Source organism: Haemaphysalis longicornis, unplaced genomic scaffold, assembly GCF_048455015.1.
Source record: "Haemaphysalis longicornis isolate Haplotype H1 unplaced genomic scaffold, Haemaphysalis longicornis Haplotype H1 scaffold_10, whole genome shotgun sequence".
NCBI lineage: Eukaryota > Metazoa > Arthropoda > Arachnida > Ixodida > Ixodidae > Haemaphysalis > Haemaphysalis longicornis.
The window spans coordinates 119,316,702-119,388,314 of NW_027526204.1; the positions used below are offsets into that span (position 1 = coordinate 119,316,702).

At 46.8% G+C, this 71,613-nt stretch overlaps 2 protein-coding genes across 2 annotated transcripts; both read right to left on the reverse strand.

The window, feature by feature from the left end:
• Positions 1-483: 483 nt before the first annotated feature.
• Positions 484-14,794, reverse strand: LOC144157934 (uncharacterized). Its single transcript, XM_077688647.1, has 3 exons — positions 14,467-14,794; positions 9,332-9,516; positions 484-622 (listed from the first exon to the last, which is right to left on the reverse strand). Exons 1-3 carry the CDS (start codon positions 14,573-14,575, stop codon positions 590-592), a joined length of 327 nt encoding a protein of 108 aa, XP_077544773.1. The 5' UTR covers positions 14,576-14,794; the 3' UTR covers positions 484-589.
• A 41,382-nt stretch (positions 14,795-56,176) lies between these two features.
• Positions 56,177-65,856, reverse strand: LOC144157935 (uncharacterized). Its single transcript, XM_077688648.1, has 2 exons — positions 65,658-65,856; positions 56,177-56,346 (listed from the first exon to the last, which is right to left on the reverse strand). The coding sequence occupies exons 1-2, from the start codon at positions 65,830-65,832 to the stop codon at positions 56,249-56,251; spliced, it is 273 nt and encodes a 90-aa protein (XP_077544774.1). The 5' UTR covers positions 65,833-65,856; the 3' UTR covers positions 56,177-56,248.
• Between the last annotated feature and the right edge of the window lie 5,757 nt (positions 65,857-71,613).

Sequence of the window (71,613 nt, forward strand, 5' to 3'; positions counted from 1 at the left end):
TTTTTTATACTCGTTGGCGTTATTGCGATATGAACTGGATGCAGTGCTTCATCCTTAGTTCATTTGTCTCGGTATAACTGAGCGTATTAGCCCTGAGATCGATCAAGAATGCGGCACTGCCGGTTCTAATGACACTAGTCGCTCTTAATATTCTTGAATGCACATACTATATTTTTAGAATGTTTGACTGTACGTACGGATAAATCTAACTGTTTTTTTATCAGACCTTGTAAACAAGGGAAAGCAACATAATCAACATTTTCATCTTCATCGTCAACACATTTATCTGGCGTAGCAAACTAGACGTCATAGCTCTGCTGACATCTCCAGTAATTTTAAAGGTCGTTCTCTCATTCTCGCGCAAGAGAATGAAGAAGGTTCGACTTTACGAGACATTTAGGTGTTGTACAAAATTTATGGTAAACTCAAATCGAAAGATGAGTGACAGTCAGCTCGAAAAAATCTCTTTTATTCTTTGTTCCTTTCTCCAAACACTTTCTCTTGAAAGTGCGGCCAGAGGTGACAGTGTAGCAATATGAGCAGCATCTTAGCCGTCAACATTTTTCAGACTGAGCAGCGACGTTTGTCTTCATGCTTCTGCAAAACGTCGTCTGGCGAGTGCCTGCAAGACGTGAGGGCATACGATGAGTGGCGGTTAACAGCATTCACAATACCTTTCTCACATTTTTTGCACGCATCACACCTGCAATTCAGGCAACAGAGACATCACTGCAACACTTAGTGTTGTTTCATTTATCTGATTGCCGTGTTATTGTAGTGGATAGTGCACGTTTAAAGACTTTTTTCACCAATTATAACTTCAGGTTACTTAGTTGATTACAAAGCTTGTTTAGCTGCTGATTCAGGGTTGGTGGCTCTGACCCTGAATCAGCCCATTGGCCTGCTACTGGTCTGCTACTGTAGTCTGCTACTGGAAAAGGCTGGGCATGAAATATCGACACGTTGTCAAACGCTGTCAATGACGGACTCGCTCCCCGGGGGATGAAATCATACTGGTTATTTATTCTGGCATCTTCGGCAGGACTTCGATGCAAAGCAGACGTTGCAAACTGAGAACGAGAGCGGAATGGTTAGGGTACTCTGCACGGTGAACGTGTTGACCAGCTATAAAATTGTCGCTTTTGCGTGCAGCTGCATAGCTTCCACATGTCTTGCTCCACAAATGTGCGTTATGTGCTTCTGTAGTTCAGTCCTCGCTACGGAGCCGAGCGGGTGTGTTTTTTCGCTCTGCTCCGCTTCGGGGAGACTTCGGATCGGCGGCCCGTTGTTTACACGGGCCGTCGGCCTGGATTTGGATATTCCCGGCTCTCCCTCTGCGGCTGTGGTTCGTCGTGTGCAAGCTTTCGCTCCCCAGTACCCGTGTGTCGGCCACAGTATAGTCCAGGGAACACCGAAGTGGTTGGAACCGCCGCAGACTTCGCTCCTTGCCACAGCAAGCTCGCCTCTACGCTTCCCGCTTCGAGCCACCTCGTCTCCCGGACGCAGCGTGGCGCCAGCCAGCATTGTTTCAGGTGTGTTGTGTTCAACGGGATCGCCCGGTGAGAAACTACCCTCCTCTAATGTTTACTCACCTTTCTAAGCTTTACATTTCTTTACCCAACCCTATTCTCCCTTTATACTATCTACCACGGAATGGGTTCATGCAGGGGAACTCACTTAAGGAGTTCAGAAGTATCCAATTTCTCTTCCCTCTTCTTTTAAAAACAAACCACCAGTACTGGTGTGCTCGCCCCTTTAATATTGTTGAATCTAGAAGAGGTAATCTCTCTATCATCGAAGTGGGACTTGTGAGTAACAGAGCTAACAACTAGTTTTCAAGAGGCAGAAAGAAAGACGCGCTGACGCTAAGAGGGCTGCAGAACGCGCATACTTAGTGGCTAAATGAAAAATAAAAGGGCGCTATCCCGTCCTGCTAAAGTGGATGTCCAGTGAAGCTGTTGTAAATCACTACAAATGGGGATAGACAAACGTATGAAATGTTTCTCGCCGTCTCGGCGGGCTTGTCGCTTGCACTCGGCTTTTCTGGCGGCAAATGCTGTCGTGCGCTCGGCGTCTTGGACGAGAACTACTGGGTCCTGTATAGCCTGGCACATGCGCTAGCTCTCTAATGACGTCAACGCCCCTCCTCTTTCGAGAGCAGCTGCAAAACTAATCTTTACCAGGACACATTTGGCGAGGGGGGGGGGGGTCCATCGTTCAGATGCACTTAATCATCCATCATGCGGTTTCAATGCGTGTTTTGTGTTTGTTTGTTAGGCGAGTGCGGAGCTGTATGCTGCATGCCTGATTAGCCTGACGCATGCACTCGGTGTCTTGGGCAAGAAGTGCTGGTCCTGCCTGGGTTTTTGTCTTCGACAGAAAATTTGACAACCAACGAGATGCTAACAGCTTCGCTGTAAATAAGAGCTTGCTCGCGCAGAACCAGATTGTCTCCTTCGGGATACAGACGGCGTGTGCATAGACGTGGAGAGTGCGCCCGCGGGAGGGGACCGGCCAAGCGAAGCCACAGCACCTATTCGTGCAGAGGCTGCGGGGAGGAAGCGTGGCTCGAAAAGTGCGGAAGCCGGTCGGAAAGGAAGCAGGAAGAGCGTACAAAGGTCAGCTTGAACCTGAGCGAGAACAACTCGGACCTTGGGCGTTTCGATACTAACGGAGTGTTTGAAGCATTCCACAGCGCTAATCAGAACTGAGACTGTCTGCTTGCACCCAAACCCTAGGGGAGTACCTTTTCTGTTTACCTATCAAAACGACGATCTCGACGCGTGCATCCAAAGCCACGCAGGAACCACAGGCTGGCAGAACTTGGCTGAAGGACCAGTCGGCTCGTGCCTTGACAGCATGTTTCAGCTACCCTGCTGGGCGCACCCACGCGAGGAGGTGGCGCTACGGAACATTTGCGTCGGTGCGGCACACATACCAGCAGTCACAAACACCTGGCCACCGGATCGACGGGAACCACTTGGCCCAACTTGCCCATGTTGGTCCACATCGGTATCGACCGCAGATATTCACTATCCTTTGTCGACTTGGAGTGGTCTGCAGCGCTCCCGAAACCGGCAGTTAAACAGCGTGGGGCTGTATACAAACCGACCACCTTAGTGTGAAGGCTGGCTTTTTGGGTCATATCACCGCAGCATCTTAGGTTTCATTGCCGAGAACAACTAGCTCTAGTACACTTAATAAAACTCGCCTCTACCACACTATGCTGCATAGCAAACTTTCGAACAAAAAAATGCAGCGACGACTTCGGTGTCTTTGAAGAACTCTTTCCAGTGGATGCAAGGAATTATTCCAAGGTCAAAACAGAACTGCTGCACAGATTCATGTTTACCGTTGACGACTTTCGAGAGGAGTTTCATTTTTGGAAGTCGGTCGACGCGACCGCCGCGCACTTAATGGTTCCCCCGTATCATTAACTTCACCACATGACGCAGCTCTAGGCTATAAGTAGGTTTATGGTGAACTGTGTGAGCTGCTAACGAGAGAATAGTATCTTAGCGGATGCCACTTTAACTTGTACCTCTATTTGAAGGATAGGAAGGCTGGCATCTTTGACGAAATGCTTAGTTTGACTGCTAATATCCTTGAAGTTCAACGAAGCAACAACCCGGTGAAGGCCAGAGAGAGAGAAGTCCAGATGTCTTCATCCTATGCGTCTTTCGTCTGCTCTCACGCCTTACAGCATCGCGATATTTTAATAAAATACACACAAACAAACAAACAAACAAACAAACAAACAAACAAACAAATAAATAAATAAATAAATAAATAAATAAATAAATAAATAAATAAATAAATAAATAAATAAATCCTCGAGCACATATGTATGCCCTCGTGATTTCAAGGCGAAAGGCAACAATTATCAGACTTCTCCATTTCTGCATCGTCTCCTCCTCCTCCTCATCCTCCTCCTCTTCCTCCTCCTCTTCCTCCTCCTTCACGTGTACCTGTTCTACACGCGTGTCGTCGTGCTCACCTGTCACGAGGCACACACCGGGCTAGTTCTTGTTCCATACAGTCAGTCTGCGGGTTAGACCTGTGGTTAGCGAAGCTGGCTGCTGCTTTGGCGACACGGGCTCGAATCCCACATGAACACAAATGTGTTTTCCTAATATCTAATACCTGCAGTTCTCGCGCCCGTGTGGAACGAAAACTCGCGGACATGATTCGCCATCTAGTGGGCAATTAGTGTGTATACTCTTGCTGGCGACCTAAGGTGCTTGTCGGTGTGTGGCGGCTCCGTCTCGTGCACGCCCCAGTTTACCCAGTGGCGTGTGTTCAGCGTACGGAAAAAAATTATGAAAAGTAAAAAGAATGTGTTACGGCCTCCGTATTTTGACGTCGTAATCCCACCTCCCCTCTTCCAAATGTCTTGCGAGCAATGTATTTGTATCTAAACGGGATGCCACCTTTAAGAAGATTATTGTAAGCTTGGTCTTTGTAAGCTGGCTTTCTTCTACACTGCGTGTTGCGCAGTAAAGCATGCCCATCTACGGTGGGAATATGTTTGCAGCAACACTTAATCCTCCTCTCCACAGCCACCGCCTCTTTCTTGAGCGGTGTATACTGCTCACCACGCGCAGCGTCAATGTCCCACGGCCATTGCGCAATGCCGCGGGCTCCTCGGCGCCCAGCTCTGTGGCGCAGTATACTGTGATTGGTGTAGCCGTGTTGTAATACGACGCCATTGTCTCTAGCCAACTACCACGTGTGTCCTTAGTCTGTGAAGTGGATATCAGGCCACTGTCCTTATAATTCAACACAGGAAATCCCTAATCAAGCTAATCCCAAACATAGCAAATCCAACCAGACTGCCAGCTTCGCTGGAATTCTCTCTTCCAAGCGTGAAAGGCCTCTGATTTTTATTCATATTTTCATTTATATTGTTGCCATTACAGCAGTGGTCATTTTGATACCCTTATTGTTCTCGCGGACGACAATTACGGCCACTTGTCACGTTCGATGAGCCGTCAAAGGCTTTCGCGTTGATAAGTAATTAGCGCCCCAATCATCGCACCAAGAATAAGTAAGCAACAGAGACAAGCCGACGCCTAGCAACGAGGAGGTATCCTGCTAACATAAACATTGCATGCCTAATCACGCCGTTATGAGTCTCGCTGGTGCCGGGTGACGCGTCTTAAATCATTCCACCTCCTCGTTTTTTTTTTATTTTGTGCGTTCCGGACGTTGGAAAACTGGAAGGTTTATGGAAGTTGACGGGATACAATTTGCGAAAGGTGGACGGGATGTCGTTCCAATTTCCCATGTCGCGCTGAAGAGCGGCCGGAACGGAAAATCGAGACGCGTTTGGCACTCAAGTGGCGAAACCAAATGAACACAGGCGCTGGAACGATGGGCAGAAGAAGTGAAATATAATTCCCTCGACGCGACGGATTACGTAAAAGTATGTCATCGTACATATTCCACTTTTTTCTTTTCTCCTGGAATCTAAGCGTTCGCAAAAGCGATTGAATTGGGAGCAGTAACTGGCAAAGCAAATTGCTAATGCGAGTAACAATAACAGCAGAAACAAGAAAGGGACTACTACATAACCATTTAACTTGTCGGAAGGGGCTGCTGGGCTTACCAGTCGTGGCGTTCAACTTCAGTTTTTTCTCCAGATGTCACAACCTGACCCGGTTGTCTTTTGTGCCTATTTCTGGCACTTTTGCCTCTTTTAAGGTGGCGCGTAGTCGTCCTCTCTTATAGTGTTTGGACAGCGCTGAGTAAATGTAAGACTCGGGCGAGAATATCTTTTGCCCGAACGCCCTTCTGCTGAAAATTGGGCAACGCTGTAGAGCGCGATACGAGACTGGGAGGGGAAGGCAGCAAGGCGTGGACCGACAAGCGAGGAACAGAAATAGAGACGGGAATTCGCCTTACAAATCCAAAGCACGATCGTCAAATCACCATATCGACGAGAGCTCTCGTGCTGCCTCACGGCTTGCACGTGGCATAGTGGCAACGTCGCTGTTGTCTGAGACGTGGCTGTGCATCGCGATAACACTCTTCTTGATGGGAAGGTTATGGATAGGGCCCCTGGGGTGAAATTCTGAATGTTGTCCTTTTCATGTTCGTTTCAAAGCGTCCACTTCGAGAGAGCTCTGACCGGCTGAGAGCAGACGGTACTCATGTGATGCAAGAGAAGCAAGGCTGCGCAGTGGTGCATTTTTTTCTCTGCTGCGGCGCAGGTTGAAGGCCTCGCAAGTGCTGCATGCGGTGCAAGAGAAGCACAGTCTGTGCAGTGGTGAAGTTGTTTCTTCACTGTACCAGATCTCGGACGCGGTAAGCGCATTTTTTTTTAAACGGACACAGCTCAGGATTTCTCCTTTGAATGATTCCTTGGTCATGTTCTGCTTGGCAAGCTGGGAACCAAATAGGAAGAATTCTGCGCGCTTTGTTTTTCTTTTACAGCAAAGCTCTCTTGCGCCAAGTTCTCAACAAACTTGCGTGCGTCTATCAGGGCGCGTCGAAAAAGAGTCGCACGCGCTCAGAGCTAGTGAAAGGTCCTCTGCGGCTCTCAGTGAAATGCAGGTTAGGTTGGGAAAAATTACAGATACCAAAATTGGCCACTAAGACGACTCTATCATTACGATGAGTTTCATTCACTTGTCGTGATTAGTTCACAGTAAACTTGTAAACGTTAGAGAATTAACGTCAGCTGTCAATACGTGACCGTTTTAGTAACGGAGAGAATACGGTGGCAGAAAACGGCTGCAATTCTTGTTTCACCAAAAACTAGCCAGAAAGAAATTACTTTCGAATGGATTCCAAGGAAGATATGTCTATGTGTCTTTATTTGGAGGATATAGTAAGTCACCATACACAACTCAATATAGCTGTACACCAATACAGCTTCGCTGGTCTTCCATCTTTACGGTAGCAGAAAGGTTACGCGTTTTTTTGTGAGTTTGTGGCAAATTAATCTCCAACAACACTACCCATGAATGTCTTAGGAGCCTAGTAAACTCACGCCACATAGGTGCTAATTTACGTCCCACAATCTTTAACATGCATAAAACTGATCAAGGATACATCGTCAAGGTCTTCAGGACTTTTGTGCAATTACTCGCTCTCCATACAACACTTGACGGTTTCGATCTTTTTGGAACCTGGTAGGCGTTTTGCTCAAACGCAATACGGAACGCAAGTCCAGAGTTTGCCACCAATGATAATGCACCCAGAGAACAGAGGGCTACACGCAAGAACGTCCATGCTATTAAGCGTGGACGTTTAAGCGTGGACTTATTAAGCATGGACTTATTGCCCCTCCCCACAACGCAGGATCCGGGGTAATTGGGGATTAATGGGAGAGGCCTTTGCCCTGCAGTGGGCGTAGATATGATGATGATGATGATGATGATAATGCAGGCTGTGTTGTGCAGCTACGCAATCAATGAAGTGAAGCCAACAAAAATATGTGGCCATTGGTTGGAAGACGTAAATTTCGTACCTCACATTTTTGCTGTCGTTACATCGCATCCATCGTTGGGTTTAGCCGCAAGTATGTTCACTTGTGTATTCATTGAATGAGCTTCGTTATACCACCGAACAGCTAACGTTAACCAGGTAGCAACTGCTGGCACGTTCTAAGTCGTATTGGAAATGAAGATATAACCTTGAGAGAGCATGTCTGTCTTGTGTCGCAAGACCAGGATATCTCATGGAGCAATTCACTCGCAACGAAACCGCTGCAACCCAAAGCCTCAAAAAGTTTCTTTCCAGGCCCGAGCTGTGTTAAACACAAGATGACCAAGACATGCTGTTGCCTTACTGTCGCAGAACTTTTTTTTTTCAGTTCTTAACGAGACGCTCTCCATTAACTCATGGCAAACTAGGGAAAACTATCCAAAACTAAATCTTGAAGACGCTAACACCGTTTTGGAGAGGTCCATTCGATATAAGTAAAAAAAAAGGGGGGGGGGGGATTGAAGTTTGAACCAGACGTGTGTTTCAGTGACTAGCTTCCAAGAAGTTCGGGGGCACGAAAGAAAAAAAAATATCAAGGAAGAGTCCCGTCTTAAGTGGCACCCAGACGCAGCGAAACCAATTTCCCAACGGCGCCAGACGTTGACACACACGTACTGCGTAGCTCTTAACCTAACCACCCGAGATTACGAATGCGCCCTACCATTAGCAGTGTACGATGTCGTTACACTGTATCCAGATCGGACCTCACTTTGCCTTCGTAATTGCGGGACTTCTCATCGGCCGACACGACATTAGACCAGGTACATTTTTTTTATCATAGCTAGGCCGAGCATGCGCTTAAGTGGCAAACACTTTCAAAGTTTGGTCGTGAATTTGCGAGCGGTTAAAATTGGTTTGTTTTCAGAAAACTGTATGGGATTACTTTTTTTTCTTTTCAATCCGCTGCGGTGGCTCAGTGTCTAAGGCGTTACGCTGCTGAGCACAAGGTCGCGGGTTCGATTCCCGGCCTCGGCGGCCGCTTTTCTGATGGAGGCGAAAAGCAAAAACGCCCGTGTGTACGAGATTTTGGTGCACGTTAAAGATCCCCAGGTGGTCAAAATTAGTCCGGAGCCCTCCACTACGGCGCGCCTCATCGCCTGCGTTGCGTCGGCGGGTTAAACCGTACAATCAATCAATCAATCAATCAATCAATCAATCAATCAATCAATCAATCAATAAATCAATCAATCAATCAATCAATCAATCAATCAATCAATCAATCAATCAATCAATCAATCAATCAATCAATTCTTTTCAAACAAAGCCTATTACTCCAGGTACGAACCCAGGTAACGCCTGGTAGCGTCAATATGACCTTCAAGCTCAGCCAAGGTGAAGGAAGTTCCCAGACCAGCTTTGCGGTGCGGATGGATTGCGCTTCGATTACCGGCTGCAGCAAATTTGAAGACAGCGAGTGGAGCTCGCGTCTAAACAGCGTGCTGGCCACGTATGCGACGCCATGGGAGACGAGCAGTGCGGGGAACCCTACTACTACAAGCGACAATCAGCACAACATGTCGTGGCTTTGCAGCGTGTCTGGTTTGTCTGCACGGGGAAATGCCACAAACATCACTTTGTGAGGGATGAATTGGGAATGTCATGAATGGGAAGCTTAGCGAAAAAGAAGACGAGGAGAGTGGCAGACGAGTGGCCTGTCTCGTCTGCCACTGTTCTTGTCTTGTTTTTCGCTAAGCCTCCCGTTCAGTATGTACCAACTAGCCCAGCAGCCCGTTTTATTGGAAATGTCAGGCAGCTAAAGCTTGGCTTCACGTCGATTCCCACTGAGCCAGGGGATTTTTATGGTATGCCGGAATAACTAAACTTTTCCTGACATACGAACCGTGCATATTTGGTCGACCAGGTCCGGCGCGCAGTCAACGCGGGTCGCCCTCGCCTCCTTGCAGTAGTAATAGTAGTGGTACGTTCCCTCCATCGAAAAATAGACCGGCTCTCCTGGCTTCCGGTACTTGGTTGGCGGGTCCATTTTCTTGCATTGATTGTGCGCAAAGTCCATCTCAGCGGCGTCTGGAAACACATGGGAGCCACGTCGGAGTCACTAAATGTATTGAAGAAACCAGTTTAGGGAGGGCGTATAAAAGAAGAAAGAAAATAAAGGTAGGTAAACAGATACTGTAACACGCTTGGCTACAGTCCGCACGTAAAAGGGGCTGGGGGATAGAAAAAAAGGTAGACAGGTAAAGTAATAAGAAAAAGGTATGAGCGAAAAATGACAATCAAGGAGTATAAGTTGTCAGGTTTAGCACTTGCAAACCTAGTTATCATAAGCAAAAGGTCTGCATCGCTTAGTTTTCCGCAGCCTATGCACATAATGTTTAATCAAAGTTCGGTCACACCTGCCACACTTGTGATCCGGCCGTGGCGCGCAATCAATGGGAAGACCAAGCGCCGCCGAAGCATCCGTTAAACCCTTCCACGTGATGTGGTACCACAGACGCGAGACTTCGAGCGAGCGCAGCTGCGACGACTCTCCGCAATGGGTCACGTAGTGTGACGTGACACCTGCCACACTTGCGCTCGGGCGATGGCGTGCCATAAATGCCTAGACTAAGGGACCAAGCACCGCCGAAGCAACAGTTAAACCCTTCCACGTGGTGTGGTACCGCAGCAACGAGACTTTGAGTGAGAGCAGCTTTGAGGCCTCTCCGCAGTGGGTCACGTGGCGTGACGTCACACCTACCACACTTGCACTCCGGCGGCTCAAGGTCATCGCAACGCGACGAGTGACCTTGCGAGACAGCGTTCTACAGCTTTCGCTCGAGGATCAATGAACTTTACACTAAAAGGAAACCAACAGCGGCAAACACATAGCGGTGCGCGCAAATGAGTCTCCACAGCTGTTCGCGCAGGCAATGTGTCTCGAAACAGCAACGTAGCGCTGTTCCAGGAAAAATGAGGTGAACAACGGCATTTGCGAACAATGGAAGTGGAGACAGAAAGATCAATTGTAAAGCGGGTACAGGCACACAAGTGGCGCCCAGAAGCCTCATCAACATCAAAGACGTCCAGAACGGCGATGCCTCATCTCGATGAGGTAGCCCTAGGGTTTAGTAAAATCCCCCCTTCCCACAGGCTACGCAAAAAGGTTTCTTCATAACAACGGATGCAGGGAAGTTGTCGTATTCCCACTACGAGTTGTTCATAATTTGCGCTGCTGAGCACGAGGTCGCGGGTTCGATTCCCGGCCGCGGCGGCCGCTTTTCTGATGGAGGCGAAAAGCAAAAACGCCTGTGTGTACGAGATTTCGGCGCACGATAAAGATCCCCAGGTGGTCAAAATTAATCCGGAGCCCTCCACTACGGCGCGCCTCATCGCCTGCGTTGCGTCGGCGCGTTAAACCCCACAATCAATCAATCAATCAATCAATCGAGTTGTTCATAATCGCCTCAGCATAAGGCAAACTGAAGGCACTGTGTAGAAAGAAGCCTTCTAATCACAAAATTGGTAAATTCGAGAGGCAGTTCTAGGTTTGTGTAGTGCAGTGCATGCACCCAGGATGGCAGGGAGCTTCGAAGCAGTCGGCGTTACAGTGACCGGCTGTATGTACACATTGAACTTGTTCAGTAAAATCTGGTAGTTCGATAAGTGCTGCTGTTACTCCAGCTAGGTCCGTCACTTTTCAGTTCCGAACACCAAACATCCCGTAACCAACTTGAAGTTGAAAACATCTCAGCATGTGACAGGAAAATAGGAGTAAAGTGGGCGGGTCGGTGGTGGCCGCAGGCAAGAACAAACCTAGATTTCTTATGGCGTTTACACACTCGACTCGCGTACAACTGTGCAAGAGGACATCACACCCACCGCGGTGGCTTAGTGGCTACGCTATGGCGTTGTGCTGCTGAGCCCAAGGACGTGGGTTCGATTACCGGCCACGGGGGCTGCTTTTCTGATGGAGGGGAAAAGCAAAAACGCCCGTGTGTTCGAGATTTCGGTGCACGCTAAAGATCCCCAGGTCGTCAAAACTGTTTCGGATCCCTCCACTATGGCGCGCCTCATCACCTGTGTAGTGTAGGCGTGTTAGAACTCATAATCATAATGAATAATCAAGAGGTGATCACAGTCGCGTAAGTGTAGAGCATATCCATTGCCTGTGTCTTGAGCGGATTTTTAAAACGTATCCTGGGTGCCTTTTGCGGGTGTACTAAAAGCCTATTATCTGAAAACGAGGTCATTGCACGCTTGAAGTTTTTTTTGTAACAATTACCCCTGCTTTCTATTCAACTTTTCTCGCTCACTGTTTTGTCATGTGGCGTATGAAAGGAAGTTTAAAGAAGCCAAGAGAAAAGAAAGTAGGAAAGTAGGAAAAAGAGGCGGGTATCAAAATCATAGATAGTGACGAAAGCAATAAGCGTGAGGTAGTCTAATTAGTAGGCATGTAGTCGAGTTTCGTGATGAAAGTTCGGTAGCTACCTCTAATATCTTCCTGCACCCATTGCTTACACTCATCCGGATTATCCAACCTGAGACATAATTTTGTAATCATCTTGGTGGAAAACAAAAGCGCTCAAAAACAAAAAACAAGGACGAAGGAAGACGTAGACAGCACGGCGCTACGTCTTCCTTCGTCCTTGTTTTTTGAGCGCTTTTGTTTTCCACTAAAAGGAACACATACCAACTAGCCCAACTTTCCGTTCTTCTGCAGTACATAATTTTGTAAGTTAGGCTGTGTCGGCTGGCGTAGTGGCAATTCTTAAAGAAATCACAAATGGATTAAACAATACGGGCGACAAAAATGAGCCCTGTGGCACTCCTCTCGCCAAGCACAGCTTTTAAGTGCAAGCAGTAGGCTTGTTCAGGGTTACAAACTCGTGAGCTATTGCTAAGATAGCCCTCAGGAATAGTGCCGAAAAGAGCTATAAAGCAATCTAAATATAATTTTCTTACACCCCTGCTACACGGTCATTTCGAAGGCCTTTGAAACGATTGACACGTGACTGAAATACCACCTTTGAGCTGCTACACGACGTTTGCAAAGGCGTTTGGATGAAGTGGCATTTGATTGAATGGAGTAGCACCAACGACCTTTGAGGTTCGCAAAGTCCTTTGAAACGCGGACGCTGGTACTGTCGGGCGCAGTTTCTGCGTGCACTATTTAAAAATAAATGATTATTTACGATTAAAACTTCAGAATTAAAAAGCACGCTCTTACATGTTCATTTGTTTTTGTTTTCTATCGTTCGGTCAAGGATTACAAGGTAATGTGGCCGTGCGAAATAAAGAAAAAAACTGCCTATTTTTCATGTTTTGTGTGTGTATGTATTGTATAGTCAAGTTTATCGCTGAAAAGGTGTTTTTTGACCTGAAATAAATTTTTTTGCCAAGTTATGAGAGCCAAACTTCACAGCCATGGCGACCATAAAACATAGCTGGTGAATGCGGAAACTTTAAACTGCCTTGGAAAATTGCCGTGTAGATCAGCGGAACTCCTTCCAGTCCGAATGGCATTTGAAATTTCGAAGGCCATTCCACTAAAATTATTTTTGAAATGCTCGTGTAGTACAGGTATTAGTAACCGTGCGTGATTAACTATGTGAATTGCCTTTGCTGTATCAAGAAAAACGCACCGATATATTTTTTTTGCCAAATGCAGCACGCAGTTCATCGGAAAATTTACCAAGTAACAAAATTGTGTCTGTTAGAGAGACAAATCCAAAATTTCGCGCAAAAAGCATGCAAGGTTTTTCAAAAAATGATGTCATATTGAGTTAAAGTTTGAGATAATATCTAAAACGCTGAAATCTATTCGTAGGTTCTCGCACTAGTCCTCTTTCTTTTAAAAACGGGTTTGCAAGTGCGGTTTTTAAAGAATCTATTAAAACAGTGCTATATATATATATATGTATAACTAAGTTTACAGAAAAGCGTACCTGAAAGTATACCTGAAAATCCCGTCTATGCCGGGTATTTTGCCACAGCGGATACTAACGTAGCCATCTTAGCTGTTTTATGCAGCGTAGCGAAAGGAGAACCAGTAAAAACAACAGTTCATTCAGATTAAAGATTCAGCCAAGGGCTGCATTTCAGCATTTTACATTGAACAATGGAACACGGCGAGGGATTAAAAACACTTCAAAAAACTTCATTTAACTTCTTTTGAAGTCTTTTTGATCCCTCGCCGTGGCTGTCAGCTGCCAGTTCGATGTTTTATAAAAGCGCCGCAGCGACACGGATACACATTTAATGAGGCGCTTTTTGAGCCAACTATTTTCCCGATCCGTACTGCAGGAGCACAAATTTATACGTTCGTATCAACAGCTTTATTTCCTTAGAAAAGGACAAGTACGGGACTAAAAGCTCGAGCAGCTTGACGAGGTCCCGACCCCGTTACAAGTAAGCAAACAGCAGCATGACGGTCAGTCATGAACAATGTGTTTAAGATAAATTTCGATAAATAGCTTCGAGTAATACAAGATTTTGTAACATCACGCTAAATAGTAGAGAAAAGTCCATAGGCTCAGTCCTGAAGTGACATGAACATGAAAAGCAGCAATCTACAAGAAAACAGAATAAGGTTCTGTTCTAAAATGGAATACAGTTCTAATCTAGAAAGGAATAAAGATCAATAGGAATAAAGTTGAAAGGGAATAAAGTTGTATAGATACTACATTACTGACTACTTTGTTGCAATTTTCATGCTCTTCAAAGGTCCTGTTAATGTTTTGTTGAAAACGTTTGACCCTACAAAGAAAGAAAACAAATTCTCCAAAAACTTTGGCTCCCAAAAGACACTGCAGCGTACTGTGATGTTCCAGACACGGAATTACATTTGAGAGATGCGGATTAGCACTGTTATGCCGGCTGAGACGTAAATGCGCCTTTGTCACTCAGTCATTGCTTTTATACCTAGCGCGCGCCTCTTGTTTATGACTGTAGCGATGACAGAAACGCGAAGCCTTTATTGCAGGTGCAGTTTCACTAAACAACAACTTCTACAGAAAGGGATAACGGAACCCTCACCGGGTGACTGGGCGGTAACCATCGACGGCGACTGCAACAGTATCAAGATTCCAAGTGCACCGGTGGCGAAGGCCATGGCGGCGTAGCGCGAGCCTGTCGTAGCGGCCATTTTTGGCGGTGTCGGTGTCGAAACCCCAGCCGGCTGCGGGTCTATGAAGGGCTGCGCGTTCCTTGACGGCCTGTCTCGGTTGGCCTGAACGCTTGTCGTGCCTATGCTTCGGGACTCCAGACGCCCGCGAGAAGTTGCCTGACTGCTGACTTCCGGTCACGATGCTGCGGCTTGCGGTCGTAACCACGGGCCACGGCTGTCGCTGTTAACATTGGTTCCCCCCCCCCCCCCCCAACAGACGGGCGAATGCTGGCTCTGGCTCAGAACGCCTGGCTCTGAGAGAGTCGATGCGTGTTGGAGTTTAATCTCGTTAGATGCACGCGACCCCCGTAGTACGACGCCGCACGTAATAATCCAGGAACCCTGCAACACATTTCTTAACTTTTTAGAAATCTTAAACACTTCCGGAAAGTAGTCAATTAACACATCCAGCACTTCAGATTAGGGGGTCGCAAAGTACCTCGAATCAACATGGCAACTCTCTGCCCATCAGGTAACTAGGAAACTTGCTCAAAAGACTTTTCTCTCTTTCCCGGTTTTGGCGTTCATCGACCTCTGGAATTACGTCATTACAGTGGGGTAGTGGCTATGGGTCGTCTTTCCTGCAGTTGCAGCAATGAACGCATTCGATAGCCACTTTAAAAAGAAAGCTACAACGGCAAAGCAGAAATGGAAGGCAAAGCAGAATGGAAGTGTGTGGAAGGTTTCAGCAGGGGATGAAGATTCTAAGGGGTACCCGTCTGGGGCCAAACAAAGTTATTCATTCATTCATTCATTCGCGGCTCTCAACCAACTAGCAGGCAATGCGCATGGTTTTTGTCAAAAACTCGTAGCTCAAGTGTAGCTTGGACGAGTAAAGCTGCAGTGTGAATGATCGGAGCTTACATGTCAATGTGGTTTTCGGCAAGGCTTAAAAACAGGATTCTGTGACCAGATAAGTAGGTTCTACGATTCTACAAAACGCCAGCCAGTTTTCATCCACCCGAAAGAATGAAAAAAAGAATGCGAGCCAATCCACCTTGAAAGGCTGTTGGAAAGCGATGCTGTAAACGACACCCACAACGGCTACCCATGCGTGGCTCTACAAAGAGTGAAATCAGAGGCAAAAGAAATGCACTTAACCACTCTCTTAATAACTTCAAAGGGGTATTCTTTGCTAAGGTACAATCAATGCACGATTCATGAACGGTGGTTGTTTGAGTTGTATTGGTGAAGCGCACGAGTGGAAACTTTTTTATAAAATTAAAGGAAGCTCAAACGCGGTGGTAGACGATCTCACTTCTCCTTCATATCTGCCGCTGCCGACGGAGGCCACTAGATCGGCGGCAGAGATGGAGAAGTGCGATGCCATGCGTTGGTGAGAGCTTTCTTTCATTTTTACAGCTCCTAGCGCATACGCAATGGGCGCACGCAGCCGCTACACGTGCCGTGGGCGGAGCGCACAGCGGTGCGAGAGGTCGCGTGACGCTATCACGTGGAATTCAGTGAGTACGCAGGTGGTAAACCCGCAAATGTGCTCGCTGAGTGCGCCGTCTGTCTCCCCCGTCTCCGCGTGGCCTCGTAGCTGAATCAGTAGCACAACGGGCTCTCGCTCCGTTTCTCTATTCGTTCCCGATTCGATACCTGGCAGTGTCAGACTCTTCTTTTATTTGTTCGCAGGACGTTTCTGTTGACACCAACGGTCGCGGCAGAATCCTTAAAGGGTAGAGGTAAAAAGCTTCGCCTAAAGAAAAAGCCTGCTTTGGAACTTCAACGATACCTCGGCGCACATAATTTGAAGGGTGAGCAAGAAGGTGCTTGACCGACGCCTCCGTGCCGGCTCCGCGACATTGCTGATGTGGTCGTGGTGGTGCTAACTGGGGAGCAAACAGTGCTAACCTAACGCAGCCTTTTGCTCTTTCTTTCATTCTTTCATTCTTTTCGTTTTCTTCTTTTGCTCTGTCTCTTTTACCATCTACTCTCTTTCCTTACACTCTCACGCTACTTCTCCTCCCCCGTAGTGAGTTTGTGTGCAGGTGAGCTGCTTGCCGTGCTCAATATTTTCCCCCACGCACTTCTTTTCCTTTCCCGCATCACTCAAACTACGACTACTCCTACTCCTTATTTGCAGATCGGTTAGCGTCCTGCAGCCTTTGGGCTCATATTACTGTCCAAAAAAAAAAAAAAAACAACAATTGTTGTTTCTAGTTGGCCTGCCGGTTGGTTTTGCGCGTCATCAGTTCTAACAGCACTTCTCTTTATTTGGGTTAACGCGTCTCTCAGCTGAATTGTTATTCTACAATACGGGGAAATCCCGCGGTTATATTTTAGAGCGAAATTTCTTAACTTAGCATCCACCAGCTCAGCTGACGTTTTTTTTAGGGATTTGGCCTAATTGAAGTTTGAAAAAATAGCTGCCTTTACTAGTTTCTCGTATTTTATTCTGACGATGGATTTGCCTAGTTATACATTGTTGCGGGGATTTTGAAGTTCTAACCACGACGTGCAAAAAGTGGCTCCGAATACTTACTGCCTCTAACACAATACTGGAAATGGAGTTTGGTAAACCTTAGAAAGTAACTGCCATGCGCGGAGGCGTTTCCTTGCATAAGGGACCTCATACATCTGTAAAACGAGCAAACAAAGCTGCAGGTTTCAAGTTTTAGCTTCTTTTAAGCAACCATGTAAGTTGAAGGGGCAACGTTAAACGTCAGCTTCCAGTTCATACGGTATCGGGTGTTCGCAAACGACTCTTGTTACTTTTAACGAACGCAAACAGGTGTAAGACGTGCACATCCTGTTGTAGACAATTAGCGATCGTGTGTCTAAGGCGAGATATCAAATCGCACAAGAAAAATTTTATTGTTGCCATGGGTGGGCCAAGTTTTCACGGCTTTTACGGCCACCTGGGCTAGCAAGGCCTGGGTCAGAGGGCCTGTGCTGAGCAGCGCGACCTCCCACTGCTCCGCGACCGTATTTTTTATTAATTGGGATCCTCTTTAAGAGTTTGTGGGAGTTTCCCTTCGCAAGACCAAACCACGTGTGATAGGAGTGTGTTTATGGCGTAGGGGACATGTGGTTAGAGCAGGGGTCGACAACCTGCGGCCCCCAGCACAACGTGAGAACGCCCCCCCCCCCCTCCCTCCCAATGCCCATATCGCTGGTTATCCCATTGGTAGAATGGCAGTTTTGACCTGAAATAAGGTTAGACAGGAGCAAATAAATATCGCTTCCGGTTGGTATCGTCCCTCATCTTCACACTAGGCCAGACAACGTCTTCGCTTTCTTTCTTTTTTCTTGCAGGTTTTTAAACATTTTTGCTTGTAAACTCTGTGTTTGTAAGCTTTAAAATGTTTTTCTTATAACCTGTTTCTGAACTGAAACATCGTGACATGCGTGCTAAAAATAAACGTGGTTTGTATTCCAGTATTGCACATTATTGTCAATCAGCGGATATTTTTCTATCTGCCTGCAAAGAGCCCAACCTGATCTATTCCGATTTGCCTTCCAGCTTCCGCCGTGTCGGCGTCATGCAATTCCGCCCTCTTCCTCAATAGGTTGCGACACCTGGGTTAGAGTGCAGAGGAAAAAAAAACTATTTTGGAGCCAGTGGATGTGGGCTGTAGTGTGAGCATTCTGGAGTGCCTGAAAGCCCGTGCTTACAGTGTTGAATGTGTCGTGCTGGTAACACGCCGGTTTGGGCTCGTAGAATAAGGACAGTTTCCGGGGGGAAGGAAAGACGATAGCCTAGGGGAGTGTGGTTCTTTGGTTTCTGACGCCTCGTAAGTAGTGTCGGCGGGTGGAAAGCGCAGCTAGAGCATTGAGGTACTCGGGTCATGAAGAACATCTCGGTATAAGTTTCCACTATAGGTAGGACCAACCATCCCATAGCAGCAGCTTTAACCTCGAACAGACTAAATAATTTTCATGAGCGGCTGCCTAACCCGCCAGAGGAATCACTTGGAGTTGGTCACGTGAAAGGGATGCCAGCAAGTCTGGGTCATTCAAAAACCAGACTCCCGGCTCCCCAAACGACAACCATGCCATAAATGCAAAGCAGACTTTTGGAATTTGCTGTCGCTGTGAAAGGGACCGCAAAAAAGTGTAACTCCAAATTACACTGTAAACCGAGGGACAGATAACGATAAGGCGTGTCAAATTCTCTCCTCCTGCCGTACTGTCAGACTGCGTCACTTCGAATTCCCTCATCGACTCCCCTGCGTCTCTGCGTAGGTATTATCGTAAGGTCGTCACATCCAGCAGGCGCTGCAGGGACCGTAAACATTCCGCTTTTTTTCGTCTTGTGGTGCGTCCTTGGAAGCGAGTGACGTACCATATATAGAGCGGGCGCGATTGGCGGCTTAGCGCCTGTCAAGGACGCGGAGGCCAAGTAAAGTACAGTGCGGGGAAGTTACAAGCCGGTCATAGGCGCGCCAGATTCACCGCCGAGGGACAGCGTCGATGTCTGCCACGGCTAAGCCAGCTGCCGGGGCCGTCACGTCGTTACTTAGAGTTATGGAGCGCCGGACCAAGGGTCGCGATTCTGAGGCCCGCTCGATCACGATGATTTACGAGCCCAGCGAAATTGATGGTCGGGCTGTCATTTATCTACGCTTCGCCAGCTGCGTCCCGTCCTCTTTCTATCGCACTGGAAAGAGATACTGCAGCCAGGAGGCGATAGGACCTGAATGTGCCATGCAACCTTCAGCCTTTTCGCGCAGCCATTGGGCCCGGTATGGCTGGATGCAAAACTTGCTTCTATTCTGGCTGGCCCGAAGAGACGATCTGAGGTTGCTACGTTGGATTTTGCATTCGACGATATAGGAAAAGCGGAGCAGTGATTTTTCCCTTTTGTGCGGTTTCACGGTGCTCCTCCCCTTTCCGAATCTCTCTCTCTCTCTCTCTCTCTCTCTCTCTCTCTCTCTCTCTCTCTCTCTCTCTCTCTCTCTCTCTCTCTCTCTCTCTCGCTGACTAGCTTTCTCTCTCCTTCCCGTCCTTTCTACCTCCAACCATTGTTGAACCACCAAGCAGAGGCGCAGCCCTTCAGGAAATGCTCCCAAAATCGGAGAACATGATTATCTTGAATAAGTTGCGAGTGCCCATCAGAAAGACGAGAAAGGGTACCTGCGTAGAATTAGTAAGAGATGCAGTAAGTTCGTGAGACAGCCTCGTGAAACAGTCAAGTAAGGCCCGTATACAAGATGCGAATTTTGCGTGCGAATTCGCACCTGTGGCGCCGCTCGTGCGGCAGCACGATCCACTTTCCTTTCTCACTGCCGCGATAATATGCCAAATGCCAAGCTGCGTTCACCGGAGAAGTGGTATACTGTTTAAAACATTCGGCGATTCGACGCAGCATCGACGCAGATCGTTTTGCCGCAATACGTGGGGCCGCAGCTGCGAATTCGCACCTGAAACTAGCACCATGTCGAACAGACTTAAAGAGCGGTAGTTCCCTTCTGTGTCACGGCATATAACCACTTCACGCACTGCAGGTGCTAATGTACAGAGCGGAGGTGTGAGACTTAGGCGTAACCATTCCAATCTACTAACAGTGGTAGGGCGGTTTATACATGTTAGCATTTTTCAGCGCGTAGGAAATTTTCAGCATATTTAAAGCAAACGATTTGTGCACAAACGAGAGTAGCAGCGTTTTTGAAATAAAATGCCGGGTTGACCGGTTTTTACGAAAGCAAAAAAAAGTTGAGAGGGTTAATAGCGACGTCGACGAGAGGCAAAATAAAAGCCGAAAAAATCCGGGGCCAGCTCTACTAACGTGAAACTTGGGAAGGGGCGAAGCATGCAGTGTATGAGTGTATTCCTGGCGCCTTGGCGGTTTCGCCAACGGAGATGAAACCATTAAGGGGTAGAGGTATAAAGCTTTGCTGTAAAAATCTCTTGCCTTTGAAGCACGAGGATCTCTAGCGCGAGGCGTAAACGAGTGTGCCGGTGTTTTTTTATAGTACGCGTTATGGTTTAGCGCGCGGCGTAAACGAGTTTCTCGGTGTTTTAGTACCGTGACCATATGAGATGACGGCTACGACGACGACATGAAGCGCCAACAGCCAGAGCCCCTAAGGGCTTCGCCTATCAAAAGAAATTCCTCGGGAACTTAAGTTTGCTTGTGTGCTTTGTAGCCTAAGGTCTAGCGACTACCAGAAATTCGTAATGCTACCTGTGTTGGCGTATCTTTCTTTACTTTTGTTTCTTCAACTATTGACGTGAATTACTGCAACAGGCAGAGTTACCGAGATTCACGCCGTAGATTCCCCACAGTCATAGCTCTCCTCCCTCTGCACATGTTATACTCACGTGCCATCACGTTCTCTTGTCATGCGGCACGCGTCTGAAGGCAAACTCTCGTTTCATTCCGGCAGGGTGCCCGGTTGGCGCACTAAGTAGCGGCCGCGGGTTCAAATCCTGCTTGAAGAGAAATATATTTTTATTTGTTTATTTTTTTCTTTACAGAGGTGGCTATTTTGCCACAATTCCTTCTGACGGAAAATGACGACAACGACGGCGAGGACGGTCACTTTGTCAGCACTGAAAATAAATACCAAGAAATTTGCCGCGAGTCTGCTCCCTCACTGCAAGTGTCGTTGCAGGACGATAGTCCTTTGCGCGCTCTTGCCACGTAACAGCCTCTCCTGTCTCATACTCCCGCCTCTCAGGCTGTTACCCTCCCGTCTCGGTCCACCCATTGTTTGCGGAGTTCAGTCTTGGCGCGTTCGCAGTTCTGTGCCCTCGGTTGACCTTGCTGGGACTTACCGCTCGGTCCACGAGCGAGGCTCGGGCTCTAGCCTTGTTTAAATGTCGATGTTAAAACCTGATTTTCAAGTCGTTTCCTCTAATTTACTGTCGCAAAAATCCAGCACACATCCACCTCCAATTAAAAGAGCTATATAAACACCAGTTATGTAGTGATATGCTTACTAAAATAGGCCTACTGTTACCTTTTTGCTGAACAGTGTTGAAAGATATGGAACATATTTCTATATTTATTGGTTGAAAATGTTTTGCCTTTATAAACGTCTCACTCAAGAATTCTTTTAACTACAGACTGGGCGGCTGAACTGAGGGAGAGAGACAGACACAGCTAAATTTTCGCGTTTGAGTAGTCTAATAAACATTTTCGTCTTTTTTATCGACTTTAAAAGACGTGGGTTTAAACCACACAAGTGCTAAAAACTCTGCAGGGTCTACGATTATTGATAGAACGATTAAATGAGAAACTGCCGCTCGCATTAGCCGCGTTGGTGGCCTGTCCAAGGCAACGTGGCCCACATCGCTGCGCCATGTCTCGTTATTAGGCATTTGTAACTGCGAGAGCAGTTCTCTTTGACTTGCCCCCACATGCCCGTGTGTGCACATTTCCTGAGCTAAGTATACCCGCCGCGGTGGCTCAGTGGCTAAGGCGTTGTGCTGCTGAGCACGATGACGCTGGTTCGACTCCCGGTCCCGGCGGCCGCTTTTCTGATGGAGGCGAAAAGCAAAAAAAACTGCGGTCGATTCCTCTGTCACAGGAATCTGTAAAACACGAAAGTGAAATGTACAGCGAAATCTGCAGCCTAGCATGATTTGCGGGTCGGCGGCTGTCTTGTGGGTGTGCTTGGCGAGCGACATCCTGCTGGCGGGTCGCTTCGGCAAAGGTGTACTGGCGTCATTTCCGTGACGGATATGACGTCGGTGAAATCTTGGCATATCCCGGCATAAAACACTTTCGCGTTAAAATATAAAACCCGAAAACGAGCAACCCGAAGTATGACGTACTCTTTATTACAAAAGGTTGCTTCCCCGCAAGAACACCCTGGGTGCAGGGGTGCACCCTTTCAGGCCGCTTGCTTCGCTGTACTGGCGTCACTTCCGTGACGGATATGACATAAGTGAAATCTTCGTCAATCCCGGAATGAAACAGTTTCGCGTTAAAATGCCCATGTGTACGAAATTTCGGCGCACGATAAAAATCTCAACGAGGTCAAAATTAATCCGCAGCCCTCCACTACGGCGCGCCTCATCACCTACGTTGCGTCGGCACATTAAACCCTGCAATAAATCAATACTGAGCCAAGTATGTTTGGACGTGAGTCAAAGCTCGTGCAAATACATTTTTACCGGCCATATCATATCATACAGAGTTGTTTTATTATACGACACGCACGGTTTCTCCCTACAGGTGCCTTTAGGCGAGTGCAGAATTATATTATCACGAGTAGACGAAGAACGTGCGTGCGAAGGCATCCAGCTTGGGTTCCGTTATGGCCACTCGTAAATAGTTGGTCCCATCATGTACGTACATCGCCTCATCGCTACATGGTTCTTGTCATCTGTTCTTCCTCCACGCAACATTATTGTGCCAAGTGATGTCTTTCGATTTCTTTACCTATGTTTTGTTACCAGCGCTTGGCCGCGCCCGGACATCTTCTTTTGTTTTTAAAGCCAACGCCGAAGCCTTCGTTTCTTTCTTCTGTTTTGCACGCCGAATCGGCAACTTTGTTTTGATAAGGCAATGGTGGTGCCTTGCGGTCGCTATCCTAGACTGTTTTGGTTTATCTAAACAGTTGTCGATCGACATCGATGTTACTGGAAGCGAGAGCACAACAGATATATGCGCAGAAGGCAAACGCCGTTGTATTAGATTCGTCGATGTTCGTCTGTGTAAGTACGCCATTTTGTTGACTGCTTCTTCGCCGTTTTTGATATTTTTAAACCGGTGCTTTAGGGTTGTCACTGATGGCGTCTGTAACGCGAGAACTGGCGAAGTAAAAAAAAAAAAAACCGGCTCCTGCGACGGCAATCGAACTTGGGTCCCTCCCGTTACGAAGCCGGCGTCTGTTATTGCTCCATTTTGATATTTTTTTTTACTGCATTTAAAACTGCACTTATTACCGCCTACAAAAGTTATGAGTCATCCCAAAAGATGTACATCACTGCAGCTAAAATAAGCTGTCCGTCTAAAATTCCGGCAAGCTGACGGACGCGTCCAATAGATGCAGCCATTTTGCTGGGTCACTTTGCGCCGCATATATGCTCCGCGCCAACACAGCTTGCTCCCGAAAAATGGACTTCGTTGGGCGAGGGGGTCCCGCCTGCCTGTCCGTCATGCAGCACTTCCATGAGCTATACAATCTCATCACAACAAAAATTCCCCGCATTTCCCCGAGGGGAAGAATGTGAAAGTGCGAATGCACGAGTTGAATTTGCGCGGTTCGGTAATGTTCGCGAAAGAGAGATCACACACACACACACACAACTACAAAGAAAGAAAGATGCACTTATTCACAGACACCTATTTGTGTTGTCGTTGTACTTGATTGCTAGAGCGGATCTCAGCTTTGAAATTTCGTGTCAGTACTCCTTTAAGCAGGTGCATTAGCCCTTCTCACGCCCGATTCTTGGCCAATCCCCCACGTGGGTATGTGCCATGTCAGCGGCCAGGCAGCGCGCGCCCATCTCCCCCCGTTGCCAAGGAAGACGAGGAGATTCCTGGCCAATCCCCCACGTGGGTATGTGCTATGTCAGCGGCCAGGCTGCGCGCGCCCATCTCCACGTGCGCGGACATCGCCGGTGGACGCAGGTTCAGGGTCGCTTAAGAAGTGCATTGCACTTAATATATCATACGGCACTCCAGTAACGTCCTGAAAAGGCAAGAGCAGATTTGTATAAGGGGTTAATGTCCACGTCATGTTTAAGAGTTCGTTGCAACACATCTCAGAAAAACACCGCATCCGGCACGAAACAAAACAAAGATCAATGGTTTCAGATTGATTGAATTAGCCGCAATTGTCAGACCAAGGAATAGACATTCCTTTCTCGCGCAACTATGTTTTCACTGGAAGTGTTGATGTATGCACTTTAAAGAAATGCGTTTTTGCATTTGGAGGAAGACAAATACGTGTGACACGCTTCAAAACACTGTCCTTATGGTGGCCAGTGTACGGCTGGCGGCGATAAACCGGCACTGGGAACAAACGCTCGAATAATGTGTTCGTCAAAGCTTTCCTGGGAAAGGTAAACAGATATTGCAGAGAAAACCTCGCTGTAAGGAAATGAAAGGTGTCGACCACCTCCTTCAAAAAGCGACATGGCGGCTTCGTACTAACTTCACCCGTGGAGACAAGCAAAAAAGGTAAATGAAAGCTTATTCGCTGCTGAATGACGTTTAGCAGAAGTGGCTGATGCGTCACTTTATATAAGAAAAGCCGAAATACAAGCTGGTGTACAAACAGATGTGTCAGCCCAGCACCCCCAGACACTAATTAGAAGAAACAAATTGTCCTTACGCATAGGTTCCCATTGAGTCTCCTACACAAATGTCGCAAAAACTATATGTAGAGGTTGCGCGTTAGAACGCGCACAATGAAGTACTTGCAGCACGTAAACAAGCTTTGCGATGTCGTTTTCCACATGGTATTTATTGCAATACATGTGAATGTAGGAAAGAATATTTACAACACTTATTTACAACTATGCACACATACAAATGAGTTGGTTACGTACACATACAAGTAATTTGATTACAAACTGAAAGACAAAACAACAAAATGAGCAATTATGTACACTCAGTTTAAAACGGGGGCAACATTAAGCAATTAATAAGGAGTGGATACCAATCAGGGCGGGAATCATTTTGGTCATAGACATCTTTAAGAAAAATAATCTTATGGCAAAAGTGTGCTCTGGAAGAAACCACAGGCTCAGCGTGCCTATCCAACATTCGCGTTTTCCATGAACTATACAGAGAGATTAGAAAAAAAAAACAATCATATGGCACATCACCGTCTGCGGGTGATACGAGATACCATATACCATGCGGAGTCAATTCAAAGTCCTTCTTATGAGTTCTTTGGAGGACATCCAAAATAATTAGGCATCCTTACAATTTATGAAGCAGTGCTCAATAGTTTCCGGTACATCGCGCAGGCGACAGTTCACAGAAGACACAAAATTTGTTTGGGTTGTGCAGCCACGTCTTAACAGGCAAAGTTTCGCTGTGCAGTTTGAAGAAGAACGTTTTGTTGAGGGAGAAAGCGGCATTTTACGGACACGGACGACCACATCTTGTCCAGCAAAGTTAGAATAAACACTTCTATACAGTGGTGCTGGGAAAAGCATGAAAATTAAGGAAATTAGGTCCTTGTAGAGTTTAACACGAGGCACACTGAACATATAATCCGGGGAAAAACGAACCAGCAAAAACTGTATTGAAGTGTACACTCCATACATAAACCCCCACAAAAAAGGCCTGGTCGGAAACAATAATGAGACAATAAGTTTAGGCAAAACATCGGAGAGGTTAACTTGCAAGAAATCGCGAATAACAGGGTGGGTGGAGTCCCGAAAAAAGAAGCACCGTGCAAATATTTGCCCTACAAAAGGTTAAGGCCTGCCCGCCAGCGTAAACCGGTCTAAAAAGGTTGACGAGCTTCATTGGCTCCATTGTGGATAACCACACAAAGGTTGCGAAAATCCGATGGGTGTACGTGAATCGGAGCGCAATGAAGAATTTGCATTACATGGACCAGTTTGGATGCCACGACATGTTGCATGCGTGGGCCGTTCTAAAAATCTACAGGTTATGCGGAACGAAAGCCTGCGAATAACTACGAAGGGCCTTAGTGCGCCCCGCCAATGGCGGGCCCTTTGTCGGCAGGAGTCCAGCGGTACACCGAGATATTTAGGTGGTACACAGGACCATTGGATAGCCGGTATACTCGGCTGGTGTTGTTGCCCATGAGTCGAACCAAAGTCCAGAGCTCTTCAGAAGTTTGACTTTAGCACCATAAACTAATCAGAATTCGTTTGTCACAGAAATACCTTATCAATAGTTGGTTTTTCGCTACAGAAAAAAGGCCAAATCGTCAGCATACGCCAGTAGTTTGAGTTTAATACCGAGCATATGAAAACCCCGAATGCTACTGCATGCCACTGCACTCTCACATAAAGGCTCTAAAAAGAGCGCAAAAAGAAAAGATGATAGCGGGCAACCTTGCTTTACTGACGAATGTATAGGCACGGGCTTCGAAAGGTAACCACTAACAATTAGGCGGGTAGAGCAGTTACTATAACAAAGACGTACTCCCTTGAGAACAACCGAACCAACGTAGCCCGCTCTGACAAAGAAAGAGAAAATGAGTTCGAGACACGATCAAACGCTTTCGAAAGATATGTCTGCAGAAATGCGAGCTGCTGATAGGTATCTTTACAGAACTGAAGGGCTGTTCGAGCAATGTGTAAACGGGTCTGTATCGATCGATCTCGCAGTACACATGTTGGATGCTGGCCAATAAGTATGGGCATGGCAAAGTGCTAACGATTCACAATATCTTCACAAAAATTTTTTAGTCAACATTCGTCAGATGACTCGGTCTGTAGCTATCCATATATCGCAATTTTTCACGGCCTTTACTCGTCACTCACGCAAAGCCATGCAGTGATAATAAGCAAACGTAAAGACTGTGATAATTTGCGATATATGGATAGCTAGAGACCGATCACTTTGACGACACAGTTGAAACGGTTTTGATTTGGAGAGGTGGGCATGGACGGGCAAAATGAGAAGAATCCTGCACCCCACCGTGTAAAGACGGCGATGACCCGTCACGAGAAAGTTTCGCGTTCAACAACCGCCGTCGCTAGACGGAGGGGTGCCTGATTTTTGAAGTTCATTGCGGAGCACAGTTTCGCTCCAACAAAGTTCATTTCTACAAGAACCTCACTTCCATTTTGACTGTTTTTAATTCACTCAAGATTGGTCGAGATTCTCTAACCTTGAGATCCTGAAATTTGTTCTCCTGATACTTCAAATTTTTTCTACGCCCCTTGTTTATTTCTTGTTATTCTCCAGCTTATTTATTGTTTCTACGTACTGTTGCTGCGCTCTTTTCTTTTTTTCTGCATTATGTTCATTCCCATTTGAAGTAGCAAGCCCGACCGCTTGTTTTTCAATCCTCTTCACAATCTCTCTCTCTCTTGCTATCTTTCTCGCTTCCTTCTTCACTTCGTGCCGATATGCTCCGCATCTCCCGATAAATTTCCGGAGGGATCAGGTATAATTTTTTTTCGGTTTCTAATTCACTTCCGTTTCCCGCTCATAATTTCTCTTCCACCTAGGAAAGGCGTTTTTTCGATTACCTCTGTTCTCGTGCTTCATGGCACAGTCTTGCAGCGCATTCCAGTTTCGCGCTGTCTGCCGGCAGTGATCGAAACGCTGCGCCGCGGTCGCTGTCCCGCAATGCGCAGCGTCCTCACGCGAGCGAAGAGATTAGTCCAGGCCCTGTAGCATTCGCGGAGATCCGGGGCAGGGATTGCGCGGAGCACAATGGGATACTACGGATGTGCCAGTGCTAGGGAGCAATTGTTCCGCTGTAATTAATGTCGGCTCAGCTCTACATGACTACAGGCGGAAAGACTACCACCTTCAACTCAGCGTTGCCCTCTCTCTCACTTTCTCTCTCTCTCTCTCTCTCTCTGTATCTCTCCCTCTCTCTTTCCACAGGTACCCGCGAGCACGCACGCAAGCATGCACACAAGAACGCACGCACGCACACGTGCAAATATTTTCGCTTAATGAGGTTAAGGAGGGGATCGTTTCAAGGAATACAGAAAGGAAATCCAGCAGTCCAGAAGGTCTATAGAGGAAAGCGTAAGGGAATAGTTCGAAGGTTTTTTTAAATTGATATTACGATTAGCGCACTTTTTCTATGTTAGCAAAAAAAAAAAAGAGAAACAAACACGCGTCCAGAGTGAAGCCCCAACCCACGCCTTCCGAATGCATCTCGGATGGCTTACCGATTCAGCTATCTGGGCGACTGTGTTCCGCGCCAGTTTCTTCCATGTTCCTCCAGCAGTTCCTCTCTGGAAATGCCCTAGTCTATTCTTTGAACCGCAATTTTGTGACTTCATTACTCCATCTAGTTAACGGCCTTCCTTCGCTACAAGTCCCCCATCTCGATAGCCACCCTGTTACAGCGCTGGTCCGCCGGTTGCCATTTCTAGAATGCGCCTGAAAGTCACCTGCAGACGTTGCTTTCGTATCAAGCTGCTGCAGTATACTGTCCCACCGTGCTCCCCTCGCGGTTTGCGTGAAGAGTTATGTCACTTCAGTAGCGAATGCGTACGACTTTCAGACCGTAGAGTCTTCTTCACGGCGCTTTTTGGTCGGTCGCTTTTTTTGGCACTGCGCCGGCAGAGTTGTGTTCCTGGTCCTGTACTAAATGTGCGTTATGTGCTACGAAGACTACGTATATGGACCCAGGAGTGCAGGTTTAGACCAGACAAGGTGAATACGTTTATGGAGCCATGCAGGACGCCTCAATCATCAGCACACCCCCGCCACATTCATAATCATGACCATCTTCATTATCATCATAACCACAATTATGCCCCATAATCCCAGTTACATTCATAATGCCATTATTTTTGTTTGTACTTTTTATTTTTTTGTGTAAGTTATATTTCTCTTACGCTAGACGCAGGAAGCTAGGTGCTTTTAGCTCCAGTATGGACACCACTCTTAAAGATCGTTCTCTGTCTCTCTCCCCCTCTAATGGCTGCCAACTGCAGATATTCCGATTTCTTCCTGGACCGATACCTATCAAAAATCTTCGCACCTATATCTTCACGAAATTTGGAACTATATGTTCACGGGCTTTAAAATGCCATGCACCATTTCAGTGATTGCATCTTGAAAAGTGTTCTTTTTTTCGATTATTCCCTCCCTTCGTGTCCCTCTCCTTCCCCAACAGGGCATTTATGTCCCCTCTGATAATAAAGGCATTCCTCCTCCTCCTCTGGAAACATTGATTGAGGAACTATTCAAAGAAATCTTCATGCCGGAACATTGTGCTGTGACAGTCTAGAAAATAGAAACTATTCACAGGGTTTTTACGCAGAATTACTCAAAGATTTCCAGAAGATCCTCTCAATAAAGTGTTTCTGGCCGCAACGTTCCAAAAGCCCCACAGAACTTGGGCTATTGGGTTCCGTCACTCTGCGCATTTCCCAGTCTCATTAGGAGACAAATGTCTTCCTGTTTGGCACCATCGCATTTATCTCTCCGCAGCTTCCGCTGTCCGGTGCGGCTGGGGTCATTAGGCTTAGCATCTGGTCCCGATGGTCTCACATTTCGTTTTCTTCTTCCGCTTTACTTATTTCCTGTGCGGACAGAAACTGAAGTTCGTGCGCCGGAAGTAAGGCACACGGTAGCTTCAGACGTATACTGTCGGAAATGTTTGGGACTGTACCGGGAGCTGGATTCTTCGTGACAGAAAACTATTGCGGCTTTTCTGTGCTGAGGCTGGTCGGGGCGGGTAAATCGCGAAACAGCTCTAACGGGAAATGCGGCATGAGAAAGGAGTTGGCGCGATCCATTGGGAATTCCTGGGGCATTGGTGGTAATTGCTTTCTCATCGAGGTGAATGGATAATTAGTCAGCGCCGAAACAACACCCAAGCTGTTGAAGTAGTTTCACCCTACGGAAAGTTTCGCTCGAGGTAAAAGAGAAAACGGGTTAACCCGTATATTGCCTAAACGAATCCCTAACTATATTAGCGGTGGGAGTGAGAGGTAGAAAGACATTAAAAGGAATATTGATTTATTGAAGACGTTGGCACAGACCAAAGAAAAGTTCGCTGTTCCAAGGTTTGGGGTACTCGAACTTTTTAACTTTAGTTGTTAGTTCGCGACCCACACGTACTGTACGTTCCTTCCGTTTTGTGGTGCTCCTTTGTACTTTCAAAGCGGTAGCACAACGGAAGGGATCATCCGTGGGAATTTTTTCGGGCTGGTTTTCTCTTTCCTACTGGATCTTAGTATCGGCCTTTTTCCTCGAGCGACTCATACAGATCTACCGTTTGATGTCCCGACCGGTGGCGAACCAGTCGTCCATCCGTGCGGAAGATTCGATTTATTTGCCGCGCAAAAGTCTCCCGTGAACAGGTCGATGTCGCCGTTCTTTGGAAACGGCTAAGAGATGGCAAAACGCCAACTTTGGTTGGAAGCCTGAAGGGATTATCGATCTTGTCATTTATTGCATGACACAAAAATGTTTTCGTTGTTTGCCGCTTACCGTATTTGCACGACTCTAACGTGCACCCCCCCCCCTTTTTTTTTTGCTAAAAGTTGCCTTTAAATTAGTGTGCGCGTTACAATCATGCTCAAAACCGAAGTCGGCTTCATAGGGGCAAGAAGCGTTGCTATGCACACGAACGCCCCCAAAATTCAACACAATCCAATCCAAAACAATCCGTCAACACCACGCGAGCCATTTTGGTGCACCCATTCTTATATGGGCATACCTTAGATATCTGTCGCACATATTTATGTAGCTGTAATTAGCACCTATTTTCAGTCGATACGGATTCTAAAAGCGGAAAGTCTCCTCGATATGGCTCCTCGGAGTGATGGACATTATGAAGCGTCCATCAAGCGCAAGGTAATTTCAATCAACCGAGAAGCATCATGCCCACTGGGCGTCCTGGAGATACGAGTGCATGACTGGCGTAAATAAAGCCCAGACATATCTGCATTGAAAATTTCACCGGCTCTCAAGGCCGATGTTTTAGAAAAATTTGAATACTCCCAGGTGAAGTCTATAAATCAGCAGCGAATAAATCAACAGCCCGTCACGTCTGATATATGAAGGTCAATACACTTGGAATTGCAAACACTTTCAGGGTTCACCATGGCCGTTTTAGGACCAACAGAAGCTGGAGAAGCATGTTTATGGAGCCCCAAAAATTTTGCTGCTACAGTTGTCGGCGTCAAATAGACTGTCTTCTGTCAGGTACTTGGTGTCATGCCTTCTACATCTGCGCGGTAGAATCGGCCTCAAATTATTTTTTCGAATTTTTATACGTGACTAACTTACTGCGCATTACAATCGGGCGCGTGCTAGAATCGTGAAAATGTGGTTCCGTCGTTCTTTCTTGCTTTCCCTCGCTGCCGAGGCCAGCGCTTCCATGTCTTGGTAACGACAACTCACAAATTGAGACCGCACGCTGCCGAAATCCCGGGACGGGAACTAAAGGGGGCGCGTGGGTTTTGATAACATAACCTACGCTAACGCCACTATGAAGCCTGTCAAGAACGTAGAATGACGTGCATAAAGGCCTGGGTCTTTCGTGAAGCAGCTGACGTCATTTACTCAGTCATTGACAGGCAATGCCGAAATCGAAAGGGAAAACACTTGTGGGGGTTCTGTTCGTTTTTGTACAGCTTCCCAAATATCCATGTATGAAAAGGGCGATATTGTTCTAAACCATTCATTCCTCGTTTGAGCGCACTATTAAAAAATTTGGCGCAGCTTGCTCGATTGGTGCAATAGTGCAAGGCTGGAGAAACAGCAGAGCTGGCGTCCCTTCTCCCTTCGTTGGATACCCCGCTGTTGCACATCACATGGATTTCTGAACTTGCCGCTATAAGTTCTTTTCTTGCAGGCCCGTATCGTTTTGTCCGCAGGCTTTCACATCTCTCCGAAAATGGACCGCGTTAGCACGCGCTAGAACCCGCGGAAACCGGCTTCGGGAACTCGGCGTCTGTATGACCCGAACTCGGTGACTGTGCTGCCCAGTTAAGGCACGAACGCACGTGAACTGTCAAGTTTAACAGCAAGCCAGAGATCACGCAACGAACGCGTGGCAGAGTTTTATTGAAGGTCGAGCTGGCCGACCCTCACGAGGCGCATGTTCACGTGGGCTCGATTTTTCCTTCGTATTTTCCTTAGACCAGTTTGGCGTTGCCAGTGGCCTGGCGAGCGTGATTTAGTGGGCGGCTACCTCCCTCCCTATTCCCCCTCTCCCGCCTCCAGTGACCTTCGGTCCTCCTCTTCCTAATAAAAGAATTTGTAATCATAATTTTTTGCGAGCTCCTCACGTGGCGTAAGCCCACGCGCAAGCCTGAACGCCATTTCTGTACACGAGCCTTTATACTGTGTTGCGCAGTGACGTCACGGCTTTCCAGGAGCAGGTGAGACTCGGCGGAGCCATTTTTGGGCTAGCGAAACGAGCGTGAAGCTATGCGCAGATACTCCAGGGGTTGCTAGGGAACTCGAGGTGACGTCATCGCTCCTCGAGGTTTTTTGGTGCGACGAACGGATGACGCTCATGGCTAAGGCTTGACGCTTCTCGAAATGAAGTAAATGTTATGCAAACCGTGTTTCGTGTAACTTTGCCTTTGCTTGAGATTTCCCAACCTGCCATATAGCTTCACCTACTGGTTGACTGGATTCATCCTTTCGCTTGCACTGAAAAGCGTGCGCAGACAGCCCACCTGGTGCTCCATCGATGGCGAAACTAAAGGACCAAGCGCCGGCAAAGCGGCCGTTAAGCCGTCGCCTAGTCACGTGATTTGGTTGCACTGAAGCGCACGCACAGTCGGGCCGATCAAGCGCAGGCGAAGCAGCCATTTTACCCTCACTTTCTTACGCGGCACCGCAGCGGCGAGGCTCCGAGCGAGTGAAGCGATAAGAAAGAAAGGCTCAGCTTGCGCACCAAGGGCTGGAGGTCGCTTGCGATGCGGTGAGTGACCCTGAATGATGTAGCGTAGTACAGCTTTTGCTCTAAAACGCAATCAATGGCATTTGAGGACTTGTTATAAGTTGTGTGAGTGGAAGCTTTAATCTAAAATTGGGCGGCGCTGAGTGCACTTTGAGTTTTGCGTTGCAAGTCATCCTCGCTATTTGCTCATTTGCCTGCGTTCCTTAGCTCCCTCCCCTCGTCTGCTGTGCGCCGGTGTAGATAAGTATACGAGTATAGCAACAGCCGCGGGTCACTGCTGCTGTACGCTGAGTGGCAGCTTCTGTAGCTCCCATCTCGCTCTGCGCATGCGCAGGCATTGGCACGTTCATTTGTGTTTTAGTTTATACGAAGTTTCGCTGTTACAGACAACGCAGCCGCTGACACCGTCGCTAACTTCTCTCAAATAGCAACTAAACCTTTCTCTTTAAAACTCAAATTTCCCGCACACACGGCTGTACAATGTACCCAGCGATGATTTTCGAGTGACGTATTTCTCCTGTACGAACCGAACAGTGACGCTTTTCGTTGCTTTGGATCCTCTCCTCAACGGGCGCTTCATTACTAGACAGAATCTCCGCATCATGACGTTACTGTTCATTGCCCATTCAGACAGGGAACGCGCATGCCAAATGTGATTATCTTGTTGTTGCCTTTTCTGGCTAAGCACCAAAACTATGCCAACAACTATATTGTCGCGTACAGCGAATGCGTGTTTGGGGGTGTTGGTGAGCTTTACTAGAAGAAGCTAGTCGAAGAAGCGGCGGAGAAGAACGCTCCTGACCGAGAAGCACTCGAGCTGCCAGAGCAAAACACTGATGACGATGCGTTCCGGGTAGAACTCGTTCGTCGTTGTCGTCGCCTTGGCTGGGATGCCACAATGTGTGTACGTGACAATATACTATAAACAACAACTATAAACAACTGTACCAACCTGGGCATCAACGCTTGCCCAGGAAAGAATTGAATACTCAGAATAAATTTTTTGCCGGTTATCGTGCCTCCAGATGACCGGTTGGGCCCTAATGTAACGTGCTTGACCCCGTCGTCTCACATCGGCGTGAAAAGAGAAAAGCCGAGGAAGGATGAACCATGTTTTCCGAACTTCAAACCAAGTACCGACGGCGGGAATATGGTGAAGATATTGCACTGAACTTGGTGGTGACCGCAGTAATAACCGTCGGGAATAGTTCTTCCTAAACACGCGTTCTTGGTGGAATGAAGAGCCACCAAAACTGCTAGGTTTTCGCATGGCATGTAGTGCGAAGGTTGGTCATTACAGGTGACAGAGTGTATCTCTAGAGAAGGCAAGCGTGGAAGGGGCGGCGGAAAGTTAGGTGAGCAGATGGAACCAAGAAACTTGCGGGATCAAGGGGTCGTTCTTAGCACAGGACCGGGATAATTGGAGATCTATAGAAAAGGCCTTTTCCCTGCAGTGTGCGTAGACAGGATGACGATGTTGGTGATGATGTTGATGGCGACGACGACGACGATGATGAAAATTACTCGGTGCTCTTCCTGGGGAAATTCTCAATGTTACGAGAAAAAGAACGACGATTGTTCTTACAACGAAATGAAGGGGCCTTTCTCATCTACCGTGTCGATTGGCCGTAAACATTTTACAACGTCAACAATGGGTGCGGCATGTCGAAAAACTTCTGCGTCACTCCGGAGAGCCGATTCGATATGTGAACAGAGCCCGCGATATGAGAACAACGAAATGACGAAATGGACAGAGCGCGGGGAGAGAGGAGCCCTCGCAACGGTGCGGACGTTGCTAGGGTGACGTGAACTCGAAGCGGGGTGCGTCACCTGGATCTGCGCCGTCTCGACGGGTTCCGTGACTCTCGCTGTCGCTTGCACGCGCTGTGGAACACCATGTGCAGCGAGTGCAGGGTGGCATAACTGGAGGCCGGAGAAAAGCATGCGCATCGCCATCATCATCATCACCCTGTGCACGCCCACTGCAGGGCAAATGCTCCTCCCATAGATCTCCAATTATCCCCGTCCTGTACTAACTGCGACCAATTTATCCCCGCAAGCTTCTTGATCTGATCTGCCCACCTAACTTTCTGCCACCCCCTGCCATGCTTGCCTTCCCTAGGGACGCACTCGGCTACCCTTAAAGGCCAACTGCACTAAAAATTTCGACCTCTTAAAAACCCTATTTTCGTATAGTCTGCTTAAAAAGAAAGCAGCATGCAAAATACAACAGCTGAAATACGCGCGTGGACGCCGCAAGCTGTCTGCAAAAATCGGCGATTTTGAAACCGAAACCGAGGAGAACGCGGCCATTGCAGTGACGTTGCAGCCGTCCAGCGAGCGGCCGGACGGTCACCAGCTCGGGGGAATGTCTGCGCGCAAGCTCTACGCGCGCACGGGGCAGCACATGGGTGAAGCGTGCGCAGCAGAGCTCGACCGGTTCTCCAGCTGCGTGGCTGGCCAGAGGAAGAAGCTCCCGTCGGCTGAAACGTCACAGGCGCGTCATGGCTGTTTACGCGATCCGCCGGCAGGTGCAGCGTGGTCTGCGGCGGAGCTTTTTTAAACGCTTCCGACTGATTAACGAGGCGTTTCATAGGGCTACCACTTGGGTCCCAGCTGATTTTGGGGTACTTACTACGCATTAAAAATAAATATGGCCGAGGTGAAATTTGAGTGCAGTTGGCCTTTAATGACCAACGGTTATCTTGCCTTCGCATTACATGCCCTGCCCACGCCCATTTCTTCTTCTTTATTTTTACTAATATGTCCATGACACGCATTTGTTCCCTGACCCACTCCGCTCTCTTCTTGTCCCGTAATGTAGCACCTGTCATCTTCTGTTCCATTGCTCGCTGAGTCGTCCTCAATTTAGGTCGAACCCCCTTAGTGAGCCTCCAAGTTTCTGCCTTGTAGGTGAGTACCGGTAAGCTGCCGCTGTCATACACTTTCCTCTTCAGTCACAAATGGTAGGCTGCTATTAATTACATGACAATGCCTGCCGAATGCACTCCACCCCATTCTTATCCTTCTCATTATCTCTGCCTCATGTTTGGGATCCGGGGTCACTACTTGGCCTAAGTAGATATATTCGCTTACCACTTCCACTGCCTTGCCACCTATGTTCGCATCGTATGGAGCCTGAAGTTCCTGAGGGAGAGGCACAAGATGCTCGGGCATTCCTACAGATCCACCAGGGGTTCATGATGTACCTTTCAAGGCGAAAGCCCTGGATGCTTCAGAAGACGTGAAAATGACAGCCGTCGGCATCCGTCGACGCGAATGGTACCAGAGAAAAATGGACAAATAGAAACGTACTTGATTTTGTGCCGGATTTGAACCCGGGTCGCCGGAGGAGGAAGTGCGTTGTCACTGCGCTAACCTGGCAACGGTGTCCAGTCAGAGTGGAACAAAATTTGGCCTGGTGCCTTCCCCTTGAGAGGTGAACGTGACGGAACGTGTCTAGAAAAGGTGCATGCACGCTGGGGAGAGAGCACTATCTATGTAAAGCTGTCGCGTTAATTGCGGCCAATACACCTGTCTGAGTAATTCGCGTCATTAGACGAACGAACGAAAGCGAATAAAGGGACGCAACCACAACGTAGCAGTAATGGAGGCTTTAAAGGGACCCTGCAACACTTTCTAAAACTTTTTTTTTGAAATCCTAAATGCTTGCAGAACGTAGTGACCCAACACACCCAGTACATAGATTAGGGGGTGCAAAGTACCTCAAATATTGCTGCTCTATGCCCATCAGATAACTTGGAAACCCCTCAAAAGATTGTTCGCTTTTTCCTGGTCTTGACGTCCTTTGACGGCCCGAAATACGTCACCAAGGCCACGTAGCGACTGTTGCGCTGTTTTCCTTCAGTTTCAGCAATGAACGCTTTTCGCTAGCAACTTTAAAAATAAAGACACACAAACCAAGCGGAAACGGGAGGCGTATCTGCGGTGTCGAGCAAATCACGCAGTGCCGCTCCGTGCTGGCGGTAACTATAGCTTTCGCAGTGCTTCCAGACGCGAAGGAAAGAAGGAAAGCTTTTATCGAAAGTTTTGCAGGGTCCGTTCAATAATCGCTAGGCTTTCGTTTTCAAAGCACGTTAGCCGGCTTACGTTCGCAAGAAATTTCGTCATCTTACCACCAGTCGCAATAGATTGTTATGCGAAAACGTAGCTAGCAAGTTCTCTTCCTACAGCTCTAGGTTTACTGAACTAGTCAGCTTAGCCGGCAAACGAGAACGCGAAGCGAATCTTCTTTGGGAGCTCGGTGAAAAATGCTAATGCCGAACAACTAGGCTCCCTTTTATCTCGTGGTCATAATATTACCAAGCACCACTGATTTACTAAAAAAAGACCACAAAACAGATTTTGAAGTAGGTTACACGGACTTGAGATGAAAAGTTGGGCAGGGTTCTGCCAGTAACGATTGCGGTGGTTATTAGTAGTCAAGTTAGCGGCTTTAGTGCTCATCTGCATGCCATTTTAATTCGCAAATCGTATCGTTATGCATGCACAGTCAGCCGCACCCGCACTTTGTAGCGCACTGCACGACATTTTCAATGCCAGTCAAGAGACATTTCGAGACGCAAGACTTTTGTTCGATTACTAGGCTCTCATTGCTTTTGCCGAATTTTAACCAGAGTTCCTGTTTCTTAACCGTGGACGTAGTAGTAAAGGAGACAGAAGAGGCATTTTAAAATCATTGCATTAGGGGCGATGAGGTTTGCTTCGAATGGAGCGTAAGGAAGGAAGGGAACTTCGCGGAAACATAGGCACAGTGGTTTTGGTGCGTAGGTTTGACTAGGTTGTGTGGGAGCTGATGGCGCATTGAAATGAACGAACTTTCATTGCATTCATCATAGGTGGGGGTGAGCATCCGATATTTTTGAGAGAGAAAGAGTAAGAGAAAGAGATAGATAGATAGATAGATAGATAGATAGATAGATAGATAGATAGATAGATAGATAGATAGAGAGAGAGAGAGAGAGAGAGAGAGAGAGAGAGAGAGAGAGAGAGAGAGAGAGAGAGAGAGAGAGAGAGAGAGAGAGAAGTTAGGTGGAAGGGGCGGCAGAAGTTCGTTGTCTTCTGACGACATTTGTAGCGAAGGAAGAAGACACGGGGCCATTTTCTTGCCGTAGTTCTTGTGCGGAGCTTAATGCGGCAGCTAAATGTTCCCTTGATTGTAGGTGACAAGGTTTTTCTTAAATGAGAGTTGTATAAAGGTACGGCAGTATGGTATTTGTGTCACGCCCTTGTCAGCCACGCGTGATAGTCTCGTAGTTGGTCGGGATGCGGGACTGCACCTACTAAGAAGACATCGATTTCCTTACTTCGGTCTCACGGTTTTCAAGTTTGATATCGCATTACGCTGACGGGATAGGTTATGTTCCCAGCTCACTTAGTGGTCGGCGCTTCGCTAAAGTCCCGGTCTAGTTTTTTCTCCCAAATTCCTGTCTTCCTGCTGCTTTTTACATTCACATGTAATCGTCAACCTCCACCCCCCACAATGGACCACTCTGATCCCACAAACCGTCACACTCATAGCAGAATTCTCCATGAACAGCGGTCTTGCACGAGCAGTCCAGAGCTACAAGTCTGCTCCTCTCGCTGGCCCATTCTCTTGCGCTGAGAACCTCTCCACTTAAACAGTCTAGCTTACACTGAAGCATGAATGCGTACTCTTACAGTACACCCTCGGAGACCCATAAATCCAGCTTGTTGTCTACAACCCCCTCCCCCCCTCCCCCCCACAGAACCCCACTCTTCAAATGGGCCATGAGCGCTCCCTCTCATTAAATGTTCCTCCTCCTCCTCTTTGACATGTTCCCAGACTTAGCTTTGGAATGCTTAACTTCTTTCATGGACTGGCCCAGGAGGCAGCCTATTTTTTTGTATTTCTTCTCTCAAATGGCACTGGCCCCAGTTTAGTCAGGAAAATAATTATCGAGACAACAAATTCATCATCTGGAGGTACCTTTACCGGTAAAGTACCGCATGTTAGACTGCTCAAAAATATACCAGGGTTGCCTGGCAGCCTCCTTAATTTGATTCATGTAACACACACCAGTTTTTTGCACGCTTTTTGCCCGAAAAGGGTGCAAAAGTAAAAATCTTGCCCCATGGAACCCACCTTTGAAAGGCCTAAAGGAGGGTGTAAATATAGAAATAGAGTGTGCTTGTGACAAACCTAAATAAGGATGTGTGCAGCACTGCTACGTCTTACAATGGGGATCAGCTGAATGCACCGCATGACATACAGCCACATTCAATACGGACTAGTCACACTTGAACCACACATGAATTGAGCATAAAAAATGGGATGCATGGGGAGAGCGAGTACGCACTTACGGTCGAAATACATCTAGTCTTCTCCCTTTCATAACTGGCAGAGGAACGTCTTCTGATAGAGTCGGTGGGCTTGTCGCAAAAATCGGATTTTTGCGCTAATTTTGGCATCATGCGTTTTAATGTGGACATATACAAGTCAGCATGCCGATTTGCAAAAAACTTTGTAATCGTTGGGTATTATTATGTTCCATAAGTTATCGTGCTTTATGAAATACCAAACACCTAATCCACACCTTTTCAACACCCTATAAGACGAGTGTTCATTATTTCAACGCCCCTTTTGCCACACGGGTTTAAAGAAGTACGGTGTTAGAAACTAAAAAAGAAAGGTGTAAAAGACCTCCAACTAAGAAAAAGGCTGTAAAAGACCTTTAGCTTTCGAGGTATTTTCTACACGTTTACGTGGGGGACTTGAACATCTACGAGCAGGGGGCTACGTTGTACCTCAAGATGTTTAAGACAATACGAACCGGTATACTTTATTACCAGCGGACCTGTTTAAGCTTGAGCTTGGTTCGGTGGCACTAGCACAAAAATATCAAGAAAACAAATTACACCATCTTCACGTAGGGGAACCCTGAGTAGTATGCGAAGCAGCCATGGGGTCGACTGAAGTTCCCATTAGTTTTCAGTTCATCTTTTTCGTTTACCTTCAGCTTCGCGTGCCTTCGTTGTATCAGTAGCTTCTTCACGCAGTTTGAATGAGTGAAGGACATAAGGCGCGTTCGTAGCACATGCTCCCGTCTTGTTTTGTAGCGCAGTGGGAAGAGCGCCACGTACCTCCCGTTGCGGCCAGAGAGTCGTGGGATCGAAACCGGGCGCCGCCTAACTATTCCTTTTTATAGTGGACTGCGCTGACGTCAGACCAAACGCTGACGGTGCGGAAGAGACGTGCATGTGCAGTAGAGTGCGGACGGCGGACAATGGCAACGAGGGAGGGAGGGACACAGCCCCGAGCATGAGATGCTTCGCATCTAAAAAAAAAAAAAAACTGCGCCGCCTCTAAAGGGTGCACCACCGCAGATGGGGGATTATACCAGTGAAGCCGGCTTTGGCGACTGCTCGAGTGTGAGAACAAGTAGCGCATGCGTATGCGCACCTCTTACTAAACGATTCTAAAATGGTAGTCTTCTTGGGCTGCTAAAACACAGAAAGAATTGGCGCAGCTAGCATTAGTAAGGGAAGGCTAGGGAAGCAGTGGAGCTGGTGCTCAACCTGGTTTGTTTCCCCCTTGGGTCCGCTGTCAGTGCGGGGGACACACTGGTCCAGCCTTGTAAAATTCGTCTAAACCTCGCTTCACCATTCAGCACTTAGCCTAGCCTAGCAAGGACATCACAAAACCTAACAAAATTTAGCAAAGCCCAGCAAAGCGCAGCAAAACTTAGCAATACCGGAAAAAGCTAGGTCGACCCCCAGCTCCCCGGTTTTGATTGCAACTGAACACCTATTTCACACCCTTTCAACATACTGTAGGGAATCGAGAATGTTGCAGTCGGTCGACGCCTTTTTTGCTACATAAAAAGGGTGTAAAGGTACAAGTTAGGGTGCTTGAACCCAAGAAAAAGGGCGTAGTGGCTTCCAAACTCCCTTATTCCACTTATACTACACCTTCATTGGGCTATAAGGTTGCAAGAAAGTTTAGTGTTCATGGTAACCGTCCAACTTCCTAGTAACGCGCAAGCTGCAGACAAGGACAGTGTGGACGTATTTGAACTTAATTAGCCTAGGTCAATTTCCGAAGCGTTTTGGTGCGAAATATATCGTATTTTAACCGGCAATTGAATACAACGCTACACATTAGCACGTATTTTCTGAATATTCCAACGGGCAGTGCGGACGTTCTGCCAAAGTATTCGCTATATAAAAATTGGCGCAGCTTGCACCAGTGGTACAAGGCTGGATAAACAGCAGAGCTGGGGGTCGACCTAGTTTCGCTCAACACCGACAGCGTATCCGAGGAGTGAGGGAGTAGCCAGACGCCATCAGTCAGATGCCGTTTTGAACGGCACTTTAAAGCAAAGACTATTAAAGTATGTACAGTGTTTTATTCATTAGCAATCCTCGTCTTCCCTTCAGTCATTGTCTTCCGATGGCACATCCACACAGGGCAAATCTTCTTGTAGCGCGTCCTCCACTCAGTAGGCCTCAACTTCTTCACCAGCTGGTCCCATGGCTGTCTCCCCGTGTGGATTGATGATGATGATAATGATGATGATGTCCTCAAAGATTTTGGCAAGGTTTGACAGATTTGTTGTCATCGTCTTCGGCGCTGCGGGCCCGTGGCGCGCCCGTCGCTACACTACGACGACGGTGAAGAAGGGAGATCCTCAGGTGGACCAAGAACAATTAGACATATGGCAGTGGAATTGCCGAAGCTACTGCAGGAACCAAGAGTCATTTCAACAGTACATAAACACACACCTGACGCACCTACTGTAATCGCGCTCCAAGGGACCGGACGAAGAACCACCCTACAAAGGTACGAGGTCCTTTAGAGGGACGCTGGAGGCAAAGTGACCACCTTGGTAGAAATACAGAACTCCAATGTTGCAAACGTGACGATGGAAATCGTCACGAAAAAAAAAAACCGAAACGTGCTGGCAAAAGCAGCGTATTTGTAGTCAAGCTCTGTAGTCCACCCCGACAAAAAAGCCCTCACTATGCCCAGCTCTTCCACGGCGTATGCAACCTAGCGAAGAACAACCCGTTAATTGTCGTTGGAGACTTTAACGCGCGCGTCTCGAGTTGGGGATACCCGACGACAGACATAGGGGGAAGATCAATCAGCCAGGCAGCAGGTGATTTCGAACTCGAGCTCTTAACAGACCCAGCAACGTGTATAAGAACTGGAAATAGCGTCCACAAAGACACATGCCCTGACCTTACATATATCAAAGGTCTACAGGACAGCTCGCGGGAGAACCACCAAGAAACACTAGGAAGGGACCGATGCTTACTACCCACGCCAATAAATGCTAGAATTGTTCGAAAAAGAATTGCACAAGCCAAAATTGCTGATTGAAACGCATTCTGAACAAAAAGCGAACATCAGCTTGGGAAAATACCCTCACGTACTGCGTGCTGCAACACCCTTCGAGACGTTCGCCAGCAGTGGATAAAGTACACAGAAAGCACAGTAGGCACTCCCGAGGTAGACGGGTACTTTTTGCGGCTCTGAGAAGCCAGGCGGGGCCTAGTCAGGCGACGGGGACGCCAAAAGCACAACAGGAAGCCGCAGCTCAAGATTTATAAGGTCACAGCTAAGGCCGAGGCTACGCCTCTCAGCTAGACCATATGATCACCTTTGGCTAGCTACGTCATTGTACCGTGACCGACGCCGAGGTTTCTCTGGCAGCGGCGGAAGGCTACTGGGCGGTCCGGTCTCTTGCAATAATTTCATACTCGCAAGAGGCAAGTCGACACTTTTTGAAGGGACGAGTAAGCCACCATGCACTCCGTGTACTCATCCAAACTAAAGGCAGCGTACCCCAACACCCTGACCATCTACCTGAGATCCAACACAGCCGCCTGCGGGCACCGGCGCGCCCGGGAATAGAGGGAAACACCGAGGCGGACAGGGCCGCTCGAGGCTATACTACCAACCGAGAATCCGATGATTTCGAATTGGAAGAACCCATGCCAGTCCCCCCGGAACACTCGACAACGTTGGCGTACTACAGGGGTATTAGGAAAAGATATCCTCCGCCCCGCGAATTCCTGACGAGGGCAGACGCCACCGAAGACACCTGCAGACAGGCACGTTCCCAAACCTAAACGTGCTGAACAAAACCTATGCCACTTGATATGCAGACGCATGTTCATTGTGCCACCAAGAAAAGCCCACCCTCGGCCACACTACATGGGGATGACAAAGCACAACGGCTGTCCCCACAATCACAAACCCTCGTGCGGAGCAGCGGGAGGCACTGCTGGCGGGAGACTGCTGTGAGGACCAGATCGGTCAGATTCAGCGGGCGCGTAAAGCAGCAGAACCGTTGGAGCCCTGGACCAAGGGTACCACCCCTGCTCACCCCGTCGGGAACTGTAGCAAAGGGCACAAGACCCCGGTGGAGTGCCGCCCATACAAAAAAAAAAAAAAAAAAGGGCCCATCTCCCCGCGAGGGGGACTCGGGTAAATGCGTCGCATAGGGGGTGGGTGTATTGCGTTAACGTTTAGTGTTTGGGGAGTTGGTGGTAGTGAATGCGTTGTATCAGCAGCTTCTTGACGTAGTTTGAATGAGTCAGGGATATAAGGCGCGTTCGTAGCCTCCCATTCTGTGTCGGCTTTGTGTCGCAGTGGATAGAGCACCCTGTACCTTGCGTTCCGCCCGCAGGGTCGTGGGATCGAAACAAGGCGCCGGTAAGTATTATTTTTTTATATAGTGTAGGGGGAGGGGTGCGGACGTGTTGTTGAGAGCGAGGAGGGTAGCGTGATGCGGGAAAGGAGGAGTGGGGGAGAGGGCGAACCTGCGCGCTTTGCTGTTGCGGACGGACGGCGGACGCTACATGTGAGTTAAAAAAAATGCTCTGCATTTAAAAGCAAATAAACGTTTTCCCAGTCCCAGTCCCAGTCCCAGTGGCGCAAGCCCACGCGACAGCCTGGATGACTGCGTGCGGTCGCCGCGAGGCACGCTCTCACTCGTGCTAGAGGTTTCTGTCTGCGCTGGAGGGGTTAGCGTCAGATTAAATAGCTCTGCTGTTAAAAAAGAATCTCAGAAATGGAAGCAGGGACATAAGCCAGCCGTTCGAGGTATCCGCTATAATAAGCCACGCAAGCGAACGCAAGTCACGAAAAGTATGCGCATTACTCAACCGTGCATTATCGGGAACACCGTACTGGAACGATAGCAACAAATAAAACCCCCAAACCCCGAATGAAAGATTACTGTAGTGCAAACTGAGCCGTGTCAGGAGCACAGTCAGAAGAAACAGGCGAGAAAAAATGAAGCAAACAATTCGCAATAGGGCGGTTCAGAGCATTACACGGAACATTCCAAGCGCTATTGCAGAATTGTATTGCGCAAGTCGCTAACGGCAGCAGCAAAAGGAATAAACCCACTCGTCTGGAGCCCGTAGTCTGCTTCAATTGTATCGTCTTTTCACTTTCGACTCTTCCGGCTTTTCTGTTATGGGCATATTTGCTGCTGTCTGAGGTCGACGTAGCCGTTCAGCTTCAGTGCATTTCCCGCTTCGCTTTCTCCGATATAACCCCCCCTCCCCACTACATAATTACCGTTGTTTGCTGCTGTTTGTCGGGAACATCGATTACTCCGGAATTCGACGGATGTCTGAAATGTGCTGCTACTTCCGCCCTGGCCGTTATTACGCCTTGGCACGCTCACGCTTCGGCTTATAATCGTCTTGCGCCATTGATAACATTAACCATAATTAACTCGGGCTCTAACCGCTAGTCTGCAGCCACGTTAAGCTTAGCATATTGTCCAACCTTCGCGCTGGACACACTCGAAGAGCAAGGATGAGGCGCTCAGACAAGTCAAGACAAGACACAGCAAGAAGCAAGACAAGCAAGTTGCAGCAAGACAAGAAGCGCCGAAGGAGGTACTCGAAGGTCTTGGAAGATACAAACTGCCACTACCCCTTACAATAAGAACTGAAGCAATCAAAAAGCAAGAACTAGGTCCCTGTGTTGCGAATTGCGCAAGACTATTATAGAAACTGGCTTAAGGAGATACACAGGAGAGATACAAACCAATCGCGCTGCAGCGGATTTATACCCAAGGTGAAGCAAAAGTTAAAAATACTGTTACTTTTTTACTTTCTGTGTTTATTTATTTAAAATACCCGTAAAGGCCCTCTGGAAGGAGGTTATTACATAAAGGACTGGACAGCAACGCATACAAACACATGAAATGATTAACAAGTCGAACAGGGTGAAAACTAAATAAAAGCTGTAATCATTAACAATAAAATACAAGTCCTGTAACGATGGAAATAAAATTTGCGCGGCAAGGACGGGACGAAGGAACTTTGGGAGAGATGTGAAAGCCTGCGGCCAAATGATCCGGGCCTGCCAGTCATGGAGACCTTTCAGCAGCCAATTTGGAAATCCACGGGAGGCGCAACAGCCGGGTCTCCCACGAAGGGAGAGGGGCCGCCAGCTGTGCTGTTTCGCCAGCCTTGCACCACCAGTGGAAGCGGCGCCAATGTTTAGAAACTGAGCTTCTTTTCAAAGTTTTGTTTTTCTCTGAGGCCCACGCCACTGTTTGGAGTGAGGTGCTTTAACGCTGCATCAATCTACCAAATAAAGCTGAGGGTCAGTCTGCCGTGTATCAGTAAATTGGGTCTCGTTTAGCCATAAAGCTTTATAAGGGACTCAAGGCTACAAAGTGTCCGCGGCGGACTTTATTACACACGACACCGACACTTACTTTTGATAAAAAATTGTTTTGCTAAAAAGAAAGATGTAAATCAATTTTTAGAGAACAAAGCCACTTTACCCACTAACGTGAAGGCAGTTGCGCGTCAATAATTTCTGTTCCCATCGACTACGACGACAAAAGCGACGACGGCGTCGCCATATCCGGGCCAGAGTGGTTCCGTTAACAGCACTGCTGCCGAAAGCAATATAGCATTTCCCATTTAGCAGATTACCGACAGCGTTGAAGAAAACGGGCCTTCTAAATCGGTCTTTATCCTACCGACACCGAGTGTTTCATAACGTGACGTTTCTCTAGAAAAACAGTGGGCGAGCGTCATGGATAATTCCTATGGAGAGACCAGCGAACGCTGGTCAAAGGGAATGCGAGGAGAAGTACGCCAAATGGATTCCCGCACGTCTACAGAAGTTATCAACCTAGCCTTAGCCCTTAATTTATCCCAAGTGGTGAGTCAGCCAACGCGCGGTTATCACATCCTGGACCTAATGCTCACAACCGCCCCTGAACCAGTTGATACCGTACTACATATATATGAATTTAGCCATCATATAGCCTTCTTCAAGTAACTTTTAACATTCGGCTGCCGTTCATTGAATACAAAAGAAAACCCGTGACAGCAAAATCAACGGAGGGCTAAAAACATTCTACAATGACGTATTCCTGTCATTCTTTTCTGAAAAACGCCCTTTCCGTTTCTGTTATTATCCTATATTACCTTTTCAGACAATCGTTATCTACAGGCTTACTCCACATCGATTGGAAGATTGGTAAAATAGTCCCCGTGTTTAAAGCCGGCGATAAACATTCACCCGAAAGTTATCGCCCAATCTAATTTGCATTTGCTGCGAACTTCTCAAACACATAATCGCTTCTCAAATCTTCCGGCACCTATAATCTAACCACTTCTTTTTTAACAACCAGCAAGGAATTAGGAAAGGTTTTTCTTGCGAAACATAGCTGCTTGAATTCACATCGGGCATACATTGCAACACGAACGATGAACTTCAGACTGAGTGCATTTTTTTTCTTTTTCAAAACCTTTTGATCGCGTACCACACTGCCATCTGATTTCTAAGTTATCTGCACTTCGAGTAAACTCGCTCACTTTATCCTGGCTTCGAAACTTTCTTTCACTGCGCCAGAAGTGCATGGTCATAAACAGTTTCTAATTCCCCTTTTCCCACGTAACCACACGTGTACCAGATGGGTGCGTCCTTTGTCCCTTGCCATTATTATTGTATATTAGCGATCTGCCAATAAACAACTCACCTCGCATGCCAAAATAAAGCAGACCGATTTATTTCGCAAAAGAATGACTGCCTTCGCAGCATAACGGAAATTAGGCACTGCTTTTTTCTTCAACCATTCAGTACTTGGCGGATAATTTCTGTTCCATCGCTATCCCATAAGTATCCTTACAGCGATAAACCATAACTCGGTATACCTTCCGTTACATCTCACAGGTTGCATAACTTGTTTCACGCGATTATATGGCTCAACCGACGCCTTTAACTCATCGACTCTTCCTCGCGTCATCTATTTGTGGAACGATCTCCCGAATGTCATCGCCTCTCAATCAGACTCCGGGAAATTCCGGCAACTTACGCACTCATGCTTTTCGTCATAGTAACTCAACATTGGCTTTTTTACATCTTTTTGCGCCTTTTTCTGTATCGCTCTGATGTCTTTATATTAATTTGGTAATATTCAATTTCCTCCTGCTTCTAGATTAAGGGGCTCTGTCGTTTGGTAGCACAAAACGCGCTTTCTTTTTCACAGCGTCACACTCTGTGCCTGCTTGCATTTTGGTATTGTATAATGTCCCTATGCGTAAGAGATACCGTTCTGTGCTCTTATCGCCCTATGTAATCCTGAGTTGCCAAAACTAGAACATATTTAGCAAAAGGGAAGTCTGGGCTTGTTGGTTCATGATGTTCAGGAAAAATCCAGGGGAAACACGCTGCACAAGATGAGAGACAAGACACAAAGGCAATTTACTTTGTCCGCTCTGCTGTGGATAAATTTTGGCTGCGTGTGTTCAAGACGTTCTCTAATGGGTTGAATTCCGCAATTTGTATTTGTTCTTATTTGCAACGTTCCCATGTGCAACTTGAAATGACGTTTTTTGCGCGTTATCGTGTTTTGCTCTTTGCTGACATATAACGTGTTTTTGTTGCTCCGTTTTTGTTCATTCGAAATTTGATGTTATGTTGCAGTTGTGTCGCGACACTTACCCTTTATAACCCTCCTTACTCAATTACCGGCAGGGGGCCTGTAAGGTAGTTTAAAAAATAAATAAATAAATAAATAAATAAATAAAACGTTCTAGCATTCATCCAGGGCAGAAAAAACAATAAAGTGACGTGAGGAGGTGGCAGGGGTGCTGCCGTCTTGTATATTTATTCAGCCCCGTCAACTGCCGTTCCATTTTCCTTTTATTTCCACATTGTGCAATGAGTCTGCTCTCGTCCGGAATTCCGTGACCAGGAGGACGTTTTAAAACACCGCGGGAGGGGAGTATTGTGCAGGCGTAGTCATTGGCGTGGAGATAGTTACCCTGGTGTTCTGAGTCCCTCCTCCGCTCGTGCCGCCAGTAGAGGAGATCCTTGAAATCGATTTGCCCATGCATGAGCATTGCGGAATCCTCCCCCCCCCAGCCGAGTGGAGGGAACAAACGGAGTGGAGGAAGGTCTCAGAATACGGCCCTTGGAGTCGGTCCCGTTCGTTTCGGTTGGTAGTTGGGAGTGTGTCAACCTGCCTTGAAACTTTTAGGCTCGCTTCGCGCGCTCCCCTATTAACAAAGGACACCGAATGTGTGCGCTGACACGTAGCAGTCGATAAGTACGACGACAGCGACTTGGACTGACAGAAATGGGAGGGCGTTTGGGTACGTCGTTGAGGGGCTCCCGTTCTTGCGTATTTGAAAACTGTCTCGACTGAAGCCAAGTCCCCCAGGGAAGCCACCGTCAAGTTCCTAAATGTCAGAATTAGCGCGTCAGAATACTGTGAGAAAGGGTGGTCGTTTTCGCCCGTGTTACCTGGATAAAGTACTAACAGCATCGTAGGGAAGTGGGTGCACCCACGCTTGCGCCCTCTGGCTTTGTACCTCGGTGGTGACTGAAACAGATGAAGGACTGTCTCTACGAGCTCTTGCGTAGCGGGGCTGTCTTTGCATATTGAATCCGCTACCGTGGCGCGACAGACGAACGTGAATTTTTTACGCCGAGCTGCTTTTCCCGTCAGTGTCTTTTCTTTTACTGTCGGTCGGTCTGTTTTGCTGTCAGTGTCTTTTTTTTTTCGTGCTTTTCTTTTAGTGTATCCAGAGCCGTGGGAGGGGCACTGTTGTAGGTTTTGTGGCGACGTTAGATATTAGTTTTTTTTTTGTAGCTGTCTTTTTTTGTTTCTTTTGAAAGCCAAATATGCCTAGCACCGGCTGGCGTCAATTGGTCCGCTTTCGAAAGACGTCGGAGCTTAGCAGTAGCAGAGCTTTCAGTGTGCCCTTATCAAAGAATGTGGGAGTGTTGCGTTATGTTAAAATCGTTGCGCGATGAAAGAAAGCGGGTGTTTTGTGCTGTTATTTTTGAAGATGGGTCGAGTTGCTTCTGGCGTTATATGCGGACGTACCTCGTCGCCTGCTCAGTTGTTCATTTATATTTTCTTGAATTTTCCCGGGCCAGCTTTCGCCGTCAGCTGCCGTAGTTTAACAATACGCGAGAAGACGTTTGTGCGCTAAAAGCACCCCCGCTCCTTTTTTTATATATTTTAGCCAGTTATGAGGCTGCGGGGGTAACGTAAAAGGTTACCGCTTCGTTCTGAGCATTCTTTAAGCATTAGGCTTCTTAGAGGGTAACAGAAGGTTGTACGCAACAAGAAGATGTCTTGTATTGGGCAATGGAGGAATGATTTCTATTATTCAGCATTTTCCATCAACGCATTAAAACGGTGCTCACGTTCAATCGCTGGTACAGCGTTAAAGGCCAACAATGTCTGCTTGAGAGAGCGTAAGGATCGATTCTTAAAATAGAACGCCTTTACAAGGAGGCCGCTATTGAAGTGAAGTACGGTTTTTTTTTTAGATTCGCGAGTTGTGATATAAAACGTAGTTGAAACTGAAATCGGTCTGTTTGCACCAAATGGAAATATTTTTAATGATGTTTTACAATAAGAAGGTGAAAATGTTTTTAACAACGGAGCTGTTTAAACTTAAACGTGATCCAACGGCATTAGGCAAAAAAAGAAAAAAAAAACAAAGAACCCCCGCAGTCTGTAAAGGGTGCACCACCGCAGATAAGGTGTTCTAACAGTGAAGCCGACTTTCGCGCCTGCTCCAGTGTGAGCCTAAGGGGCATATGCGTAGGCGCACGCCTTACTACGCTATTTCAAAAGATATCAGCTTCCTTGGGCTTCTAAAACTGACAAAATTGGCGCAGCTTGTACTACTGGTGCAAGGCTGAAGAAAGAGCGAAGCTGGGGGTCGATCTTGGTTCTTCCGGTTTTACTAGGTCTTGCAAGGCTTTGCTGAGGTTTGTTAGGGCTTGCGATGTTCGTGTTAGGCTAGACTAAGTGTTGAGGGGGGAGGCTACGTTTTGGTGGATTTTAGAAGGCCGCTTCGGCCGATGGCCCACACTGATAGCGGATCCCAGTGGGGGAGGAAGGTAGTCATGGTCGACACTCAGCTCCGCTGTTTGTCCAGCCTTGCATCACTCGTGCAAGCTGCGCCATTTTAGATGCGAAGCATCTCATGCTCGGGGCTGTTTCCCTCCCTCCCTCGTTGTCTGTGTCCACCGTCCACACTCTACTGCGAATAAGAAACCAGCGGCAAGCACACGCAGGACAAGAGAGGGAGGGACACAAACACAACGCTGGACTACCAACTGCAACAGTATGAACCAACAAGCCCAGCATTTCACTCTCTTGATCTACTGCGAATGCGCGTCTCTTCAGCCCCGTCAGCGTTTGGGCTGACGTCAGCGCAGTCCACTATAAAAAGAAATAGTTAGGCGGCGCCCGGTTTCGATCCCAGGACTCTCTGGCCGCAGCGGAGGGTACGTGGCGCTCTTCCCACTGCGCTACAAACCGAGACGGGAGCATGTGCTACGAACGCGCCTTATGTCCTTCACTCATTCAAACTACGTCAAGAAGCTACTGATACAACGCAGGCACGTGAAGCCGAATGTCAGCGGAAATGACGAATTGAAAACTTATGGGAACTTCAGTCGACCGCATGGCTGCTTCGCATGCTACTCAGGGTTCCCCTACGGTAAGATGGTGTAATTTCTTTAAATTCCACGCAAGTGTTGTGAAACGTTATGTATCTCATAATAAACTCTGTTCTGCGTGGATAGGCAGTACAGTTAAATCTGGATATAACAAATTTGACAAAAATTCGCAATTTTTCGTTACATGCAGGTTTTGCTTCCGTGCAGGTTTCTAGTTAAGGCTCGCGTGAATAAAGAAGAAACGAAACCAAAACGCTAGACATCAGTGATACTGAACTCGCCACTCAAGGATTTATTTCACGGTGAAGAACAGCGTGATTTGCTCCTGCCGCTTTCCTACGAGCTTAGGCGCTACACGGCCTCCCAAAGAAGCAAGGTCACTTTCCACTGTGTTCACAAACATAATTTAAGTACCACTTTTCAGACTTTTCGGTGCCTTAACTCATTTCAAGGACCAAACCGACGCTGAAAGGGTGCCTTTTCGTGAACGTGATGCTGTTTCCCGCACTCGAAAAGGTTGAAATGGTGGCAGCTGGGGTACTCTACCGGGCGGCGACGATCTTCTTTCTCGTCAGTGGAAACGGCATTTAAAATTGCGTGCTTGTGTGTGTTGTCAAACAGTAATTGTTGTCCGGCCAGAGGAAATTCCCTCCTCTTATTTACCTCTGTATATTTTGTAAAGGGCATAGGCATGGGCCCCGTGCACGAAGATGGGCTGCCCAGTCCGCTCACAAGCATCATTGCTTAGGTGGGCTGGAATGTGTAATGTGTACTTTTCCAGTAATAAAGATTATTATTATTATTATTATTATTATTGTTATTATTATTATTATTATTATTATTATTATTATTATTATTATTATTATTATTATTATTATCATTATAAACGACATAACTTCTCGTTTTGTGGCAGCAGAACGTATCACCCACAAACCGACACCCCAAATAGCAGATGAATGAGACGCGCGACTACACGCCCACAGGCAGGCTTATAGCACCTAACCGACACCGCACTCATGTGCACACTAAAAACGCACGGTCGTTTCCGGTGCGGGTGAAGTTCGCTAGTTTACTGCATTTTTCCAGCCAATTTTTTAGAAAAAGTGACAAAGAAGCAATTCCTCATCAGCGTAGCAAATTCTTTACATCAAAGTTAACCGACGCGACACCGTCGCTACATAAAGGTCGGGAACACATGGGTTTCAATGGGGTTGGTAATGAAGAATCGAAAAACTTGATTAAATCCAGGAAATAGTTAAAGTGAGGTCCATTACATCCAGGTTTACCTGTATATCGAACGCTAAGCACCATTTAAACGGTGTCATTTTATAACCTGGGTGTTGTTTTTAACAGCCTATGGAGACGGTGTTATTCTACAAACCTGGGTGTTGGTGATAACTGCCTGCGGAGACGGTAGTGAATGCTAAAGGGATTCCATTTGCCGATTCGCCGATGGTTCTTGCATTGAAGTTCGATTACTCTTTCCGTGGCAACCTTCACGACGTAGGTATTTCTCGTGCACTTTGGCAGTGCGCCCACAAAAGGTTCTGGCTAGGGTTATAATATAATGCGTCCCTAGGTAAATCTGCAGCGCGAAGTTTAAATTGGAATGGCGAACTGCGATCAGTACGCGCCTGAGACCATGATCGGTGATGTATGCCGCGTATTAAGCGCATGTCTGGTTGCGTCCTTACCTCTACAGAAATTGAACTCTATGTGACGTTCAAAGCGTCTCAATAATATCCGAAATTATCAAGATGAATCCAACACCTAATGACTATCAAATCAAATGCCACTCAGACCTTTGCTGTACCACCATTTATTGTTCGGAACTTTTTCGTTCTCCTAAATCTATTACAGAAATGGGGGTGACAATTTCGTGTTTGCCTTGACGGAGTCGCATGCAGTTTAAATTTCGGAAAGCGCTTCAACGTTGAAAAACTGCAATAAAACGGGCTGTTGGGCTAGTTACCATACTGATGGGAGGCTTAGCGCAAAAAAAATTCCCTCGCACTTTCCCGAGGGGGAGAGTGTGTAAGTGCGAATGCACGGTTGCATTCGCACTTAAAAGAAAGACGCATTTATTCACAGACACCTATTTGTGTTGTCGTTGTACTTGATTGCTAGAAGGATCGCTTTGTGGTCCGTGAAATGGACCGTCAAAGGGTCCTGGAGGACGGTGCGGACTTGGCAGTTTCTCGCAAAGGCCAGGTCGATGAAACTGCCGATTTCGTGTCAGTACTCCTTTAAGCGGGTGCAATAGCCCTTCTCACGCCCGATTCCTGGTCAATCCCTCACGTGGGTATGTGCCATGAGGAGGCGCCCAACACCCGCAGTCACTGAGCGGAGAGAGGAGGAGGAGAGTAGCGCGCGCCCATCTCCCCCCGTTGCTAGGGAAGACGAGGAGGAAGACGAGGAGCGCGCGCACCCGCAGCTGTTGCTATGCGGACTACGGCGGCGGACGATTCAGGCTCGCTTAAGAAGTGCATTCGCACTTAAAAAGGCGAGGACGGTGGCAGACGAGCCTGACGAGACCGGCTCGTCTGCCACCGTCCTCGTCCTTTTTGCACTAAGCCTCTCATTCAGTTGAAAAACTGGTGTGGACGAGAAAACGCAACACAAGACGAGAGCTCTATTAACGCAATTTAAGTAACAACTAACTAGGGCAATTATCGAGCAAACTTAATTACTCTCCCATACGCGCTCTTCCTGTGCAGTCGTGTGTGTGTGTGTGTTTTTTTTGTCCAGATTCGTTCTTCAAAATTAGAGCGCTTTTCCCGTCAGCTATGCTGCACCGATTAGCCCCCACTGAAACGCAATTTCAGGAAAAAGTACCTGAGAAAATTTTTCAGTAAAAACACCCACGATCCCGCACTTTCATCATTTAATTGAGAAAATTACCGTAAATGCCGACGAGGTGTATATCTGCAACTTAGTGCGCATAAGATTTTATAACTACGTTGACCATTCTACTTCCGCTTTCAAGAACCGATGCCGCCAGGACGCTTCGCTCCCTTGCACGCAAGATTACCATGCAGCAATGGAATACACCGGACTTTTCGAATCCCCGACTGTATATTCAGGATCCCCTTCTTCGGCGCCGTATTCCGTATGGGCTGTCTCGACCCCAGTCAACTTTACTTTGTAGACTGTGGTTGGGAGTGACCTTCACTAAAGCCTACTCCTTCCTCATCGGGATGGCCAGCAGCGCACACTGTGACGCCTGCGGGGCGGAAGAGACTATAGAACATGTGCTGTGTCGCTGCCCCGAATACTCGTCGGAGAGGAGCGTGCTTGCCACCGCGCTGAGCCGATTCGACAATCGACCATTTACGGTGGAAACTATTTTAAGTCATCGGTCTTCACCATCGACCTCGCAGAAGGCGACGAAAGCCCTTTTACGTTTCCTGAGTGAAACGAACTTGCTTGAAAGACTATAGTGCCCGAAACGGGACTAGAGTGCGAGCTTTACCACTCCTATCTCTTACTCTTCTCCCCCCCCTTTTTATTCCCTGAACCCCATTCCCCCAGTGCAGGGTAGCAAACCGGGCTCTACACCTGGTTGACCTCCCGGCCTTTCCGTTCTTTTTTCTTCTTCTTGAGTTTTTTAGTGTTTCTGATTTGCTTCTCTTTAAATATTTCCTCAATATTCGAAGATTTGCCTACAGGTTTCCGTTTATTAGACAGTGTAGCAATGCAACAACTTTTGTGGAGGATCCCTCTGTGAAACTTCGTTGCTTGGTCGCGTACCCTCTAAACTAAGGTAATTTTACTCCTGTTTTGCACACTGTCGTTATATTGGGGCTAGACGACTGCTTCTGGGCACTTGATGTAGCGGAATTTCAAAGCCTGCGATAACTCTCAAAGCTGGTCTGCTAACGAAACTCAAAAAGAAGGTTTTCGTCTTTCTCGGCAGAGTTTTGGGTACGCTACTACACTTTCATTCTACGTTTAATGCGACTTTCTCTAATTAGTACGCCTCGGACGGGACAGAATCCACATATTCACAAAACTAGGTCAGGTCAGAACTTACCCTAAATAAAATCTGCCGTAATCCACCGACCGTTTTAACCCGGTCGGTAATAAATTGGGTCTTATGAATGTAACGGACAAGTTCACGAACCTCACAAAGCAGGACCAACATTTGTTACTTTGAGATCCTTCGTGTACGCGCATTTATTGTCGAGGGTTTACACTGTACAAACCAGGACCGAATTTTGTTACTTAAAGATCTCTCGTGCCGGCGTATTTGTTGTAAAAGTTTTACGCAGAACTTTGACATTCCATTCTTTGTGCACTCGTATTTGTTGCGAAGGGTTTAGACTGTAGAAAACAGGACCACAGTTGGTTGCTTACAGATCTCTCGTGTACGCGTATTCGTTGTAATGGTTTCACATTGTACTTTGAGATTGCGGAAAAATCCAGTAACGTTCTCCTAACACGTCTTACCATGGAAATGTTCATAGCATTTGTATACCAGTGCTCACATTTTTTCTGCATTCTGATTGACAGGCTCTGTTTCCTCGTCGCCAGAAGAATGGGAAGTCACTAATTGAAAAATGCAGATTAAAAAAAAAAAATGGCTGGGGCGTTGCTCAACTAACCCTGGATATGCAAAGCCAAAACTTGGCTGAGCCTGATCAAATTTTGGTTTCACCTGGTTAAACCTTTGATTTAGCTGTAATTATTATACTACTCATTTAAAGCCTGCCTTTGTCTGCGGTTGTGGTCCCGCTTCCGGCGTTTGCCGAGCTGAACGGCTCGCCGGGCGTTATCCATGAGGCGTCAGACGCCGCTTGCCTACGACGGCTCGAAGCCTTCAGCTTTCGGAAAACGCTCAGAGAAGACGGCCCGGCCTCGCTCTCATTAATGTCCAAGATCGCATGCACGCGGCGATCGTGTCATCAGGCGCGAACCAGCGCATGCGCAAGCGCATGCGCATGCGCCAAGCCGGCATCGACTTGCGAACGCAGCTCGGCTACCGCGGAAATCGCACCGGCGAGTCACGTGATGCCTTGCCAAGGATACGGCGCAGCTGCGGTCAAATGAAGGTCAAATTGATCGCGACGGCGAAGCAGCTCGACGAGCTTAGTAAAGCTTCGCTTTACAGGTTGGAATAGTAGATGGTCGAATAGGTGCAAAAGGAGTTGGGCGTTGAGGTGGCGAGCGATATTTGCTTTATTTCCTTTGCTTCGCGTTGCTCAGCAGATCTTCTAGTCCCGAGAGCTGTTAGGCACATCACCCCTGGAAGATCCTACCGAGGCATTTTTCCAGTTTCTTTCGCCGTGCCAGGATGCCTTCAATGTCCGATGGCGTCTCAAGCATCACCTGCCAACCTGCAGTTCATAAAGGGGAGAGAAAAAAAAAGATTATACCATAGGTCTCCCAGGGCATTAGGCAGTATAAAAAAGAATATGAAGTACCATGGGTATTTCAGGTGATTATTCTGACGCATACTGTTGAGTTCTTACGTCGTAGACCAGAAAGGGTACATACGAGCGTCTCTTCTAATATCTTGAAACAAATCAAACCTCCCTTTCGGGTATTGCAAATCGAATAAACTGCTATTTCTTTCTAGTTGTGCTGTTTGTTTTATTTTGCCTATTTTTTTGGTTTTTCGAATTTCCGCCCGCCTAATCATCTGTATTTGCGCTATTAGAACGATTACAGGTGGAACTTCCGCAAAATCTGCATTTTTGTGGAAATTCAGGGCGTTGCACGGTTTGCCGTGTTTGGCTATTTTTATAGTTTCCTTTTTTGTTGGTCTTCCTGTGACCAAATATTCAATTAAAATGTGACCAATTAAATTTTCGTGTGACCAACTATCTCCATTTACGCTGTTACAGCACTGTTGTCGGCAAAGAATGCTACGCATTAAATACCTATTATCCCAACTGCTCTTGTCCTGCGCTGATGAATCCATTTTTTGGTAACAAATTATCTTATCTCATCCCTTCATCGAATTACCGGCCTTCTCCAACTTCAAGTCCCATTCGTGGGTAACTACCGTGTTACTGTGCTATTGGCTCATCGATTCACCTGATTGCTTGATCAGCTATAATATTTTCAATCGGAGTTCACACTCCAATCCAACCCACTCGTTTCCTTTCCATAAACGTTATTGCTATTATACTTTTTGGGTCTGCCTAAGTTTTTTTTCAACGACTTAGTAACTTCCTAAATATCTGAGCCATCACCTGGTGCACGACAGGCTGGCAATTACATTTCCTTTGTTACCGAAGGTCCTTCTAGTCAGCCTCCGGATTATACGGCAGAATCTGAGTGTCTGGAACGCACTGGCCGAAACCCACGGGTCGTGGTTCTTGCGTCTTAGCTAAGGCGAGTGCTGCAATAGAAAGGTGTTTTGCCCTTTTCTTGCCTAAGACACTGTGTTGTGTAAAACAGGGTCACGGGTTTTATACCCAGCTCCAATGATGCAGGCAAAATAAAAAAAAAAAAAAACCCGCTGGTGTAAATGCGATTTCGGTGCAGGTTAAGGAATCCCGTGTGACGTAAACTAACCGTTGTGAACTGATTTGCAGAGCGCCTAACGGCTGATTCGCAACTTCGGCGCGTAAAGATTAGACAGTTTGCTTGACCAGGCTGTTAAAGTTGCTTTTGCTAATTTCTTTTGGCAGGTAGCGCCACATTGTCGTCTGGTGAGGAAAGAGCCAATTTGGCGCTTACAGTCTCGCGGCTTTTATGACTGTGTAAGGCCAGCACCAAGGTCTTGTATATTAGGGGTGTCTGGTGGAACCACGACAGGCTTCACACATCTTTCCAAAGGAAGAACGCAAACATTCAGCATACCTGAAACCGAAGCAAGTTGCGAAACATATATTCTACCCCTGAAAGACTTTATGAAAGCGTAATAAAAGTTGATGAGTACGTTCTAGCTATGGAGCCCCGCAACAAAATCAAAGGTAAAAAGAACACTGTAAAACCAAATCGTGAAGCTCATGACGTTTTTGCAGTTGACTATAGAGATGTCACTAGTCATACCACCCGAATGTCACGACGGAAGGCAGATGCTGGACCATGACACTTTGAATCGCGTATTAAAGCAGATATTTTCGGATTACTCGCGATCGCAGCCCCGCGGAGTGTCACCTCGTTCAAGTCACTACACGACTTGATTAACCAAGTCGGCTACAACGTCTATAAAGCGGGAAGGTCGTCTTAAGCCCATTCGAGCCGCCTGCTATCTTGGAGCTGACTTTTTGAGGTCGGCTCGCTCCCTAAGTCGAAGATCGATCTGGGAATTTGGGGTTTACTCCGTCTGTCATGAAACAAAATCTACAAATATTTCTTTCTGTCGCGAGCTCTGCGCTCAGCCTACACTGCTTTTACAGCAGCCTGCCCCCCCCCCCCTACCACCCCCCCCCCCCCCGGAGGCGATCTGACATTTCGCAACACCCCCGTCTAAAAGTGCAAAAGAAACTCCGTAAAATCGTGCAAATGGCGCCTTCTGCATGACTCCATTTTTTATTTGTCTCTTAGCTTTGTTTTGTGCACAAGCAATGTCGTCCACCGCTTCTATTCTCACGTTTCCGCTCTCCTCTCTGTAAACCTAGATCGTTCGTACGCCGGTGTATTACGGCGCGGGAAAAACTCGCAGTGGGATGATCGCACGTTTCCAGAGCTCGCATCGGAGTCCTTATCGCCTTCCTCTTGCAAGGCACTAAAAACGCCCAGCTGAATTTTCGCGGCAAAAGAGGCCATCGCTTCGGTGAAATGGTAGCGTCTAACCGAACAAGCCGGCGTTCGGCTGGTTGTTTGGGACGAAGGGCGTCATGTAGCTATAAATATCCCGAGCTCCCTTGGGCGGAAAGATATATGCAGGTTTCAGCATATGGCAGTTTCGAAGATTCCCCAGGGAAGGCCGTGGGGTCTACACCAGGGGAACGCAGCTGTCGTAGTGTAGACGCAAAATGGGTCATCAGCGTAGGCGGCAACAGCCGCTTATCGCTTCAGAAGGAAGGTAGCGAGCAAGAACGTGTTCGAGGCGGAATACCAGCACGAAAGCAGTGTGAGAATGCAACATTAAGAAAAACAAAATTTAAGAAGCGACAGTAACAAGTGGCAAAAGCCAGAGCCAGGCAACAAGAACGGCAGCGAAAGCGAAGGTGTAGCAATACTTCCGAAAAATTAAAAAAAAAAAACGAGCACGTCTGAGCACTCGTCGTGCTGTAGTGATTGTGCAAGATTGTTCAATTGGTGAACAAGTTCTCCTAGGATTATTACCATCGTCACCCTTTGCCTTTTGCGTCTTTTTCTTCTTCTCTCGGTTACTCAGAGTGAGCGGATACCCGGATCAGCATGAGTTTGAGCTTAGCTTGGTTAGAATTTCTTAGATTAGGTAAGAAATTTTTACATTAACATAAATTAACAGCCGCGCGGTGCTCCACTTGGCTCTGTACTGTTAGGATCGGCATTCTGCTTTTCCTTCAGGGCTGAGGCGCATGCGCAAATGCACACCCGCACGTAGGAGGACGTCAACGTTCAACTATTGGTCATGTAAGTATCCCACATAGCCTCCCATAACAAAAAAATTGTCGGGGCACTTCATACTGCTCAAGTATTTGAAGGCAAAAACCTGGTGTGCTATTGTAACAAGTAACTTTTATATACACGTCCATCCACTGACACAGCCACCAAGCTAAGTTACCCCTCTTAATAAGTTTTAAACCGATCTTACCTTTATTTATCTCAATCAACTTTAATCTATCTTAATTCAATATTAGTTCACTTTAATTCGTACTTTCTATTTCAATCTACATCATCAATCAATCAGTTGTGAGTCAACAATTAAGTTTGATAATAATTAATCGTCTCTTATTCACCGCTGGCATTCTGGCATTGCAAGGTCACTTCTGGCCTTTTTTGGGATTTGCACTATTCGCGTCGACGATGGGGTCGCTGAAGGTCATTTTTCAATGAGACACATAAGGCTTTCTCCTTAATAAGTCCGAAGAAGAAATGCGAGCCGACAAGGCGACGTCACGGAAACCGCAGCGCACCAAAGATGCATAAAAGGAGATATTGTTGGGCGATAGCACCAAAGATGCACAAGAGGAGATATTTTTGGGCGATAACACCAAAGGTGCATAAGAGGAAGTATTGTTGGGCAATAGCTCGATGTGCGCCAGAGAGCGAGGGCACCAAGGACATGGAAATGAGAGGCACGGAATAAAAGAAGGTGGCGTAATGGAATCAGGCTGAGGAGGCGAGTGGGGCCTAGAGATGACATTCAGGTTCGATGCCGGAGAAGAAGCCTACACTTGGATGCGCCGCTCTGGGGTCACCCTGCCTCCGGCCAAGTGGTGCTTTCGGCTTACCGAAGCGGCGGCCCAATCATTTTGGTCGGACTGCTCTGATGGCGTTGCCTCATCGAACACGGCTGGGGTGAGGATGATTCACCCCCGCATCTCGCTTTTAGTCACGCCTGCCACCCGCAGGCCTGGTCAACTAGATTCCTGTCCTGCTCTTGTAATCCCTCAGACCCTCGTGTTTCCACCGTAACATTGCCAGTCGCCCACACTTGTGAGTGGTTTCTTTTGCGTTGTAGCTCAGTGGATAAGGCGTTGCGCTGCTGAGCACGAGGTCGCGGGTTTGATTCCTGGCCGCGGCGGCCGCTTTTCTGAGGGACGCGAACAGCAAAACCGCCCGTGTATACGAGATTTTGGCCCACGTTAAAGATCCCCAGGTGGTCAAAATGAATTCTGGAGCTCTACACTACGGCGCGCCTCATCACCTGCGTTGCATCGGCGCGTTAAAAAGCCCTTCAATCAATCAATCAATCAATCAATCAATCAATCAATCAATCAATCAATCAATCAATCAATCAATCAAGCAATCAATCGATCAATCAATCAATCAATCAATCAATCAATCAATCAATCATGAATCAATCAATCAATCAATCAATCAATCAATCAATCAATCAATCAATCAATCAATCAATCAATCAATCAATCAATCAATCAATCAATCAATCAATCAATGTGCGTTGTAATGCATAAGCGCTTTGTTGCGTGAAACTTAAATTCCGATTCCCACATAAGTCTCTTTCATTCGGCAAGACTAGGGGAGCACAGCGCTTTCTGATAACGTCGCGTTGAGCCCCAGGAGTGCGCTCCAACAGGTAACGTGCCGCTTGAGAATTTATCGTGTTCTTTGTTTTGCTGAATTCCACGCAGCATGTGCTGTCACGTTGTTTGCTTACTGAATGCAAAAAAAAAAATATACTGACATGCTGGTCGCGATATGGAAGAGGCAAGCTGCTGCATTGTTCACATACGCATTCAATTCAAATACATAAAAATAATACATAGGAAATGTAGTAATGACTTTGCTTTGTGCTATTTCTCCATTACGATTGTGCTAGTACGCTTAAATTTGTGAACAGACGTGCTTTTATGTACGCTGTAAATCGGGTGGCTGAGGCCCCTGTCAGGCCACGTCCGCATTTTGTCTCAGCCTCCCCTTGGTTTTGCCAAGAAATAAAAATCAAATACTCAAATACAAAAAATCAGCAAAGCATCCAACTTCAGGCTTTCTCTGCACGCGTTCCGAAACTATGTCTCACTGCAGTAATGGTGAGACGGGGACAGCATTATTCTTTCACGGCATGCTAAAAGAGGTGAGGTTCGTTTTGTTGTCCGGGCTTCGCAAGTAGGAAAAGAACCACTTCCAAACACTTTGTAATTACCATGAAACATTTCCCCGGGTATGCTTGTATTATAAATCGCTACGTCCATACAAACTCTGTTTTATCTTACTCTATCCACTTAACATGTGGAACTTGGATAGAACGGTTTTTTTGCTTCAATCCCTGTGAAGCTCCACACTTTCCATATTGGCCTTCGTTTCGTGGAATCTTCTGCAAGGGCGTAATTAAGTTACCCGCATCGCTTGACCATCACCGTCTTTCGAAGTAGGAGGCTATTGAGGCGTTCCTACCGCTTAGATCATTGAATTTATATGCAAAACGCAAACCCCTACCTGTCCTGACGACATTAAACTTCCCGAGTATTTCATCTATGAAGCCTTAATATACTCCTCTGCGCTAATATTAGGACTGTGAATGCCGCCGACGCGAAGCGACTTGGAAGCAAGTACAGAGACCCGCTGGGCCCGCATAGGGTTACATCAGTGGGAACCCTTGGGTTTCCTTTTGCCCGAGCCGGTGCTGCTTCATCGATCGGTGGCGGCGCAAGACACGCCGCTTTCTACGCAGCGGAAGAAGAGAATTGTCGCGCCTGGAGATTAGCGCTCACAGGCCCGGACCTCAGGTGTGCCGGGTAACGTTATTAGGGAGATCAGAACTGACGGTTCGCCGACCACAGGCACGTGGATGGCAGCAGAGACGGGGCAAATCGGATAAGCTGGCTGTCGCCAGTGCATGGGACGCGCGCTGTAATCTGCGAAACGGGGACACGGCTTGAGGCTGAACCTCCGCCGCTGAAGTTAGTGGGCGAGCTGGTTAGTCTACCAGTGCATACCATTTTGTTACGATGTTACGTAAGAAAAGAAAGGTTTCAGCTCTCTGGTTCAGACTGCGCGCGCACATGGCGAATATTCTGATCGATTTACGGACGGGGACAAGCTTTAGGCAGGACATTTTCCACTGCCGTTTGCGGGCGAGCTAGCTAGCCTAGCAGTAATATAGCGTTTTGCCCTGATGTTACGTAAGAAAAGAAAGGTTTAATGTCTACCCATCTAATAACGTTGCTATAGGACAAACTAATTCATGATCCATGGGCTTAGAAAGCATCGTGTACTGATATGAAAGCTTTTGCAGATACATGAAAATGTTCCCAACGGCCTAGTTTGATTTTTTTAGAAATCTATCGTTTCTTTACTGAAATAAAAATTAAGGAAGAAACACACTGTGGTTTATACAGTTGTCACTAAATGGCTCCAACTGTCTAGCAAGCGGGAGTTTTGTTTATAAAAAATATCTTTTCTTTACTGAAATAAAAATTAAACAAGAAACACATTTTGGTTTATACAATCGTCACTAGATGGCCCTAGCTGTCTAGCAAGCGGGAGTTTTGTTTATAAAAAAAATATCTTTTTTTTACTCAAATAAAAATTAAACAAGAAACACATTTTGCTTTATACAGTCGTCACTAGATGGCCCTAACTGTCTACCAAGCGGGAGTTTTGTTTACTTATTTGAGTCAAGAAGTGACATATTTTCAAAATAAGTAAGATAGGCTGTTTGGAGCCTTTTCATGGATCGGCAAAACTTTTCCTACCGGTGCACGATAGTTTTTAAGCCCATGGCTCATGAAGTAGTAAATCCCATAAGAATCTTAACAGGCGAGTCCCCCCTAAGCTCTCTGGTTAAGATTACACGGGCGTCTGGCAAATATTCTGATCGATACACGGACGGGGACAAGCTTTAGGCAGGTACCCACTCCGCTGAGGTTAGCGGGAGAGCTGCGCTGGCCCGAGCAGCGCCGCTTTTCTTCCCAGCGAAGTATACACGTGCATCTCGCAAAGGTTTTAATCTCCACAGGACGTGGAATTCAATTTTTGTTTTCAGAAAACGCGGTCGGAAGTATCGCTTTTCCCGATCGTACTTTACTGAGTGGCTCACGCACCAATCCTAAGCATTGGTTCACTTTCTGTTGCTGCGGGTTTCAGCGCCGCAATGAGGAATCATACAGGTTGCACATTTGCCTGGCGGCCCTGAGTTTGAAGAGGTATTTTTGCTGGTATTTTTGTTGTTAGCAGTTGCCACTGGTATTAATGTTACGTGGAAGGAACTACCACTTCATCAGGTAACTTTTTGAACGCCTCCTATGTCACCGTAGTTTCGACTTCTTGCAGCGCAACATCCTCATCTGGATAGGCCCAAAATTGGTTTCTTTTTTGGGTTGCGGTTGTGCTCTCAGTAATATTTTTTCGAGATATTACAGAATTAATCTCTTGCGTCACCATTTACCCCTGCGAATAGCCTTAATGGGCAATATCCACTAACGGGGGCGAATATTTCGGGTTAAGTTTGCATAACTGATATAGCTCTCACTTTCTTCCCATAATTTCAATGTGAAAAGTTTGCTCTATGGTTTTAAGGCTTCATGAGCAGATAAAATGAAGGTACTGTTAAGGGCAGCAGCATTGGACACTGGCACATAGCTTGAGGGGACCCAAGCCTACGACGACGAAGCATTGGGTGGCACGGACTCAGCTCGAGCTGTCATGGCAGCATTGTAAATGGATTCCTGGCCATTGTAAATAGAAAGCTTCCCCACTAACCAATACTGGTCTTATAAGTACCGCAGCCACGTAACAGTTTGGTGGAAGGTGTGGTATTCACCCCCATACAGGTTCCCCCCAGCTTGACCCCGTCTCGTCTTGTGGAGCGACCGCCTCAAAGCTCTTGGATAGCGTCAGCCGCCGCAGCCCCGGTGATCCATGGACGCGCGAATTCCCCAGCCCCGTGTCCCCAGCCAATGACCCTCCAACACCAAAGGAGACGTGATAAGCCGTGATTTGAAAAGACGACAATGCGGTTTCTCTGCCCAGTTTTTCGGCGTGTCTCCAGGGGCTTCGCTTTCGTCTCTTCGCTTCCCGTCTTTCACGTCACCGTAACATCTCCACCCAGTGCTTCGTCATCGCTGGCGTGAGTCCCCTGGAGCTATGTGGCAGCGTCCACTGCTGCTTCCCTTAACACTATCACACACTCGAAGAAGCGAAAAAGCACCGACCAACGAATAAACCAAAAAATGGCCGCGTATCTGCTCCTGTTGTTGCAAATGTTGCCGAGAGACGATAGTCGACTGGCGCCTTTGCCAAGTAAAGGCCTCCCATCTCTTTCCCGCTCACATCTCATGCTGTTTCTTTCCCGTCTCGTTCCTCCAAAGATAACACTCTAGAAGTTTGTTCAAGTCAATTGAAATGTATCGCGTTCTACTGCTCCAAGTATAGAATAGAACAGATATAGAACCACGATGCCCTACTCCACGAGGGTTCCAAGCGGAAGGTTAATCCCATCTAGCGGAGCCTTCTTTGCTATTGCCGTTTGATTTCTTAAATGACGCCAGGAGGTAGCGCTGGAAACAGCAGGCGACGGTTTTGTGCCGTCGATGTAGCATTTTATTTGCTATCGCAGAAACCAATCATACATGGATTTTTTAATAAAGGAACAGTGCAAATATTAGTTATGTATTGATTTGCTGCCTTATTTTCCCGTAATGTCTTGTTCTTGTTCAACAATGTTGGCAAGTATGAACACTGACACCGGGCCTAGACGTTTAAATTTGGGTGTAAGTATATAAAACTATTACGCAGATTTTATTTCAGTTTGGCCGGGTGGCTGAATCGAGTCACAGACAGACAAACAGGCAGACAGACAGAGAGACCAAAATTTCTGCGCCTTAGTAGCCCAAGAAAGACTATCGTCTTTAAAAAACTGAAAGAGACGTTTCGGCTCCATGACGCGAGCCTTGTTAACTTTCCGCCTTTCTGCCTTGGAGATTCGGGGTTTTTTTGAACAAGGCTCCCGTGTGGGAGCCGAAACGTCTCTTTTAGCTTTTTTGTTTTATTCGTGGATCGTTGCGTGTCAGCTTATTTAACGTATCCTCCTGGCCAAACGAGCATTCGCCAAAATCTCGACTTCCTATCGCACACTCACATTGTCTTTCGAAGAGGACGCACAGGTCGGTGATGGGCTTGTACTGGTAGCCGCACACGACGGGGTTCATGAATCCGCCGATGCAGCGGAAATACAGGGTGAGGTGCTCCTTCGAGGTCCGGTTGAAGTAGGGTTCCTTGTGGAGAGGCACGAATGGATTCGGCTCCTTGCACATGTTGCCCGTGTAGTAGAAGGCGTACCGCGCTGCACCGAAGTTCAACGCAAAAAGATGAAATTGGGATGGTGTCTCCGGTGTATAGCAGGCCCCTGCTGGTGCCACTGCTTTTATAGAAACTGCCAGTGTTGAACTGCTTTCATACTGCAGTCATCGAGGCAAGAGCACTGGGGTTACGTAGTTCATAATTGTTAGAACACAGAAAAGGGCCCGATGTAATAGAAATGTAGTTCAGTAAAATTGGCAGTTGGCTATGAATCAAAACCAACTATAAAGCAATGATCAATGAAGCAAAACCAACTAGCCCAACTGTCAATTTTATTGGACTGCTTTCATTATTATTTTACGACTGGCGTCGCCTTTTCGGCATTGGGTTACTTTAATTCACCTATTTTGACTTGGCCGTTCTACATTATTAAATGGTGGTCAGAGTCAGGTCTTGCATTCGTCACTTCATATCTTATCTCACATCAAAAAGGGTGGACATTTTAAAGTGTATACAAAATTGGTTACCGACATCAAAATAAACCATCTGTCAATTTCGTGTAACTAGGAATAGGTTATGTTGTTCAGCGGAGAAGAGACGGGCGGTTGTATGCTTGCTTTTAATGCTATTTATATCCTAATGTTCATTTTCGGACGCTTTGTTCAGAGGTATTGTGAATTCCGCAAGTATTTCTGTGTCGCAGTTGACGGGATGGTGCTTTTAGATGTGTATGCAGATGGGCAAGTTTATAATGGGGATGGTTCGATGTCATAGCATCTGGTTAAGTATCATTAAACAAAAAATGAAGCGGAAGTCACTGGCCAACGCAAAAAATAAAAAGAAAATGAACGAGAGAGCCGTACCACTCCCGAACCGCCATTTTAATTGGCCTTTGTTTTATCTTTTGTTGATGTGTATGCGTTAGGGGTGCGTAACTAATCAAAATTTATAGAATACAAATCGAATAGCTGTTGTTGTTGGGCGCGGGTTCGAATAAAAAAAATTATATTCGGTGTCTCACAATACCCGGTTGTAACTTTGAGCTAACTAGAAATGATGCAATTTGTATCTACTGGTAAACGTGCCGCGGCACCAATACTCAGCGTTCGAATGTCGACGTCACATTTCCAGTGGCAAACTGGGGAACGCAAAATGCCGTTTCACTTATCGTTTTTTTCATCATCACTGAGGGCGGCCCGGAAGTTACACGTGTATACAGCGTTGCGTGTTCTGAGATGGCGGATGATACAGTGATCAAAAGATTGCGGTATTTCATCCGCATTTTTTATTTCAAGAAATAATTTTACTTCAATTCTTTGTATTCATTGCGATTCGAATATTTCTCGGTTTGGACTCTCTACTACACAGGGAATCTGGAGCACAGTGTTCTAGGGCATAAAGTACACTTCCCCAGCGTTTCTGACCGGCGTGTGTTATGCGAAATGCAACCCGAATGGTCAGGGAGAAGGCGTACAACTGAACAAAAAAAATTTTAACAACTGGAAATTCTGAGTAGAGGTGTCTTAACCTCAAAACGCATTGTTCTGGGTTTTTCGCGTATTAGGTCAACCGCTACAAATAAAATAAAAATATAAATTTGACCGAAATGCTCCTAACTCATCATTATGTCCTTGTTTATCACATTCGTCACTGAATGCTTGCATATCTGTGTTTCACTCAACCTTGCTTTTTTTCGCGTGCCTCTGCTTGACCCAACGCAAAAATTGATTCCGAAACATGAATCCTTCTTTTTCACATTTCTCACGAAATGCTTGCATAACTGTGTTGCACTCAACCTTGTTTTTTTTTCTTTTGCCTCTGCTTGAGCCAACGCAAAAAATTTTTTTCCGAAACATCTTGTAGGAAAGCAAACGCGGGCTAAATAAATGTGAACAGGCATCTCGTTCCAATAGCGCACTTAAGCTTTTAAAAAAGTTGAAAGGAAAAAGAAGTTGACAGGTAAGAAAGCACCATTTTAAATAATAGACGTCAGTTCACACAACACAACGAAAAATCGAGACGCTAGAGGCAAACGTGAGAAAAAAAGAGAAACAAGCAACTAATTGGTAACATGAGTTATCGGTAGCTTGCTTACCATATGTAGAGTCTGAAAAAAAAAGTAAACAAAAAAAATGAAAGGTAAACCGAAGCAGAAAGCCAATGAACGACAACGCAGAACACGTTATTCTATGTTGGTCAGTTGTTTCCGGCCACTTCTTCGTTGCTTGGCACCTTACATTGTAAATGTTAAAGTGCGGAGTTGAGTTCGCTAGTTGAATGCCCAAGTGTTGGACGGCAGCGTTAAAACTGGCGTGAGTGTTCGTCCATTGAGGCTATCTTTCTACAGCAGCGAGTTTGTGTGCTTTTTTTCTTCTCACTTTAGAAAGACCACTTTGCCACAGTATTCCTTCGAAAACGTTTTTCGCTTTGTAGTTTGTTTAAACTCCGCAGCTTGGTGCGATACTTGCTTGAGGCAAATAGTTCAAGACAAAAAGCGTGCTAGCTCAAACCTGGAACAAAGATTGAAGGCTGGGGTTAAATATGTGGCCTTTGCGAAAAGCAAAAACGCCCATGTGTACGAGATTTCGGCGCACGATAAAGATCCCCAGGTGGTCAAAATTAATCCGGAGCCCTCTACTACGGCGCGCCTCATCGCCTGCGTTGCGTCGGCGCGTTAAACACTACAATCAATCAATCAAATCAATATGTGGTCTTTGTTTATAGTCCCTTAAGTTTTATGTCGTGTCTATACTTATACAAGATTGCCAAATTATAGCAATTTGTGTAGTAACAATCCTGTCACTGGGCGACGGTCTCAAAATTTTGACATGTCGCACAAAAGCCATCGTGTGTAAAAAAGGAATCTTCAGCTGTTCAGATGTTTCAATGTTTGCCGTTAATGAGCTATGAAATTATGTAAACTAGCTTTGTTCACCGTCAATAATGAGTTCACGAAGTAAAGAAAAACTGATTTAATAAAATGTACAGCCTGTCTTGTGGAAGCATAAAGAAAAATGTTGAATCACACTAAATCTTGCTTGAGGAGATAAAAAAAATATTTTCAATTCGAGCTGCCATGATGCAGTCTAAGTGTACTATACATCATCTTCCCTGCATAGCGTTTGGGAGCTGTTTGTACAAGCTTCTCCAGGCCCGAGCGGGTCCGTCAACCGTTATCTTAGCGGAATGGCTCTGTGTTAGGACGAAGTTTTTCCATTCACTCTAATCTGCCATTATTCTTCCTCCTTGTAAGGCGTCTCAATTCTTTAGGACATTTTCCGCCAGTGAAAAGCTTGCTGCATGACAGAAGCGCGCTCTGCCCTGAGTTTTTTTGTACATTCAGAAAAGAGGGCCTGCAGGCGAACGGTTCCCAGCACAAAAGCGACCGCCGTTGGTCGCTTTTGAAAATCCGTCGGTTCGCGCTGTGACAGCAGTTTCAGTTTTTGTGTTCGAGGCTTAAACTCATCCTCGAACGTACTAGCAGCGGCTTTTGACAACCTGCGGCGCTTTAAAAAAATTGCGGCGTGTAACGAAAATCAGATTGGTACTTTCTAGAATTGTTTGCTCAAAAATAGTTTGTTGGTGAGTGAGTAACTTGCGCTTTTTAAGTTACGCTTTAAGGTTACGTCAGCTTCAATGTGTCACTATGATCTGATAGGGTATGTGAAATTATATACAAAATTAATTTTTAGCTATTCAAATATTATTGGTAGCAAGACTTGCATATTTCTCACAGCTTACATGCCTTTCAGGCAAAATCGAAACAAACCGAAAACATCGCGGAGGAAAGAAGAGTTGATGTCTAAAAACAGTACATAGCACAGTTTCTGTTATTTTTGGTCGAGTACAAACGCAAGAAAAGCTATTGTGCTCAGCAAGGCCGCGTGTATCAGAGCCGCCTTTTCATGATCAAGACAGATCTTTTGTTGCTTTTATTTAGGAGTAAGAAAAAGCAGACGCCTCTTGTAATCGTGCACCAGAAATATTTTTTTGTGAACCAGTTCGGCCTCTTTCTTAGACGAAAACCGCAACTTTGCTTGGGTTAATTAAAACTGTCAGTCTCGAGGCGCTCCGTTTTCTTTGCTTTTTCACCAGCGGGTCCACAGGATGTGTGTTATGAAAAAAAAAAAAAACATCCCCTGTGGCGGGTTTGGTAATCCTGGACGCAATTATGAACATAAAGCTAAGCTCGTTTCAGCTGCGCGGTCCTCAAGTCGCTGCTGTTATGGCTTGACGATGAATAGATTAGTAAAAACAAGGTACTCACGCCCAGTGAGCTTCTTTCTTGCTGCAAGAACAAACGCGCGAGAAGCGACATCAAATAAAAAGTCAATAATTGTTTTCGTCCCGTACACTCGCGGACAAAAAGTAATTGCGCCTGATCTAAGTTAATTACCGTTAAGGCGAATTGTTGTCAGCAGGACAGAGTTTATCGATTCCCCGTTTATGCGAACGTTTTGATCAAGGCCGTTCCGCTTTCCTGCAGAACGTAATTTTTGGGCGTAAAATAAGGACATCAATTATGGGTTGCCAAAAGCTTTGCTGGCCATGACGCAGCGTCATCTCTTCCTCTTGTCTTGGTACCTGTTCAAGACAAGAACTACACGTAACCGGAATACAAAAGCTTGTCTATTGCTTCTTTAAAGGTTCTGTACTTTCCTTGTTGTTCTAAAAACGCGAAAGTCATGGTAAGAGGGCATCGTTGCTCTCGCAGTCGCGGTAAAGTTCGGGCGCTGTGCGCTTTGGCAACAGCAGTAGCAACACGACCGAGTAGCGTAGCATCAGCAGCCAAACAGGGAACAATAACAGCAGACAAGGAAAATATGGTTTCGAAACTGAGGCGTTAGTTACAATGAAGTAGATAGAGGACCGGGTCTCAGAGAACCCTACTTCGGACTGATAGTTATGCGGGACGATTGAAAGGTTCAAATGCCGAAGTTCTAACTAACAAGGCTGCGAAAAAAAAAAAACAGCTTAGAAAAACCGGCAACGTCGTCTCACGGTTAGAATTCGTACTCTCCCGGTAACCCGAAATACTGAAGACCAACCCCTCTTGCCTAAGGGATATCACGGCTAATTCCTTTTAAAGGCAGAGCTGTTCTCCGGCAGGCCCCGAAGACAATCCCTGCTGGTATCCTGTCACGCTCCGTCTGGAGCAGGCTGCAATTCTACCGACTCGCAAAAACTTGTTCCCAGGAGACAAAAATGCACAGGAAAAGGTCCCGGGGCCTCCGTATTTTGATGTAAGATGACTTATATTGCTCTGTAAGAACGTCTTTCCAACAGTAGAATCGTTTTTTAAGGTGAAGCCAACTTTATAAAAATCGGTGAAGGTGGGGATCACGTAATCTGGCTTTCCCACAAGACCTGTTGCACAGTGAAGCAAGGTCACCTGAGTAGAGAGTATGACTACGCAAAACGGCTCTAATGAAAAGAAAATACTTTCAAATTAGCCGCTAAGACGAGTCTACCATTACAAGGAGTTTCATTTAGTTGTCGTAATTATTTGACTGTGATTTTGTGAATCTTACAGAATAAATGTCTTCTGTCAAGTCATGGCCATGCGCGAAAGGAGTACGGTTACAAAAAACGGCTGTAACTACCGTTTTGCCAGAACTACTCGGAAAGCAAATTATATGGCAATTTTCCGCTAAGACGAATCTAACATTAGCAAAGCGGTATTTTCGTAAAGACAACCCTAAGCCCCCTGTTTTAGCAGAGTTCACACTGTTTGAAACTGCTTTAGTTTTATCGTTTTTTTTACTTGTCTTAGTGGCCAGAAGACAGTTCTGCCA

Excerpts from the sequence above, each read along its gene's own strand:
- LOC144157934 (XM_077688647.1), bottom strand. The coding sequence starts at position 14,575 with ATGGCCGCTACGACAGGCTCGCGCTACGCCGCCATGGCCTTCGCCACC. Across the intron at positions 9,517-14,466 it reads GGTTACCGCCCAGTCACCCG|ACGCCGCTGAGATGGACTTT; the intron begins GTGAGGGTTCCG and ends ATGTGTTTCCAG. Across the intron at positions 623-9,331 it reads TGGTCGACCAAATATGCACG|GCACTCGCCAGACGACGTTT; the intron begins GTTCGTATGTCA and ends CACGTCTTGCAG.
- LOC144157935 (XM_077688648.1), bottom strand. The coding sequence starts at position 65,832 with ATGTGCAAGGAGCCGAATCCATTCGTGCCTCTCCACAAGGAACCCTAC. Across the intron at positions 56,347-65,657 it reads CGTCCTCTTCGAAAGACAAT|GTTGGCAGGTGATGCTTGAG; the intron begins GTGAGTGTGCGA and ends TATGAACTGCAG.